Genomic DNA, 72089 nt, shown 5'->3' with positions numbered 1-72089 from the left:
AGAAGCTGGCAGTTCTTAGCTTTTGAAGGAAGGATCTTTATTCCCAAATTGGGCACAGTGGCTTACATCAACAGCCAGACAGTAAGGATATGTCTCAGAGAAATGCTAAAGTTCACTTCAAAGGTCTATAACCACCAAAGACATTCGTGTGAATTTTACCATTACAGCTGCACCAGACAGGCTAACCACTTCAAAAGAAAAAACCATCAAATCCTGTACTCAAGAACATACCTTTACTCAGCAATTGACTACTGATATTAAATTGAACTTGCCCCACTCAGAGTCTAGCAGCTCTTAACAGCATCCATGTCCCTATTTCCACTAATGTCACTTTTCTTCTTAGCATCACTACATATGCAGTACTTAAAATAAGACAGGGTCAGTAAGTTTATTACCACAAAACATAAATTAAAGTCATGTTTCTATCCTTCTCCTGCTGCCAGTGAGCCTTCAAAATGAAGAAGAGGAGAAACTTCACCACTAGGATTCCCCAAGAGGGCAGAGATCCAGCATAGATCATGCTTATGCTACCTTGTCTCTGCTTTTGTGTATCTAATTGGCTTTCCTCACCCACCAGGTTGTCTTGGTTTCTCTCTAAGGAAACCACTGTCATTCAGTATGCAGTATTCAAGTACACTGTAGCCTTAATAACTACCACATTACAATTGCTATTGTTAAATAATGCTACTAGGACAAGACCAAGTTCTGAAAGGGCAAGTTTTGCATGCCCACAGTAATAAGCATGCCTAGATGGATGCAAGGGCAGAAAACGTGTTTTCCTCCTGAAAAAGTGCACAGCAAGAAACTGGGTCCTGTCTCTGTCCTTCACTACCACTCCCACTCCAGATCACTTCATTCATAACTATTACCATGAATTAAAAGAATCTGCAAACAGCACATACACGACTTAAAACCATAAACCAGTTACTTATTGGCTAATAAGCAATCACAGACCAGCTATAATTAATGAGCTACTAATAACCTCCTTTGACAAGACGCCCTCCGAGGCTTGGCCGACCCCAGAATCACATGCATAACCACCGGATTCTATTGCTTTTGGCAACAGGCTGAGTCCTTAGTGCTGCTTTTTCACCTTCCTTAATCTCTGAGGAATTTCTGTCCTTGCACGCTTACATTTTTTCTTAAATCTTTAAACTGTCGGTTCCATCTCAGCAATTTTACCTCTCTCTACAACTTTACCTTTCTCATAGTTGGGCTGGAAGAGAGCGACTGCACCCTCATAACATTGCATAGCCTACAGATCCCAGACAGTACTGGGGTATTCTCCAGATTTCCATCTGGAGCGTGTCTTCTAGGTGGTATCTGCTTACAAAATTAATTTTCTGTCACCTAATGAACCAGTGAGGTGCTCGTAAAAGGAAATGCTGTACGCGCCAGCGACAGTAAGAGGCACAACACCCCCAACTTTCGTGTTACCCTTACTCCATTACAAACTCAGATTTCAGAAGCGGATGAAGTGCGTTACCCGTACACACACACATATATATCCCTGCCACCAGCCCAACAGCGGCTCAGTGCGACTCCGCTCCTGCACCAACTCCCACCGGCCACAACCCCCCAGATAAGCCAGGCGGCGATAGCTACGACATGATGTAACGGCCGGCTCCCACGGGCGTGGGGGGCGTTCCCCGGGCGCTCCGGTCACCCGCGCGGATAGAAAGACCACAACAAGAGCGAGCGGAGCACAAAACACCGCGGGGCACTCTCTCTAAAATCAAAGGGAAAACCGACTCCTCACGAACCCCATTTCCCCTACGATTTTCAGTGGTCTGCTTGCACCCGCTACCGGTCAGCAGCGCGCAAGCGCAGACTCTTCCCCGCTATCAGGGCTCTGCGCATGCGCTGGTGTCCCGCGCAGGCGCAGCTGGAGGGGTGCCGGCGGCGGCGATGGGCGGACGGCTGGCCCGCGTGTTTCGCACTTTCAACGTGGAGAACCGGGCCCGCCGCGAGATTAGCAGGGAGAAGCCCAGGCCCGCACCGCGGCACCCCACCTCCCGGCTGGACGAGCTGCCCGGTGCGTCCTGGCCTCGGAGGCTGCCGGCGGGGCGGGGGGGCAGCGGTGTCTGTGGGCCCAGTGCAGGGCTGCAGCACGGAAGGGCCAGAGCGGATGCTGGGGCGCCGGCGAGCGGCAGGGCCGTGGCGCGTCCTGGTGCGGCGCGAGGCCGGTGACATTGAGCGCGGGGCGGCTGGGCGCGCGGGGCACGCTGGGAGCCGCAGCCGGCGGCGCTGGTTGCTGGGGCGGTTGCCAGGGGCGGGCTCTGGGGCCGGGTGTGCTCCGCGGAGAGCGCTCCTCAGCGCTGGGAGGTGCGGCTCGGCGCCGGCGCTGAGGGAGCCGTTAACCTGGCAGCGCTAACACAGTGAAACGTGTGACTCAGACCTGCCTTCTACCTTCCTTCCTCTCCCTTTAGACCATCCCGGGATAAAAGAAGAAATTTATCGTAAGGACGACAGGCTCCTCACCTTGTTAAAAGATGTTTATGTCCAGTCCAGAGATTCACCTGTGCGGGTGAGCATGTGTCTCTGCAGGAGGCATCCTAGCATCAGCTTTGTGGTCTTCAAACTCGGCAGCAATTCTGTAGGAAGGGAAATGGTCTGTTAGTGCTGAAAAGCTACCTTTTTATATGTATAGTAATAGAATGGTTAGGGATGGAAGGGACATTAAAGATCACCCAGTTCCAACCCCCTGCCATGGACAGGGTCACCTCACACTAGCTTAGATTGCTCAAAGATAAAAGTGATGTTTTCATTATTCTTTCATAGATCAGTAGCACTGACTGTGTTTGACGCTGAGTCTTGAACATGTGACAGATCATGATTGTACAAGTTTTTAAATGCTACACAGTCTTCCTTTTTAACATGCTGTTGATCTTACTTTGTTTCTCACCTGGATTGCCACTTCTGCTTCCCCTAGGGCAGCAGGATGGTTGGCCAACCTTTGCATAAGCACAGGAATTTGCAAGGTGTCTTTCACAGGGTTTTTAGTAGAGACTGGAACTTCTGTGGAAGCATGGATGGGATAGAGGACAAAGACATTGACATTTTAGTCGAGTCTTTAACTGCTGATGTTAATGTCATGCTGTGCAGAGACTTTTCCTAATGTAGCTGAGGAAGTGCCATAGCTAGGGGTTTTTTTCTGCATAGCCTTCTGGATTGTTTGGTGATCAGTTTCCTCATTGCCAAAAGCCGCAGTCTTTGAATTGGAAGGCACAGCATACCCCTTCCAGCATAATACAGACTGGGGTTCAGTCTCCTCTTTTCCACCATGTTACGTTATGGCTTGTGGATTTTGCCTGTTGCATTATTGGACCGCTTTACTCTAGTTGCTTTATTCAGTAACAAGAATTCTGTAATCATCCAGCAGTAATATTCCTGAGCCTAATTAGCCACTTTCATAGTACCTTGTATTCAAGACTAAAAGTATTCAAAAATTCAAAGAGATTTCTGCAGTGTCTCCCTGAAGTTTCCAGGTAATCTCTATCATTAATTTTCATAATAGCATTAAGGGCTCTAGTCTTGAAGTGCCGAAGGTCTGATTTCAGTTTCTTTCAGTATTCATTTATAAGCCTGTCGAGAGAGGAAAAAACCGAAAGGGGAACAATCTTAGTGCTTGATTCCATGTCTTCTCTGAGGTTGCTGCTATTTTAAGTCTTGCTCTTGTGGTGTGTCTGCTTGCAGTTGTTAGGAAGAGTGTGATTAATGTGTTGGCATGGAGGTTGGTGGACAAAACTTCATCTAAAAACTTTGTGCCTTTCCTTATGATATTCTGAATACTTTGTGCATCATATATTTATGTATACATACATATGTGTATATTTGATGCTAGGTCTGTCTGCAGAAAGCGGAAAAGCACCAATATTTAAGTCCTGAAGTGGCAGATACCCAGGGACAGACACTTGAAAGATTGCTCATTATCTGGGGACAGTTCAAGCACAAAGTAAAAGAAACAAATGGAGAATTGGCAGCATCATCAGACATCCTCTGTAGTTTAGAAATGGGTGTGCAATTATAGATGCTGTAGCATCCACATCAGTTTTTTCAGCTTGTGAGTTAATACAGGGTGTCTGGGCTGATCAGTGGCTATGGACTCATCATTTTAAAAGGACTTTTCTTAACTTGAAGAAAGGTTTTCTTTCTCTCTTTTTCCAGTGTCATTTGCTGGTTAATTAATAAAAGACAATATGGGAAAGGCAGATCTGGTTTGGAAATGACTTGAGAGGAAAGAATTCACATGTCTGAACACTGTAGTAGTCATGGGAACTAAACTCTGTATGATGCTGCAGAATCATTTCTTTTTGTCCAGTAAAGCTTGTTCTTTAAACAGAGCAAAAGAAGAGATATCTTTTAGTTGCAAAACTAAAATCTGAAAAAAAAAGGGAGAGGAAACTATGAAAAAGATTTCCAGTGGTATCAGAAGGATACCAGTCTGTAGTGTGATTTATTTTCCTCTTGCCATGAGTCAGTACCAAATATTAGGTTACGTGCATTTACATTTGGCTACCAACACCTATGGTTTGAAAAGCCAGGTTGGATGAAGCCTTCAGTGATATGGTTTAGTGTGGGGTGTCCCTCCCCAAGGCAGGGGGTTTGGAACTAGGTGATCTTAAGATCCTTTCCAACCCTAATTATTCTATGGTTCTATGGCTTGTATGAAGGCCTGGTAAGTCTGTACAACACTCAGAGTTCAGTAGATGGTAACTTTTCAGAAGCTGGGTGGGGTTGACGTCATATGTAGAACGCCTGCGGAAGAACTGACAATTTCTGTGATGTCAATAAGCAAGGCTGGTCAAGCATTATTTTGGGGTTTTAATGCTGTGAAAATATGGAAAGGTAACAGAAAATGCAGTATTTGGGAAAATGGCTTGGCTGCTACAATAAGCACAGTAAATAGAACTGCTGTTAAGCTCTTTTTGTTTTCCTTCCCACAATTAGGTAAAAGATGGAGGTGGTGAACATCTTCCACAGAAACACGAGGAAAAGAGACTTACAAAACTAGGCCACTTGGGAGATGCAGATATTAAGAAAGTTTCCAAAGGCAAAATTTCCATTGTGGAGGCTCTGACACTTCTAAATAATCATAAACTTAATCCTCAAATATGGACTGCAGAGAAAATAGCAGTGGAATACAGTCTGGAACTGAAGGATGTCAATTCTCTTCTGGAATTCTTCATTCCTTTCACTGTGCAAGAGTTTCCTAAAGAAACCAGAAAAGCTATAAAGTCAACATAAAAATAATTACCAAAACCTTGTGTGATCTCACTCGTGTCTTAATTATATTCTTGAGTATATTCAGTGTCTGGAAAGAGTTGGTAATGTATCATCCAACAAGGCTGCTTCCTTATATACCAGTGAAGATGCATTCAAGCAATTCAATTCTATACTGGATGGCTTCATTTAAATACAGCAATTATATGACACAATTTTAAAACCAGAATATAACTAATAAGTTGTATGAGAGCATGTCACACTGATTATCCCATTTGTATGTTACAGGTTCAGTTAAAGTACACAAGTTCGCTGAGAACTTTAACTTATCAGATCACCTTTCTTAGCAAAGACTTCCTGGCCTTCAGCTAAATCAGTGCTCTGAGCGTACTAGCTGTGTCGTTTCATGCTGGTGTTCTTTCAGGGACTTGCTGTCAAGGTCTGTGTATACACAAGCAGCTGAATTTCTTTTGTATAAGAATGGAATAGTATGTATACTTTGTAAAGAAGGCTAACCACAAGATCATTTGGGAAATTAAGCTGTGTCAAACTTAAAAAGAATATGAGCATTTCTGGTGCTGGGACAGTCATGGCTGATGTGTAGCTCCTTTTCCACTCTGTTCTGATTTAGCTTAAATAGCTACACCTTCCCAGGTACTTTCTGTTAGTCAATGAATTTGTAAAGAGTGATGATCTAGCATCTTGCAGCAGTCCCTGGCACCTATTCTGTGAGAAATAGTTCTCGTAATGAATAGGTAACTGTGAAATGCAACTGGATCTACTAATTGGACCAACCAGTTGGTCTTGTGTAAATGTCTGCCTGTCCTGTTACAATAGCCCTTTTTCCCTGCGGAGGCCTTGCCTGACTTACCCAAATGTGGGTAAATCAGGTCCTGCTCATGCACAGCAAGTTACTCACATGCTACCAGATTGAAGTTGAACAGTATCCTTTCCACACCTTAGTAAAGCACAATGCAAAGTGTGAGGTGGTAACAGGTTGTTAAGTCATTGAGGAGGGGAGATAATCAGAATTGATAATCAAAAATGCATTATGGTTGCCTTCATTCAAAAGAAACAAACCCAAATTTATGCAGCAAGCACTAACATTCCTAGTGCCATCACCAAAGGAGTATTAAGAGTGTAGGAGTTAGTAGCAAGTATAGAATGTAACTTTCTGTTATTTTTCTGCTGGGTCTTAGATTTCGGAGTCTGGTAAGCATCTTACCAAGAAGATGGTCAGCTTGGTATTTCATAGCAAGATTCCACTTCTCTCTGAGATGGAACAAGGTATTTATGCTACAGTTTGCTATAGTGTATCCAAGGTTTTGCTTGATTCATTCTGAAGTAGGTAATGGTGTACCTTAGAGCATGACACCTATGTGTGCATTGTATGAAAATGTGAAATTGTTAGTCTTTGGGTGTATGGATTGGGGATAACCCTGTCATTCTTCCTGTAATGTAATGGGGACAGAGCTGTGATCTGAAAATAATGCATCTGAGTTAACATGCCACAATAAGATTTTTTTGTTTTTCACAAAATACTCTGCTTTATAGAATGCTGTATCAGAAATACCTTATTTGAGTACTGTGCATCCTAATGTAATGTTTAAGGTAATATTCAGAAAACAGCTGTGGAATGTATTTGGTACAGATTATGTTATTAATGAAAATGTTGTGATTTCCTTCTTTAAAAATGAATCTTTAATTACATATTGGGGTTGATTAAAAACTCACTACAGTTGGCACCAGACAACAGCTTACCCATGCCCCTTGACTAAAGCAGTATGTATTTGGGCTTATTATTTATGTGTGCCTTTGTGACTTGTGGTGTGGCTATGCCATTTCAGTACTCTGTTTCACACAGAAAGCCCCTGGAGGCATGGGCTACTACTGATTTGTTTACACCCTTTAGCAGCCATGTACTTTGGAGCATTTGGTGTGTATCATGTTCAGTGTTGCAGTCATCTTCAGGACAAAATCATGTCCGTGAGTGAGATAACTGCAAATCTATCCCCAATTCCTCTGGATATATTGGCGAAGGTGGAGAAGCAGGCAGATCTCACAGCAGAGGTGGGCCAGGGATCCATCTCCCTAGAAGCAGGTGAACTCAGTTGCCCAGAAGGCTCCCTTGGAGCAGGGAGTTTCTCCAGCACACCACATTCACTTCAGGAAAATGTGATACCATGCAGTTTGTTGTCAGCATGCTGATTCTTCTGCCTATCACCTGCCCCACCTGCTGTGCAGCATCAGACCTCCATTATGAAGGCATTGCTGATGGTACGGGATCATGTAAAATCTGAACCTTTATCCAAATTATCCATAGTCCAAATGTTTAGCTCTCTTGTCTGTGCAGATACTTTACTTGCCCGAAGTTCACAAGAAGATCCAGAAGCATGAATCTTTGCTCTGGTGGGAAAGACTGTCCTTGATCAAGCACTCTCAACACCACCAACTTGTCCTGTGTAGGTGACTGGACACAGCCAGCCGCAAGGTCGTGGTCAGGTGCGTGCATCAGCTGTGTTCAAGTTAAGTATGTGTTGGAAGATAATGGCTGTCTTTAGGGTTGATGTATACAACAAAGTTATTCTCACTGTTGCATGTTTTCTAGAACTGCTTATTTTCTTCCAGTTCCAGGGAACTCTTATTAAGGTTTTGATTCAGTTTCTAATTGGAAGAATAATGGTGTTTTCTTTACACTTCTATTGTCCTTTCTGTCTGTATTCCTTTCCCATAGCTGTTTGGCTGTCAGCTTAAGGAAAAGGTACTCTTCAAGCAACTGTTTTGAAGAGGTAATTATGGGGAATCTGTGGGAACCTACAATTCAGTTTTCTGGTACTCATATGTGGGGAATTCTTCATGTTTCATTGCCATGTATTTGGTGCACCAAATTGAGCTCATATTTTTTTGGCCGCCATATAGAATCATGACATTTGGTAGAGAACAACCTGCCTCTCTCAAACTGCTTTGTTCCTGCTGGATTAATGTGAAACATATATCAAGTATAAGCTTTGTAAGCCTTTGAGACAGTTGTTTCATTTCTGGTGTAAATGACACATTGTTAGTGAATGTCTTTATGTGTGGTATTATTACACCAGTTTTCCAAATGTCACTGAATAAAGCCAGGGCTACATTGGGCACTGAGACAGAGTGAGTGCACAGGGCAGGCTGAGCCTCAGCTGGAAACGAGGGTTACATTCCTGGTGAGACATCAATTTTAATTTCTTCTGGCAGGTATATTGGAATTCCTGGCTTGATTTTTTCCAAAAAAATGTCTTGGGGGGAATCCTGTAGCTCACTCACATTTTCTGGGACAGTCCCTTTCCTCTAGCCTTGTTCTGTTGTTAAGTCTATACCCAACCTTCTCCAGACAGACTTCCCTGGTATGGAAACTTTATGCAGCTGCACTTTGCTTTTTACTAGCTCACATGGAAATGTTGGTTGTATTCTGCCCTTTCAGTGTCAACAACCTCTTTTATTTCTGCAGAGCTGTCTTGCCTTCTAGGAGCAGCACATCTGCTGAGGTAAAGATGAGAAGACTGAGCACATGTTTTGCTCTACAGAATTTGTGAATAGGATGTAGCTTTTCATACATCTTCAAAAGCTGCTCTTCTGGGATGTGTGAAATTAATCTTATGCTGTCTCACTGTGCATTAATCACAGCTAGGTTCTTTCAGTCTGATGCCAAGACAGCAATATTTGAGTTTTGAGGCAGGAAAGAGTTTTAACTCTGCTTTCTGTGTAGGTTAGTCAGAGAAAACTTCAATATGGAAAGTGAACTTTCTGTAGCCTTCCAGCACAGGGAACTTGTCTTTTAAGCTGTCTCTTTTTACTCAAGGAGAAAAGAAAATGTTTGTATGTAAGAAATGTGTTCTAAATTTACAAAGTGGAGCATTTTATTTCTGTATTGAAAAATCAAGTCAATCTTCAAGTAGTCATAAAACAAGCCCAAAATGCAAAAGTTTTAAGAGACATCTCTCTTACCTTGTTTCATACAAGCATTGTGCTTTCATGTTTGAGATTGCATGAAGCTTCACAGCTCTGTTCTGCAGCCCTTCTAAAGAGGAGTTTTCTGGTTCTCAACCAGATGGTGCCAGTGTTGAACGGACAGCAGGAGAGGCCTGACCATTGCAGGTGAGCTTCAGGTGCAAACAGATTTTGGCATTTCAGAATGTGGCAGTTGAAGGCCAACTGATGTGCTATTAGCAATGAAAACACTGTGTCAGTGCCTGTTGTTATCCAGTCTGTTTCTGGCATTCGCCATGTAATAAATTCTGTAACTTTTCCCAGTTTAGGTGCTGCTGTGTTGTTATCAGAACTAATTGTTTCCCGCTGAAAATAAACCCCCCAAAACATGGATTAATTTCACTTAGAAACTTAACATTAGCTTTCTTGGTCTGAAACAGAGGCTTAGATTTACATAAGGCAACAGCAGCACGTCTCCTGTAGCGTGGTGGAGCCAGTGTGCTAAGGTAGCTCCTGTGGCTCTGTGGGCTTTTGATGGGTCTGCTGCCAGAAGGAGAATTTAAAAACTAAATCCATCAAGGCGGTGGTTCTGTGACTGTTGAGCAGACTCCGCTTTGGGTAGGGGCTACTTCAATTGCTGAAGCTTTGCATTTAGGTGAGATGGGAGAAGTGCTGCTGTATTACCCAGGAAAGAAGTGACTGGGGGCAGGATAGACCCTGTAATCATCTCCTATAAGGATTCCTTGCGCAGGAGTGGAAGACACATGGTGCCTTGTAAGACTGAGGCTCTCAGGCCACTACTTTTTGGAAAGATGATGGAGGTGATGATGTGGTGGAGGAATTCCTACCTTTGAAACAGTTACCCACCGGCAGCCCCACCTGTGAGCTGGGTTCACCCAGGGAATAAGGGATCCCACTGCTGATGAGCAGCGAATGGTGCTGGTAAAAGTGAGATTTGCTCCTGACAGGGTTGCTGTAACTGGAAGCCTGAATGTCAAGTCACAGCTGGGAGCTCTGTTTATGAGAGAGATCTGGGCTCTGAATAAATGACAACAGTGCTGGCACTTTGGATGCAGCTGGGAGTGCAGAGCTGGTTATAACTGCCTGTGTTGGTGAAGGGAAAGAGATCAAGGTGGAGTCTTCAGAGCATTTTCTCTGAGCCAAAGCATGCCCTGTTATTAACCACACAGGGAAAACTGCTCCCAGGAAAATCAACACAACTCAGGTTGTGACTCAAGCAGTTTTGACTCTACCCAGGCCATATGTTGTGTATGAAGTGGGGCCAGAGCACTGTAGCCTGGGTAGCCAGAACAGTGTTGAGCTTCTGTATGGACAGGTCTGTTGGGAGTTGTATTTATGTTGCATGTGTATCACACTTGAATGCCTCCTGCCCCGGTCTCTGGTGTTTGTAGCACAGCTCTGTAACCTAAAGGATGCCAACAGGCTTGACAATTAGGTCTCTCCTCTTAAAGTGGAGATATGGATTTGCATCCCTCTTAAGGTGAAGCAGAAACTGAATGTTAGGTAAGAGTCCAGCTTAGCTGTCTCTGTGCTGCTCAGACCTGTGGATCTTATTCTGGTGGTGTAATTCCTCACACCATGAATTTCCTTTGGGAACACCAAATGTAGCAGAACTGGAGTCCCTCTTGGTGGGGCTGAGGTGGTGAAGTGGTAGGGGCTGTAGCACACCGGGTGGTGGAGGGTCTCAATGCTGCTCAGGGAGGGAAATCTTGCTTGTCCTTCCAAACCCTGTCCCCATTTCTGCAGCCCACCTCCTCTCCTTTTGCTAGCTCAGGCAATTTTGGAGACCACTTTATGAAGCACTTTAATTCAGTAACACAGAAAACAAATCAAAACAGCTATATTTAAAACTTGAGAAGGAGAAACAGTATATCGTTGTCAGCATCCGTGGCCGTCCTTTGGCTGAAGGCAGGATATATCCAGATTCTATTATCAACTGTGTCCCCTGGAGAAGCAGTTTATTAAAATTGTGTATGTTTTTTGCACACAATTTAGGGGCAAAAAGCTGAACAGAGGTACCAAAGTGTTTCTGTGAATTTTTGAATACATTATCCCCAAGTTATTTGATTTGGGATGGGAAAAGCATACTCTAAAGCCTGGTTTTTATATTGTAATAAAATATGTTGGCATGGTGGTATGAGATGACATTTATTTCTGAGAACAATTCAAGCAATGCAGAATGTTCAGACACCAACAATATCCCTTGCTTTGCCAAACGAGGATTTTTTTTTCTGTGATCAGTCTCAAACAGAAATGCTGGGAATTCTGTTAAACAAAAGTTTGGACCATCCTAGTTACTACCATTCCCACCCTTACCTAAATCCAATCCTTCCACACTCCCTACTACTCGCTTGGTGCCTATCACCTGTCAGGTTCCTAGTCCTGTCTCACAGATCGGCAATTAACTGTGTACAATGAGTGAGGCTGATTTACTGTCTACCTAAAGCTACAGTGAAACTGGAAGGCATAGAAAGTGCATTGAATAGCAATGAATCAAAGCAAAGCAGGCTACTGAAGATGTCTTTAGGAAGAAATAATGCCACTCTATTGGCTTTGCTCCTCCACAGAGGAAGAAACTGGGAATAAATTCATACCGTGCTCTGCCTTTCTCAATTAACTGTCACCAGTTAAAGATTTCCTGTGTGGAAATGAATTCACAGATGTCGGCACTTAACAAAGATAAATTCCATCCGCTCACTTCTATACATGCAATACTTCAATATTAAACATTTATTTTTATGTTGCAAAGTTCTCATTAATGTAGCAATTTGAGAAATTGAGCCATTTTTCTTGGAACTCTCTCAGTAGGTTGACATTTACTCATGGTTTCTTAACCCTTGTGAAAGAAATGTACTACTTTGTACATTTTGGATAAAAATTATTTGGATTTTATCATGGACACATAGCTGTGATTAAAAGCTGAGAAGATACAGCAAAAAGCAAGTCTGGTCTTTCAGCAAACAACATCAATACCTGTTTGTGATGTACAGGGTCCATGACATATATAATTCTCTAGACTTCAGAAAGTGGTGAAACTGCAATGTTTTGGAGACACCCTAAGGGAAAATGATAGTTTTACTGACAAAGGCATATAGGAAACCCTTGTTGGACTTTTATCCTTGACATTTTGTGTTTTCTGTAATTCTGCTGCTCTGGAGCTTGTTACAGAACTCACCCCTTGCTATAACACTACGTTCTAGCATATAACATGTAACTTTGCAAAAAAAAAAGTGCAATTAATTCTCAGCCAAGAGCAAAAGTTTGAGCTGAGTGAGAGCCCCGGTACCCAAATCCCCTTGTCTTTGCCGCAACCTAAAACAGTGCTTTGAGAAATACAAACTGCTCCCTCTGTCTCAGCTGCTGAGTACTTCCGAAAATGAAAATCTAAATGCAGTTAAAGTCAAAATGCAGAGCACAGTATTAATACTTATTACATAGGGCTTTTGATGTGTTATTAATCCTTTCTGTCTTGAACTTAGCCCAGACTCTGTGACAATTTCCATTACTCTTTTTTTAACAATACGAAAGGCCTTTGCTAAAACAATCCTTTGTCCTTGATGAAATGATAGCACCTCCTTTACCTTTGCCTGCACAGATTATCTCAGCTTCCTCAATGAGGGAGGAAAACAGTAGACAAAAACATTTAAACGTCAGATTGAAGAATGTAAGATTTTCAAATGCTACGTCCTTCCCACACTGGGCAGAAGACAGATACATTGCAATGTTGCATTTGTGCGATCTTGAGCAAAGGTTTGTTTCAAGTGGAAGATGACTTGAATCTGAGATAATTTCACATGCTGCTAGTTTCAGTTTATTTCCATGATAAGGAAAAATGATTACTTAGATAAAAATCCAGTGTGCTTTGGTCAATCTGTTTCTATGGTTGCAGAGTGGTATCTAAAGATTCAGCTGAAAAAACGTGGCTTAAGGATGAGAAAATGGCTTATCTCTTTCACCCCTTCACTATATACACTAGACAAAAATGGAGTTCCAGGCTGCAGAGGAGATACAGGCAGATGATTTTGTTGCAGAATCCTTGCAAATAACCCCTGTCCACAAATAAAACCTTTCCGAAGTCTTGCTGAGTCCACATATGCTGCAGGTGACCTCTTTTTCTTTGATGTTGTTGGCTAGAATGCTTTTAAGTGCCCCCTGAGATTTATAAGAGTATCATGAGATTTACACGGAGGAGGGCTCAGGGGACCTGACTGTTTTTTTTGGCAAGGTGACTTACCAGGATGCACCTAAATGTAAACAATGAAAACAAGAACAGTACTTGTTTTGGCTGTGTTCTGCAAGGACACTTCACCCCACAGCTTTTAGAGAAGTCATCACGCAAAACTTAATTTACTGCTATGTTTTTCTCTGGTTTTCTATTAGAAATAATATTGTCTTATTTTTTTTTTCTGAGGTCTGCTAGCAGCAGAGTAGGAATAAAAAATAAGTATAATATAAGCGATTAATCATGAATGTTCCTGGGTGTGCTTTTCTACATATGCATCTCTTCCCATGCTACAATAACATTTCTGTTTCACTTTTTAATTTTATTTATAAAATTGCAGACCATTAGGAGCATCTGTAATTTCTGTAATACTTTCTGAGCTTGTCCTTAGTCTATCAAGGTTACAGAAAGGCAACTGGACTGGAATAATCAGTACTGGAGGCTTACTGACCTGCAAGAGGTGGATGACAGTTTTAACAGGGGCTGGGTGACCTCCAAGTCAAGTGCAGTTAGGCATCTAGGCATTAGTGATCTAATGGTTATAGAGAAGAGGAATGATCTTGGTGGAAGGAGAAAAACTGAGTAGTTCATTTGGGAAAGAGGCAAAGCATTTGCTACATTAAAACATTAAGCACCATATTGTACATATTTTTGAATTCATGGAATCACAGAATAATTAGATTGTAAAGGATTCTTTATTTTGTACAGCTGAGCTTTGAATACCTCCAAGGCTGGAGATCCCAAAACATGGGCAACCTGTTCCAGTGCTTAACTGTCTTCATGGGAAAAGTAATTTGTTATGGCTAGGCAAAATTTCCTCTTGTAGTTTGTGACTGTTACGTGTTCTGCTGCATGCCTCTGGGAAGAGTGATTCCATATTGCCTATGCCTGGCCAAACGTCTCTCAGCATCACCAGAACATCCATCCATCCATCCATCTGTGCTTTACCACTTTGATTGATTCCACCCATCTATGCTTTAATCCTTTGATTGGAATTACATCCTTCCGATTCCTGTTCCTACTTGGAGCTAACTCTGCCACATCATCTATAAGACATGAGTGGAGAGAAAAAGTATTAAAATATAGCTGAAAAAACAAAGGGATTGTTTAACAGAATACAGATACACAATTTAAGGATTATTCCTGCAATAGTAACATCATTCTTCCTGCCAGCTTTTGTGTTTTCACTGCATATACTTAATACCAGGCAATGCATCTGTCTCTGAAAAGTAGCAGCCAGGGCAGTGGGTGGGAGGACAGGGAAACAAGAGTGAAAATACAAACAAAACTTATCTCTGGTTTTGCTCTGTGGTTTAGCAATGGAAATAACATTGCCTTATTTTATTTAATGAACAGTAATGTAGAAAAATCACATGTAAACACACAGCTGCTCCTCTTCCCTTAGCAATTCCTCTGTAGCAGCATTTTCTGGTAATAAAGACACATTACAGTCAGAGCACTTACAAAATAAGTTGTTTCCATTTCTTGCAAGCTTAAAACATCCATAGTTGTTACCCATTTTCTAGTGCCCCTACCTTTATGATTGGACACAAGTCTGTTATAGGATCAGCTTTATAATTTATGATTCTTTGATTCTTGGTTTTGATGGTATTGATACACAGGCACAAGTGAGTTGACATTTTTCTTTCAAGCCTCCCACATTTCACAAAGATACCACACAAAAAATTGCACATGGTTTCTTTATGCTTCAGGTCTACATCAGACATCTGAAGAAATCTGGGGATAGTGGCTGACACCTCTACTTTTTTAATCATTGACTTAGCAGCATACACCAAATGGTTGTCATTCTATCACTTAAATCACTCCAGAAAGAGTCTGATGGTCCTGTAGCATATCCGTGTTTGTCTTTCTGGAAGGTGCTCATCTTAAGTTCAAGTCAGTGATAAAAGGAAGCTGAAAAATTCTGACTTGCCACAGGAAGACTCTGGAAGAACCAATGAACTTTAGCCTGTGCCAATGCAGAGGGCACTGTTGCCCTCATCAAGGGAATGGGATGAGGGAGGCCGTCTAGTGCTGATCCTTCAGCTTAAGTATATGAATATTTACATAAATGGTCAGGTTTCTACCAATGATGCATGTGATCAAACGTATGCACAATTAGGTCTTATGATCAGCACTGAAGCTTCTATAAATGTCTCAGAAATAAGGCTAGGTCAGTTAAGATCCTGTTGTTCACTTTTTCTTTGTCCAAGGGATGAAAAACATTCAAATATACTCTTTTATGAAAGTGTGAAGTGGCCCTTTGTGAAGATTTCCAAGTAGTGAAAGGCATGATAGTGCTCTGATCATGTGTATTGATCTGACCATGTGACAACACTCTTAAAGTATATATGATCTTAATAAAGTCAATTAGTCTAACACTGTAGAGACTTCCTTTTAACACACACTGATAAGCATTATGCTGTGTTAAGAAATCTCTCACACTATACATCCCAAGTCAGTAAATGACAGTAAACTTTACAGAAATGTTGCTTATAGACAAATACGATTTCTTTCTGCACAAGGGAGAAAGACATGTACACATACATACTCAATATTATCATTCTAATATTAGCATAATAGCTTAGATTTTGGGAGCAGCCTAAGCTTTACTCAAGTGTGTTAAGCTACATTCAAAAGACATAATATTCCTGGTGGGTTTTTTTTTTTACAATCTCCTAAGAGACAGATTGTAAAATCTCTGGATCATCAACTTGTGCTGTGTTAGATGCTGGCTCTGTTGTGTGGATCAGTTAGATCCCAGGTAAGTAGAGACATTTCACCTGCCTGTATTGAGAGAAGCATCTGCAAGTGAGATGAAAAAGAAGCATGGCCAGATTGAGGGAGGTAATTTGCTCTTATGAGACCCCACCTGCAGTGCTGTGTTCAGCTCTGGGGCCCCCCAGCACAAGAGGGATGTGGACCTGCTCAAGTGAGTTCAGAGAAAGTTATGAAGGTGATCAGAGGCTGGAGCACCACTCCTGTGACTACAAGCTGAGAGAGTTGGGCTTGTTCAGCCTGGAAAAGAGAAGACTTCAGGGAGACCTTATAACTCTTTCCTTCCAGTACCAAAAGGGGGCCTACAAGAAAGCTGGAGAGGAATTTTTTACAAGAGCATGTAGGGAAAGGACAAGGGGAAATGGCTTTAAACTGAAAGAGGGGAGATTCAGACTGGATATAAGGAAGACATTTTTGATGACGAGGGTAGTGAAACACTGGGACAGGCCCAATGCATTGGTAGATGCCCCATCCCTGTGTACATTCAAGGTCAGGTTGGACAGGACTCTGAGCAACCTGATCCAGTTGAAGATGTCCCTGCTCACTGCACGGAGGTGTTGGACTAGATGACCTTTAAAGGTCCCTTCCAAACTATTCAATGATTCTATGAAAGTCAGCCTAAAACACATACCATCGAGAATGAGAAAGCAGCAATGCTTTATCTCTTTTCACTCGTTATTATAAATAAACTGGATCCTCATCCAGATTTGCCGCACAAGGTAGATATCAAAGATTTTTATAATACTGTTTAGTGTTTAGAAAATATTTAATCACTGCAGAGTGCAATTTACATTATTCCCATTTTTCATGCCAACATGATTTGTATGGCAGCCAATGTATGCTAATTAGAGAGTTTCCTAAATAATTTTTGTCAGTGTGCTGCCCTAACATGACTTAAAATACAGCTTAATGTATTAAATGTATTAAAACTGTTTCACTTCCCATTATATAGCAGGGAGTAATTTGCTATTAACAGCAAGTGTTTACGACAATCTTTAGATGCATATATTCTAATTAAAGTGAACATCCAACATGCTGGCCAAGGATGAGTCATACTTTACAACAGCTCTACAGGGAAGGAGATCTGAGTTTTGTATTCTAAAGCAATGGCCAACAAGAATAAATTGTTTTCTTTTGTGTGAAATGCATTTTGTGCTGCTTATTGCACGCTTAAAGGATGGATTAGTGGAAATGAAAGTATGAAGACTGGGCACACATACTACATGGGACAAGGACAGAAGCTGCAATGGAGGGCTTCAGGGAAGGCTATTTCAAAACTTGGTTGATTAGGTTTTGTTGCTAAGCAGAAAGCCTACTCTGTGCATTTTTATCACTCAGGAACAAGATATGCCATTCTAGTTACCATGGTTTCCATTCAGCCACAGTGCCCTCTTAGAAAAGAGGCAACTTTAGTTTTACATTCACTACAGCTATTCCTTAGGTATCTTAAAACCAGAATTGCAACTTTAATTTTCTATGGACAGATCATCATGATTTGGTTCTTGAACTGTACTATCACAGATCTAAAATCACCTCCTGTCACCCAAGAGAGTCTTGAAAATAAACACCTTCACAGAGATGCCTTCTGTCAAAGAGCACTAAACCTTTTGAACATCACAGGTTATGACGCACCCTGACAGTGGATGCATTGTGCAATTCTAACTTGGCACCAGATGGTACTGTCACATTACTAGTGGACAGGGATGGACTGAGGACCTGGAAGAGGCTGCCAGGAACCTCCAGCAGCCACCGCTAGCATCCTGCCCTGCTAACAGGAGGGCACGCTTTACCACTGTGATGGATGAGGTGAAGGAAAAGAAGCCCACAGTGTGAGTGCAGTCCTCTCGCAAAAGGAGTAGTCACTTGTATTCTCATGAAAGAAGAATGAAAGCATTTTGAACACAGTATTTATTCTGAAAGTGCCAGTCTAGATCAAAAGCTTCTGATTTCTGCACCTTGCAACAGCTCTGGAAAGCACAATGCACAGTGGCCCACTCTCTAGCAAGGGCCCTTAGCTATATTTAAATCACACAACATTCCATGTGATACTTTCCTAGGACAATGTACAGTAAATTAGTTTAGGCAATACAGAAAACATGCAAAGAAGCAAAATATGAAAGGGGGTTGATCTCTTCTCCCAAGTAACAAGCAATAGGACAAGAGGAAATGACCTCAAGTTGCACAAGGGGAAGTTTAGACTGGATATTAAGAAAAAATTCTTCACTGAAGGAGTTGACAAACATTGGAAGAGGCTGCCCAGGGAAGTGGTGGAGTCACCATACCTGGAGGCATTTAAAAGGCATGTAGATGTGGCACTGAGGGACATGGTTTAGTGGTGGACTTTGCAGTGCAAGGTTAATGCTTGGACTGGATGATCTTAAAGGTCTTTTCCAACCTAAACAATTCTATGATTAATGCTATTAGAACAATAGCTAACGTTTTCTTTTTTTAATGAATTTTCACTTTTTCTATGCAGCCATGGTGTTCTCAGCATATGATGAACAAAGACAGCACAAGCTGGTCTTTATGTAGCAAACTGCATGTGAAATGACAGATGAAATATACTAAGACAAGCAGGACAATCTCATTTTTAAGTATCTATTGAAACAACCAAGACTGAAATATTTAGTCTTACCAAAGCCAATTTCAGTAGGCTTCAGAGTCAGATCACAATCACAGAACAAACCTCTTTGTGATTATCTGACCCATCACTATTTCCAACTTCCAGTAACTGAAATGAGGCTCCATTTATATTTGTCACTAGAAACTGCAAGGAAAAACACTCCCTACTCTGACTGTCCTTCTTTCTCCTATCTCTATAGCTGATTAGAGTCATGGTAAATGTGTAGTAAATAACCACTGGCAAATGTTGACAAGTTAATTGGGCTCATAACTGTGAAGGAAATGAGACAGTTCTGCAACTGTTTAGATCAGCTTTGTCAGAAGTAAGTCAGTTACAAAAGGCGACACATTCAATTCCACAAGGAACACATGGAGAATAAATCAACTTTCTGGCTCGAATTACAGTGCAGGAGGGATAATTAACGTAGCAAACATGTACTTAGAAACAAAAACCTTTCTTAGGCACAAACACAAACAAAATTAGACTGAAAATTAATGCTGAGTACTCAAAAAATATGAAAAAGGAATATTGAATAAAACAACAGTATTATTTTGAGATGTGAGAATTTACATTCTTAGTGGGGATTGAGAAGTGTAGCTTTGAGCAGACTTAAAAAACATATTGTGAAGATGCTGATGGCTCACTAGGCATCCAGTTGTTCCCCAATGCCAATGAACAACTACTGAGCTGTTTCCATCTATTTGTTCCACAGTCCCCATATGCCTGGTAGGTGGATTACATGCATGTGCAGTCTGGCAGGCCTGCTTCAGTTAGAAATGTACACGAATCAGAGCTACTTATAATGATTAGAAGTCATATGAAAAACCTAAGGTGAGTTTTGACATCTGGATCGATAGAATTCAACTCTTTAATACAACTGTCCTGTACCAAATTTTGCCAACTGTGTGTTCAGCTAAGTATAGACTGGCAATTTGTTCTTCTTGCTACCTATCCTCTCAGGTATTATAAACCCGTACCTCGTTTAAAACCTAGCAATAATATACACTGTGCTAATTAAAATATGTATGACATTTCAAGTCTACCTAGGTAAAATAAACTTGGGCAGGTGATGTGATATATTATTGAGTTTTACAAAAGTCACTTGTTAACAAAAGCTTGGTTTCCTTGTTCAGCATGCCATTGAATGTTCTTAATAATTGAGGGCACTTTGGAACAAAGGACATACATTTGGAAAAAAATAATATCTTCACTTTGGAGTCACCTAATCTGTAGGAGTTTATTGAAGTGTTCTTGGAAGGCAGAGTGAGGCTATAACAAAATCTAAGTTATTTCTCATCTGTAACAAATGGCTCCAAAGAGGTAGAAATTACAATATTATCAGTCCCAAGCACAGGAAAGTTTTGTGTCCCAGTTGCCAAGAACTGTATCACTGCCCTCAAGCATCAGGGAATTTTAAGAGAAATAATGGGGTTCATGGGATTATTGGATTTACAATTATTGAACTTTCGCTGCAGACTTTTAATCTTCTCTCTAAAATCATAAGGCTTAGAAACTTTCATTAAAAACCAGAAGGAAATAAGGCTTTTCATCCACTAGCAGGACTGAAGGATTTAAAATTTCTTGAGCAAAAATAAGGTAATGTATTTTTTTTGTCCCTGATAGGGAGAATAGGAAAGTTAATGTAAATTCCATGGTATCTTAATCAGATATTGAGGACTGGTTTGGATAAAGGCTTTCCACTGTATAGTTAGGCATTTTCTTCAGCATTTGTTTCTTACCATTTTCACAAAAGAGAAAGACAGAGTAGCTCATATATTCTACAGATGGAATATATACCTATGGATGGTATTATGCCCCAGATATCCAGAAACCACACTGCTGATCCAACATAAAGTTTATTGTTGGCAGAGAATAATTTCAGTATTTCTACTCAAGAAGATATTGCTTTTTAGAGATGCCTGAAATAATTCCATATATTATCTGTATGCTACTTTGGATTACTACTAAATAAAGGTATTACATAAATCTGCAGTGGTGGTGTTCATTATGAAAAGCCTGCAGTAAATTACCAAAGGAGTTTTTGTCTAAACTAACTGATCTTTACTTCCTCTGCATTATTCCACAGGAAATTATGGCTTTCAATAGTTTATGGTTATTCCGAGCTCTTCCTTTACCCCTATTTTCATACTTTATATAATCTGAGGCACGACCACTCTGGTGATCTAATGTAATCTGAAATGAAATGATGTAATGCTTCCTTACTTCAAAATAGATAAGAAGTTTTAGGGAAAAACCCAAACCTGTCTATTGATCAAACAATTTCAAGTGAGAGACAATCCTGCATAAACCTTAGCAAATTACTGCAGTAATTTACTACCTTCATGGTTCAGGAACTGAGCTTTATTTCTAGACTGATTGTGGTAAGCTTTCAACCATTTATTGCCTCTTCTTTAGCCACTATTTACGGTACTGAAAACAACTGTATTTCCCATGAAGATACTTACAAATTGTGTGTTGTGGTTTAAAACCCAACTACCGTCTCCCTCTCACCACCACCCAACCCTCCCCCCCCTCCCGGAGGGATGGGGAGGAGAACTCCCACGGGTTGCGACAAGAGCAGTCCAGTAACTAAGGTATAACACAAATCACTACTGCTATCACCAATAAAAACAATGATAGAGGAAACAAACAAGGAGAGAGAATACAGTATCACCCACTGAAATGAGCCCAACTCGGAAGACAGCCAGCCTGAGCCCTTCCGGCCAACTCCCAGTTACCTCCCCGGGCATGATGTGCTGTGGTATGGGATACCTCTTTGGCTAGTTTGGATCGGGTATCCTGTCTCTGCTTCCTCCTGGCCTCCTCTCCTTCCCTGGCAGATCATGAGACTTACAAAGTCCTTTATCAGAGTAAACATTTGAGCAGTAACTACAAACGTAAGTACTATCAACACCATTCCCAGACTGAAAGTCAAAACACAGCACTGCATCAGCTACCAAGAAGGAGAAAAAAATGACTGCTACTGCTGACCCAGGACATTGTGATTTAATATAACAACATCATCTTTGTAATGCATATACAAAGAATTCACACAGAATTAGTCTAGCAACTGTTGAAGAAGGATAGGAAATACCTCTGGAACTACAGTTGTCAGGAAAATGACAGGCCTACTCAAAACATCAACTATTCCAAAAGAGACACTTACAGTAACTCTAACATGAATCCTGCCCTGCTTGCTCTGTTGAAGAAAAACACCCTGGAGGCTGTAGAAGTCATTGTGTTTTCACACTCTGCAGACTGTTCAGAGTCTTGCTATATCTCTTAAGTACACTGATGTTACCATGTCAAGCTGTGACTGAAACACTTTCTATTAAAGCTGAAACTAACACCGTGATACAGTAGACCTTTTCCATTTCTAGCTTCTGTACGTTCCCCTGTAGGCTGGAACTTTGCAAAAGGGCATTAAATAGCAAACAGGTTTTGAGAAATGTGTAGCTACTGTGCGCTGTCAGTCCTTTTAATGTATAATTAAAGTGTGGAACTCATTGCCATAAGACGTTATGGAGGTCAAAAGTATAAGTAGATTAAAAAAAGAAGCTTAGAAAAAGAAACCCCAAAACACAACACTGAAGTGAAAGTCCATGTGTAGCTGTTAAACACAGCAGTCAGGATGTAACATCAAGGATGAACAAGTGGAAACTGCTGGAAACCAAATGTAACCATTTGGTACATGACCTATTTCTTATGCTGCTCCTGTAAGCATCTACTGCTCACCCTTAAGAAGAATACAGTGGGCTGAAACATGCCAGCATGAGTGCCATGCTAAAGCTGTATGGTAGCTTTCTGGTTTACTCACCAGAACGAGATGTTCATTGGTCAAGGTGCCAAACACCCATCCACCAACACGTGAGCACTTTCAAGGACCAGCAATGTGATACTGAGGCATCCAAACAGGCTAAGAAGAAACAGGCCTTAGGGCAGTGTGAGTTCTAGCAGTTCTTGAGTTAAATCCACAACTCTGTATTGTCAGCTGATTTTCCTGCCCTCTATCAGGTATTTCTCAGTCTGCCACAGGAAAACATCCAAGGATGCATAAGACTGGAAGCAAACTGTTTTCACCCTGTCCAGAAATGTTGCAAATTTAATATTTCCAAGGTCCTTGCTACACAGAGATTATCATTCAGATTGCAGCAGAAATAACTGGTTGCATAAAGACAGCTACTGAGCTGTGTCAGATAGTCACTACAGAAATGGCAGGAACTGTTGTCAGAGTTCACTTACCTCTGGAGCTCAGCTGTGGACCAGTCTCTGTGAGCACTTCTAATCTACTTCTGCACAAAGTCAGCTGGTGTCGTTTAACCTATTGCTTAATGTATTTTCAGTTAATCTTGGCTGACCTTTTGCTGAAGCAAATAAGAAACACTTGTACGAACCTTTCTGCCTGCTCAGCTGTGATGAGAGTGCCCTCCAGCAGAAAAACACTCATGTCTAAAACTTCCACAGCTGCTTTCACAGAAGTTATTTAACACAGCTCAGTAAGACTTCACCCCCTGTACAGGCAAGGTGTATCAAAGCAGAATTTGGATTTTCTACCTCTAATCGCTAAGACAGAGCTGTAGCTATGTCCCCACACAGAGAGCAGGATGCTCAGGCTGTAGAATTCAGGGATTTTTTTTTGTTATTCTGCACAAGAAAGAAAAACTCCAGGCTGTGTTGCAGCCTTCTGATTAAATTGGCAGAGCTGGAAATCACAGATGTCAACTTTGCACTGAAAAGAGTTCATCCCACAGTGACTTCTGCTGAAAAGCTGTTCCAGAACCTGATTCTTCTGATGATTAGAAGTGCTCTAAATTTCAAGCCTAAATTTATTCATAGCTCTTCTCCCTCCTTGGTGATTGCCTTCTCATTGCCTGTGTATTTATAGGCATCAATCATAGTATTATAAAGGACTTTATATAGAGCAATCAGGAGAAGTATGCTTTAGTAAACATGATCTGAAATTGAAAAAGGATGGTTTTATTTTCCCAAGTTTGTGGTTTAAAATATATCTTTGCTGTAACCACCTCCTCTGTGCATTACAAAAGGAGAAAAATATATCAGAGCTGGCATCAGCTGGACTATTTACAGACAAAAAAGGAAAGGAGCATGCTGCTCATTAACTAAAGGTTGATTCTTCAATCATGTTTACTTTTAATAAGACAGAGATGCTTTAAAATGACATAGAGCTTTCACATAAATAATACTCTTCCCCCCAGTAATCAGCATTTGCAAGCATAGAATAGTGTCAAATTATTCTTTTTTTAAATTCTATTTTACTTATTCTTTGCATATTTCTCACCTCCCCAAAATATACCTAAAACCAAAACAAAAAAACAACAAAAAATCCCCCACACCATCAGGTACTTTTATTTGCTAGAAAAGTGATTTAAAACATCTGTATTTTTAAAACAGGAAACTAAAATAGTGAGGAGCCTTATAAAAGAATAGCCTGCTGTCTGTGTGATTGCCTTTACAGTTGCCCTACACGTGGAATAGGCAATAATTAACGTGCCAAGCAAAATGTAATATGCAAAATGTCTGATTGCTAAAAAGCCATTACTTCTCTAAGTAAATGGATAAGGGGCAAAAAGAAAAAAAAAAAAAGGTATTTCTCCAGGCTGTATCTGTTTGTTTGACTTCTAGTCCAAAGCCTTAAAGTCAAAGGGTGCATCATATATATGCACACATACACACACAAACAGTTCAATGTCAAGAAGTCTCTAATAAAAACTTCCCAAATGTTCACTTTTAGCATTTGTGCATATAAACGTTAGAAATGGAAATTAAAAAAAAAGAAATAAAAACTTAAGAAGATCACAATGATGTTTAAGGAGCACCCATTCCCTTCCTCCTTATATAATCAGCATGGAGATCCCCAGCCACAAAGGAAGCAGCTGACTTGTCACCAGGACTCAGGTACTACTTCAAAGGTACCTAATTTGCTCTCTCTCTGCTGTCTTCTTATCTAGATTCTACTTCTACATCATTTTCATCTAGTCTACCTCATACCAAAGATATGATTGATACTATTTAAACAAGAATTCCACTTCATTTGAAGTAGAGTTCTTCCTTTGGAATAGCCAAGCACTGGGACCAGCAGACATTCATAAATTATACAAGAAATTGTAAAAGTAATCATTCACAGGATTCAGAACGAAATTCTGAATATGCATAGGTTAACATCAATTCTGAAAATTAACTACACTCTTTAATTGGCTAAATGAGTTGGCTTGCTCTGAAGCACATGGATTGTCACATAGCATTGCCAGATCTAACAATCAAATATAACTCAGAAATGTTAGCTACTGAGACTGAAGTTTTCCGAAATCACTGGATGAATTTGTAGTAGCATTCAAGCAAGAGGCGAAAAAGGTGTCTGGCATCATCGGAAATGGTAGTGAGAGATGGATAGTAAAAGGACTGGGCAAAGATTTACCTTCCCAATAGCCATGGAAGCCAGCAAAATACAAAGAAAAAGGCCTGAAGAAGGTGGCCAAGCTTGTGTGCACTCTATAAATAATTTCTCTTACTGTTGCTGTTTCTATTTGCTTTTCTGCTTATGTACTTATTACAAAAACGTTGAAGTCCCCTTAGAGAAGGAGAGGGCTAAGGGTAACAAAAACAAGGAGAAAAACTACAATGAACAATGAACTACAATGAAAGGGAAGAATTACAGGATTGAAAACCCAGAGGTGGGGAACTGGAAAAGGGCATGAAGCAGAGAAACCCTGACATCTCCTGTCACTTCTTGAAGGTTAACCAAGAAGCAGGGGGATGCTGCCCAACGGTGCTCTTCCTGGAGCTGTGGGAGAATGATGGAATGAATGGACACAGGGAATCAACAGGGACAGGCTCTGGAGGAGATAAGATGAGGAGGACCAGCCAGCATGGTGACTCCACGGCATCTCTCTACTTCCACCTCGATAGTGCCCTGTCAGGCCTCTGATAGGTAACAACAGCCGCACTCCCATCCCTCGGGTGCTTGGCGGGTGGGAGAGGATCCGGCCGTGGAGAGGTTCCTTCTTGTGGGCTCCTGCCCCTCCCTCTGTGCCCCGAGGAGGTGCATTTGTGCCTTCTGCAGGGAAGAGTGGAGCTCTCTCACTTGCCAGAGTAGCTGAGCTATTCCTCCTCCAAGTGCTTGGCTTGGTGTAAGCTCCTGTCCACTCTTCTGGAGGAGGAGCAGCTCTCTCTTAGGTGGTTTTGCTGCTCCATCTCATGAACTGAGGTGCTTTCACACACAACCCCCATGCACCTTGCATTTGGCTAATTGCCACATAAGTTACCTGCATTTCCAGCGGTTTGATGTCACAGGTTATTTTACTTATGAATGCATGTGCTCCTGTGAAGTTATCGGGGTTTGGTCACAATCAAAATGCTAACCATTTACAATGCGTAGTTTCTGGCAGTTTGGCCTAAATCTCTGTAACACTTGAAGTGTATCTTCATTACAGGTTGGGATGGAAGTAAAATAAGAGAGCTTAAGGATTCTCCAGGTTCCAGGATAAAGGTACCATGTGCTGTGCATCATTAAGGCCTGGACTGTGTTGTGAGTGTGGTTGGTTTTGGCTCTATGTAAACCACAGTTAATGCAGCAACTTGAAGTGTGCTGCAATAGCTGTAATAATTCTACTGTTTTACAAGAATTGGTAAAAACAAAGTGGAATTGAGGGTGAAGCCTGACTGGAGAAGCTTACTGATACTCTTTCCCTAAGTATGCATTTATTACCAGTTTAGAAAGGGAATTAAAGGGCCTTTTCCTCAGAAGTTAAAATTCAGGGGGAAAAAAAATCTAAGCCTGTTATAAGTATATATTCCTATATAAAGGTTGTCATTGTGGCATTAAAAAACTCAGTAAGATTTTATGAACATAGGTTATAAAGAGAACCTATGAAGTTGAAGTAAAGATTTTTGGCAGCATTGCTGTACAAGACAAAGCCAAGATGTTGATTGATGATGCTGTTACAAGATCTGGACAGAACTACAATAGAGGTGGGAGTAAGAAAGGTAAAGAATTTGTTTAGGGATTTGTGTATTTGGGATTTGGGATTTTTTTTTTGTTATTGTTTGGTGGGGGAGGAGTGTTTGTTTAAAAAAATACTGTGGATTGTCTTTCAGATATTTGGTGGTTTGCTGGTGCATTTTTATGTTATTAATATGCTACTGAACTGAATTAACTTTTACCTTGTTTTTTGGACAGTGGCATACCTGCTTAAAACAGAAATATCTAGACATCCTCCTTTCTTGGCTGTGAACAGTTTCCCCCTTCAAACTGCCAGATTTCTGTGAAAATCAACAGCTGTGTGTTTTCAATAATTTAAATGAACACAGAATGTTAGACAACTTGGTTTCTTGCATTATCAGTCTGGTTCTTCAGAATACAAGCATTTGCTCTAGTTTAAGCTTCAAAGTAGTATCTGTGCAGGATTAAAGTTCTGTAAGTTTTTATAAATATATAAGGCAAACATACTATTTATAGCATGGGCAATGCTGACTTTTTACTGCTTTCATGGGAGGTTGGCATTAAAGATTTGACCTTACACATCATGCCTCTCTTTACTAGGCTTTATTGTGTTAACTTAGTTACGTGGATTTAAAGTAACAATTGTATGTTGAGATGCTACTTACTGGTATTTGTCTGTGTGCTCCCAATGACTTTTTGCACAGTTGTTGACCTGAGGCACTGATGAGGAATAAGGGATCTTAGAGTTGTGCTCTAGTGCTAGAATAAGGAATGGGGTAGTTCTGAGTTTTGACTTTGGAAGTGCCATAGAAGGTGGATGAATATGTTTCAAGAGGCTAGAAATAGTTTCCCTAGTATGGGTTACTGTGTTTTCCCTGTGTTTCCTGCTTTTACATTAATACATAATTGTGTTGCCATTTATATCTTCAGTGTAAAACTTTGTGAAGTGTTAACCTTGTCAAAAAAGAAGTACAGAGTGTAACTACATCAGGACTTTATTGTGGTGTCACTGGATAGCTTAGAAGTAAAGCTTGCTTTTTGTAGCTATTAAAAATAAAGCTTTCTGTCTGCATATCATCTACTGGTTCACAAGTTTTTCAAAAGCCTGCTGCACAACAAGCCTTACAGCTGGAGGAGCAGCATTTCAGAATGTGCTGCCACTTTCTTTAAGTAGCTGAAGATGTTGAAATGCTTCTTTTTTTTTTATTGGAACTGCACTTGGACAAATTTTATTGATGTTTCAGGCTAAGACCTAAGAAAGAATTTTCTATTTAAGTGCTTCATGTCTATTAAAAATCACTTAAGAAGTCATAAAATCAAAAAAGAAAATAAGGTGTTTGTTTTGAGAGGGGTTTCTCGTTTACCCTGCAACAGGTTCCATCAAACAGCAGCTTTTTGGTACTAACTTTACAGGAAAAACCTTGGACATTATCAAGCCTAAGATAACCCAATGCAGTCAGTGATTAGCTGGGCCTATCTTTGAGAAAACAGAGATAATACAAAGCTATGAAGTGGGCAGGTTAGTTTTAAAATTTTGGTTGTATTAGTACTTGGATTCTATAGGTACATTGCAAACAAAAGACAGACTAGGGACAACTTATGCCCTCTCCGGAAGCTACCAGGAAAACTGGCTACCCTGGACTTGGAGAAGGCTGAGGTTCTCCATGACTTCTTTGCCTTGGTCTTCACTGGCAAAGGCTCTGACCACACCACCCAAGTCTTGGAACACAGATGCAGGGACTGTGAAAAGAAGACCCTAGGGCCACTGTAGGAGATCTGGTTCGAGACCATCTTAAAAACCTGAATGTGCACAAGTCCATGGGACCTGATGAAATCCATCCATGGGTTCTGAAGGAGCTGACGAATGAAGTTGCTAAGCCACTGGCCATCATATTTGAAAAATCCTGGCAGTCAGGTGAAGTTCCCAATGACTGGAAAAAGGGAAATATAACCCCCATTTTCAAGAAGGGGAAAATGGATGACCTGGGGAATTACAGAGCAGTCAGTCTCACCTTTGTGCCTGGCAAAATCTGGGAGCAGATTCTCCTGGAAGGCATGCTAGGGCACACGAAAAACAACAAGGTGCTTGGTGACAGCCAGCGCAGCTTCACTAGGGGGAAATCCTGCCTGACCAATTGGGTGGCCTTCTATGGTGGGGCTACGAAACTGATGGACAGGGGTGGAGCAGTTGATGTCATCTACCTGGACTTGTGCAAAGCGTTCAACACTGTCCCACACGACATCCTTGTCTCTAAATTGGAGAGACACCAATCTGATGGATGGACCACACAGTGCATAAAGAAACAGCTGGATGGCAGCACTGCTCCTCCGGGAGCAGGTGGAGGAAGGGTGCTGGGGGAGTGAGTGAGAGGCTGTGTGGCTCTGGGTTGCTGGCTGGGCTTAAACCACAGCAGTTCTAAATAAAAACGATTTTGATTTTTTTTTTTTTAATGAGTAGTATCTGTGTTGTCCATCTTGATTTGTAGCATCTACTAAAAGTAAAATTTATTGGTGAATGAATAGTAAGTTTTCACATGATGTGCAGAATTAGATTTAGTGATACCAAATATGTGACATCATAAAATAAAGGTGTCTTGTGGCAGAAATCCTGTTTTGTTATGCTCTTCCTAGACAGTGTAGCTGCAGAAAACACTGAACTTCTTCAGATGCTTCACTGTAGATAGTTTCTTGCATTAAGATTTTGGAAGGTCATTCCAGTTAGTTTCACTAAACAATAATGTAAGGACTTCAAAGCATTTACTGAGAAAAAAAAAGACTTATTTAAATTTTTATGTTATCAGTAAAAATAATTGCTTTTAAAGCAAAGATATCAGTATGTATCATAAAGGTTCTACTGAAAATTGGATTGAGTAACTAGAGTAAATATAAATCTAGTCTGAATGTGACAGAATAGCAAATTTACAAAACTATACATAGCTGGGATCTGGATGGGAGAACTACTACAATTAGACTTCTTTTATTACACCCTCTGCATGTAAGCACAGGAAACATTAAATTGTGGGGAGAGAAGAGCACAGAGGGGAAAAGGTTTCTAGTTCTTCTCTAGGAATACTATGAATCAAGTTTTTTTGCCCCTGATTCCTGAATTAAAGAACAAAATGAAACGTCATACAAAAAAGAGTGTATCAACTTCATTAATACTGCACGTAGCCTCCCTGCCAGGATCAGAAATACCAGGAAGTGTCCAGCATACTGCCTACAAGGGGAGGTCAGTTGTTTCTCTTACACAAGAGTGTAAATGAAGAGAAGTGTTGTTACTCATTCCTTTCTTAAAACTGGGACATGGGAAGAAGACACACAGTTCTCAGAGTTGAGTTCCAGGGGCAAAATATCACTCCGGGGACGATTCCGTGCCATGTCTTCCACTACCACAAGCTTCTGAAATGATTATAATTGCTGAAGGCTTGAAGTTATAGTCCAGACACTTCAGGGTCTTATAAACTGGAAGCTGAATGCTGAATTTTCCCAAAACATTTCTTCCTCATGGCAATGTGGATGTGCACAGATGCAATACAGCTTTGGTTTATCTTGCTTCAAAGGCAAACAGTAGCAACTGAAGCAGTAAATACCCTTTGAGAAGAAGGTGGATTTATGAGGTTTGTTGACCATCTTTTCAGTTTTCCTATGAGAAATAAAAGAGGAATAACTTTGATAACAGTCAGACGGCCAAAAGAGAAGACAAGAGACACCAAATGCATGTCAATACCTGAAATTACATAATAAATGATCTCTTATTTGCTTGGCACTGGCACAAATTTTGTTCAAATGTTTTCTCCTTCTTTTTCTTCCTCTCAGAACAAAAACAGGATAGAAAACAAAGTGCTGAATCTGTGAGGAAATGACTAGTTGGTATTTACTCCACTGCAAAAGCAGCTCTAGAGAACCTCATTTTTCTAGAGAAAGGTGTGAAAGCATTTTCATGCCGCGTTTCAAACTCAGTTCCAGTTCACAAGCCTTCTGCATCAATTCTCAGCTAAATGTCATAAATTTCCATTTCAAAATAGCAGTCTGTTTTTTTCACTATAATCCTTACTCACCCAGTCTTTCTTCAATCCCTCCAGTTACTGGGGTGAGCTTGCTTGCATTCCGCATGTGGGCAGAACACAGTACTCATGTAACTTCAAGCACATAAATAAACCCACTGAGGTAAGACCTTGATATTGACCCTTCACTGTTATACTCTGCTGTGTTTTCCCATGTCTTCAAATTAATTCAATTACAAAGAAGTAACAGGCAAAAAAGATTGTAAGAGGTGTCGGGGGGGGGGGGGGGGGGGGAGGGGTTATGTTGGATATACCAGAAAACACATTCCTGAAGCCTTCCTTTTTTTCAGGCCACAGAGTTCAGAGGCAGCTTTGAAACTCAAGACTCTTTTGCGGTTTTATACAATTAACTTGCACTTATGCTTAGTAAAATAAGTACAAACATAAAATATATTGACATCTGATTTTTCTTCTGTTTATCTGCATGTCTTCTTGCTACTGTTAGGAAAAAAAAACCCAACAAACTGATATTTTATAAACCACACTTGATGTTTTGACAAAAGCAGACTTTTTCTTTTGAGGAAGTCTTCCTTGCTACCCCCACCCCAACATTAGTCTTTGCCCTATTCTGTAAAAAATCTGTGAGGCTGGATTCTAGTAAAAACTGAAGAGCAGTCATGTTATATTCTAATTTCCCTTCAAACAATACTAAAGGTTGCACAAAAAGTTCTGACAATTTGTTCTGAGTTTTCACATGCTATACTGAAAATCATCACTGAATAGAGTTAAATATCATAAATATGAATAATCAGGAAAGCCTAAATAATTCTGAAATGCTCATGTAGGATACTTCCAGTTGATGAGAATTCTGACAGTTGTGCATAAAGTGAATTAGCATAAGCATTATGTTACTTGTATTGTAAAGATAATAACAGCTTAATGTAATCAGTGCAGTAATGAAGTGATGAGTCATTGCCCTATGAAAATGACCAAGGACTCTGGAAAAGGCTAACAAACACTGTAGTCAGTGAAGATACCCTGCCCTTAGTATTATCTCAAGAATTAATGAGACCTGTCTCCACTGTTACAAAAGTAGACAGAAGGAGGTGCTCCATCTTCAAGGCTTTCTTCGCACTTAAGCATTTCTTAAAACTGATCAATTCTGCCTTACTGGATTTGGCACAATTTGGAGCAGTAAAGAATAGCAGCAATCAGCAAGTTGACCACTGTGTTGTTGAAGCCCCTCTCTGGTAAATGAAACTAACAAAGGCCAATGCTTCATTTAGCACTGCTGTTCCATGCCACATCACATTGCTGCTACTGCAAGAGGGTGCAGTTCTGGAAAAAATAAAAGGAGAAACAAAACAAAACAAAAAAAAGGCAAACCCCATACTTCACATCTACTAATTAAATTTAGTCTCCTTGTGGAACCTGCTTCCAGGAGGTAATTCAAAGGATCCTCATTTGTACAACAGAATTTTCTCCTAGCTTTTTCCTGTGCAAGACCCATTTTTCTCTGGTTTTTTTTGGTCTGAATGACTAAGCTTTCTACAGTCTCTTCTCAAGAAAACCTTTTTTTTCTTCTGTCCAAAGAACAGCTGGGGGAACTAGCCCTTTGTATTTTAAGTTATTCATTAAATGGCTTTATCTTCAAGTTTGTCCTAGGGCAACTATTATAAGTCTAACCTTTTTATAGCTGTGAATCCAGATAAGTTTCTCAATTCTCACTGCACCTGCCCAGACACAAACGTGTATGCATATGCCTCTGCTAAGGTTCACAGTTGCTGCCTCAATACCTGTTCTGATTTCCCAAAGCAGCGCTGAACATCAAGGTGAAAAAGGTCACAAGCCATGAAAGGCACTTTCAGAAGGGCAGGGAGAACATCATCATTTGTTTTTTTTTTTTTTTTTTGGAAAGACAAGATAGCATCCCAGACTGAGAGAGATTATTGTACTTATAGAGGTAACAAAAACAACCCAAAACCAACCCAAACTAGGCAGCTCCTTACAGAGCAATCCTGCCTGGCACAGTCTTTAGCCCAGACACATATCCCGCAAATCACCATCCTTTCTCCAACTGGCTGCTTCTTTAGCCTTATGATGACTCTCCCAAATATGGGGTGCTCCTTGGCAACCTCACCTCGAAAGCTTTAGTTTCTCTTTTCAAATCTGACTCTTCAGATGCTTTCCTAAAGCTCCTTTCCTAAACAAAAAGATGTGAATCTCATACCTAAAAACCAAGGGACATTTACACAAATCCACTGGGTACAGTTAGGCAGATTGAGAATTAAACAACTGCTTGTAACCACTGCTGTAGGTAGTTCCTTGCTTTGGCAGCAAGAACCAGGCATTGTTAGGTTTAATTACTCAAAAATCCCACTACAGGATCATTTTAAAATATATTGTTGCCTCTTCCACAAGATGGAGTACAGTGATAATATCTGAGGATTTTCAGATTCAATCAATGTATCACATCTCCCCTGTGGTAGAAGAAGTCGTTAAAGATTTTAGCCAACCACAGCAATACAAATCAGAAGGCCCAGTAGGGCAGTTTCTCACTGGTTAGTTATGCTTATTTCAGATGGGAGGAGTTCAGAGTGCATCTCAGAAAACAAAGTCCACAAGTTTTTTTTTCTTTCTATACTCAAAACGAGGAGTAGAATTTAACAGGGGTTCTCCTGTGATGGGAAAATACAACAAAAAAGTGCTCACACTACTTGTTAAAGAAGATGTGAGAATAAAAAAATAGTTTTACTTGGTCAAGAATTTTTTATGCAGCCAGAAAAAATAGCTTCCTCTCTGCATTTGCCTTGCAGTTCTCAGCCATACGTTTGTGCATGCAGGGCAGCTGAACTCAATCAAGAGTTGCACTTCTCAGAAGTCAAAGCGGCATCAGTGGATGTAGCAGTTCACATCCTGCTAGCATGTATCACATCAGCTTCATGCTGAAGAGATCCATTTGGGAGACTGAGAAGCTTCCTTATTCTCTTGTGTTCCGAGTTCACTGTGAGCAATTGTGACCTGATGTAGTGACCTACTGCTAGCAATCAGGTAAACACAGTTTGAATAGATTTTTAAGGGATTGTGGAAGACTTCCTGGTGCAGACATCAAGTTCTGTAAAACAATACAGTTTTCCTATCAGTTTATATCCTTGTACATCCATTTAATATGATAAAGTGAGTCTTGCCAATAACGTATGTTTTAATTATGAAAATAAAACAACTAGCTAAAAGCATAATAGGCTACCCTGAACCACATAGATTTTGATGTGAAATTATGGTTTAGTGCCTTGAACATCACGGCATCAGTAGCCACCCTATCCCAGGCTGCAGGTGATACAGCTGCTACATACTGTGTGACCTAAGCATTGCAACTATACCCTATTTGGCAAATCTTCCTTCTTACTATATTAGCAATGTGGGCAATGAGGATACATAATGGCTTAGTCCTTAAAAATCAGCCACTATAACTTTACGTAATTGTGACAGTGACTCTTTGAAATCTTTTATGTTAATTTTCCCTTTATGTACACAAGGACTGCAATACTACCACATATATTTGACCCTTCTGAGGTCAAGTCTGGAGTACTGTGTCTGGTTCTGGGCTCCTCAGTACAAGAAAGAGAAGGAGCTACCTGAGAGGGTCCAGTGGAGGGTCACAAGAATGATCAGGGGTTTGAAGCATTTCTCTCATGAGGTAGGTTGCAGGAGCTGGGCCTGTTTAGTCTGGAGGAGAGAAGACTGAGGGGATCTAATTCATTAATGCATATAAGTATCTTAGAGGCAGGTGCCAAGAGAATGGTGCCAGACTCTTCAGTGATGCCCAGCAACAAGATGAGGAGCAATGGCCATAAACTAAAACACAAGGAGTTTCACCTCAACATGAGGAAGAACTTGTTCACATTCAGGGTGGCAGAGCACTGGAACTGGGTGCCCAGAGGGGTGTGGAGTCTCCCTCTCCGACATTCAAAACCTGCTTGGACAGCTTCCTTGTGCAACCTGCGGCAGGTGACGCTGCCTTAGAAGGGGGGTTTGCCTAGGTGATCTCCAAAGGCCTTCCAACCCTGGTTATTCTATGATGTTTTCGATCCAGCCCAGTAGAAGACTGGAGGTTCTGCGTTTGTTGCTCCTGCCCTCAGCGTCTCTTTTACCTGGCTCTGTAGAAGCGGCGTCTCCAGCTTTACACGCACAACCGCTGGACACTTGGCGGTGGGACACGAACGGGAGCGGGGCAGGGGAGGGAATGGGCGAGGTCGAGTCTCGCCGCCCCGGCGCAGGGTACGGGGCTCTCGGGGGCGGGCGCACCCCCCATCCCCTCACCGCCCCGGTGCGGGGGCCGCCGGAGCCGCTCGGCTGGAGCGTGCGCGCGTCCCTGGGTGGGCGGAGCCGGAGCCGCGGCGCGGGCGGGGCTCGGCGGCGCTGCAGCGAGCGGGACGGGTGGGCGCGGGGGAGGTTGCCGGTAGGCAGGCAGGGCAAAGCAAGGGAAGACAAGGCAAGGCACGGCACAGAGAGGCACGGCAAGGAGGCGCTGGTTCGCCTGCCTGCTCCTGGGTCCGGCGGTTCCGTGGCGTTGCCTGTGCGGCAGAGCCGCCACTGAAGCGAATGGGGAGGTGGCGCTGAGCGAACTGCCCTCCGCGGGGCTCGGCAGCAGAGGGCAGCGGCGCGGCGGGCGAGCAATGCCCCTCGCTCTCCTGCTTGCGCTGCCCCTCTTCCTCCTTTTCCCGCTCCCGGCTTTGAAGCTTTTGTTTTCCCCGGCCGCTGCGATGGCAGGAAACTTCCCGGAGAGAGCTCAGGCCGGGCTTGTGCTGCGCTGGGCTCCGCGGGGCACCGGCCACGCCGTGAGGTGAGGAGAGGCGTTGCGCCGTGGTCGGCTCTGGATCCGCCGGCGGCAGTTCAGCGGGGCTGGGCTGCGGCTGCCCCCGATCCACAGGGGGCGGCAGTCTGGGCGGCCAGGGAAGGCAGAGTTGCAGCAGAGACCGCGAAGAGCCGCGCACGGTTGTGCCGGTTCCCCCAGCCGGGGTCCCACGGCCGGGGAGCACAGAGGGTTCCTGCCGGCGGGCTGGGCCGCTTAGGAGAGTGGCGCCCTGAGGAGGCCCAAGACTGCCGGGCACCCCCTCTTCCAGAGCCGTTGGTGGGCAACGGTCCGCGGCGTGCGGGCTCGGCGGCGGCTGAGGGGAGGTGGCGAGGGGAGCTTCTCCGGGGCAGAGCGGGGCCCGGGGGTGGGACTGCTGGCAGCCCCGGCCGGGAGTTCTGAGCCGTGTCCTGTGGCCGTGCGGGCGCCGGTGGGGACTTTCTCCGGTGGTGGGGCCGCGCTTCCGGCTTGGGCTCCGTCCCTTTGAGTTGGCGTCTCTCGCTCCCCGAAGCTCTCGGGCTGGATGCCGCCGCACGGGTCACCGCGGGGTGGAGGCGGCCCTTCTTTCCTCCCTGAGGCGGGACGATTCGGTCGGGCACGGCGGGGCTGGCGGCTCTGTCACCTGCTCCTCAGACTTACGGTCGTGCAGAACTTGATCGCGGAGAACCCGCCGGTGCCTGGTGCGGTGTGCGTGGTGCCCTTCATGTGGGGAGTCGCTCCTGGGCAAAGAGAAGTGTCTCACTTAAAAAATACCGGTTGTTCTTTATCTACTTCAGTAAATACGTAATTTTTATTTGGATGTGCCACACAGTTTACATCGTACTCGATTTTTAACAGCTGATAGAGTGCAGCTTAATATATAACAAAGCATATCGTAAAGTTTTCCTCGTAAATGAGTAAAAACACTTTTCCAAGGAAACGATGGATTTGCATACAGATATATGTAACATGCATATTTTAAACAGTCAGAGCTAGGAATAGCTGGCAAGTTTGATCTATGCCCAGGAGGGTTGTTAAACAAAATTGTTTGTCCTCACTGAAAACATGAATGTTTAAATAGTGGCGAATGTGTTTTGCACAATGGATTTTCTGTGGGACATCTTATGCATTCTATCATTAGAGCAAAGGCAGCAGAGGTATCTGGTTATGAATGGGGCAGTTTTAAACAGACCAATTCTAGATATCTGAAATTGTAAAGAGATTTCAAAGAGTATTGATAACACACAATAGCTGTGTATTGACAGTTGTCACATATGTTTTTACTGCTTTTGCACGGTTATCTGTTGTGAAAAATGTACTTGCTAGCATTGCTGGAGCTATGTTTCGAGGATAACATGATAGATTCACTAGTAATTATGTTTAGTCTACAGAAGCAGATTTGTTGATGATTAGTAATTAGAATAATTGTTTGTGAATAACTTTCATTTAAAATATTTACTATGATGATGATGATCTGCCCTCAGAAACCCAGCTTCTTATATGATTTTGTGTAGCATTCCTGCAAAATCATATGCTAAAATGTATAGAACTTTGTTTTTTAAACTGAGAAAATAAATGAGACTGGGTATTAGTAGATGATGCGCGAGGTCTGCCTGCTCAGAGGAACCAGGAAGAAGCCAAGATGAGCTCTGGTAATTTGTAGTTTTCTTCTTGTATACTACAATGTGTAGATGACTTTTGTCGGTTGGTGCTAATCGGGGTCTGCTTGTATGTTTCATTGCATGTGCTACTTTTAAAGTCTTCCTCCAAGAAGCCTGGAGAGGCTCTGACTACTTCTCTACCAGTTAATTAAATGTACCCAATACTCTTTTCTGATCCTGAAGCCAGCTGGCATGGTTTAGCCCTTGTCTTAGCTGCTAAACTTTCCTGCTTTCAGGAACAGGATAGCTGAATACAAGCTACTAGCTGGGAGTGGCTTCTGGGTAGTGTTAAATTCAAAATCATGCCCCAGAATTGCATAGGAGAGCTATAGCTGGCCTGGGTTAGAAGGATGCTGTGTTTAGCAGTTCAGCAGCATGACTGAGTTCCATTTCTCAGAAGTGGTTCCTGGTGTAGCTGGATTTGCTAGTGTGGGCATAGACTATCAGCAATGTTATAAAGAGCCTCTCTTAACTCTGCTCAATTACAGTGATCTAATTTCCCTGCATTGAGAATCTCTGGCACTATAAAATGCTGCTTTTCATAGTTGGCTGTTTGGAATTGTCAGGGCTGCTTTCTTCTGCAATTGTGCAGGTGGATGAAGAGGAAGTAGGTGAAGCTTTGGTGGCTTTCCCACTTGCCCATAAGGGAGGGGTGAACAGATCAGGGGGAGGCTTGTTCTGCTTATCCAGGAATGCACTCCCAGAGCAATGCATGTCTGTAAACAATCCTGATGGCTAGATGTGAACATGTGCATGGCCTGCATTCTCATGCTGTTTTGCTACTTTCCTCCTTATTTACTATAAGTAGCAACTTGGACAAGGCAAGTTTTGTTGTTTCGTTGTTTGGTTGTTGTTTTGTTTTAATGTTCTGAAGAATCTTTATTTCCAGGTGCCTGGAGAGATTACTGGCCTGTTAAAATCATTGTGGACTCTCACCATGCTTGTGGTCATTTTCTGTCACTGAAATTATGAAGTTGCATAGCTTTTGTTCATAACTTTTCTGGAAATATGTGTTTTGTTTCACGTTTTTGCAGCATCACATTGTTTGGTTCAAGAATGGAACTATGCATGTGCATTGTATTTTACACTGTGCCTGCTTTGTGAGTATTGTTATGTGTAATATCACACAGTAGTCTCATAAATAAATTTCAAAGCAGTTCTAAAGGATGGCAGACTTACTTGTCACAAACGAGGAAAGTGAGGAAACAGGAAGTATAACTACTTATCTAAGGCATCCTGGAATCTCAGATTGGAAATTGATCACTCAGGTCACACTGCCTCTCATAGACATAAAAATACTTTAATACAAAGATGTATAACTTTTCCTCTATATTTGCTAACCTAACTACTAGTCCAGTTTGAGCTAGATAGGAAGATTGTTTAGGCACCTCATTTCCAGTAGAAGATCATGCTTAGATACTTACCCAAATTTTATGTATGTTGTGGGACTTGGTAAGTGCTTTACTTTCTGAACAGGCAGCTTGTTTTAGTGACATTTGAAATGTCAGTTTTATTTGAATGAAGCCTCATAAAATACAGGTCTTAATACTGAGATATTTTAATGCATACTGTAGGAAAAGTGGGAGCTATTCTTCTGCCTCTATGAAAAAAACCCTGAGTCAGTAAGGTGTATTATACTTATGCACATGTTGAAATGTCTGAGGAGCCCTACTGGTTTGAATGGCGTTTAGAGAAATTTCTTCTATTACTGTAACCTAATTTACTTTAATCTAGATGTGTATGATACACACGCTGTGTTTGAAAGAGTATTGTCAAGACGACATAATCACAGAAGTGTTCTGAAATTTAAAGCTTTGAAGTGGTGACTATGCGGCCTTTGGGAGCTGTGGTTTATACTATCTAGGATCTGATTTTTTTTCAGAGCACTTAGCATCTTAAATTGGGCAACAAAAATGAGTGGATGGTTATGATTTTTGCATCGGCTTCAAAGTTAAACAGGGGAAGTTCAGATTGGATATAAGGAAGAAATTCTTTCCTGTTAGGGTGGTGAGGCACTGGAATGAGTTGCCCAGGGAGGTTGTGAATGCTCCATCCCTGGCAGTGTTCAAGGCCAGGTTGGACAGAGCCTTGGGTGGCATGGTTTAGTGTGAGGTGTCCCTGCCCATGGCAGGATGACTAGAACTAGATGATCTAACTATTCTATGATTCTATGTTTCTATCTTAAGGTCCTTTCCAGCCCTATTCTATTATTCTATGATTCTATCTCTTCCTGATTTTCTTTTCCTTAGAATTATTAAAACAAGGTTTGAATTGTGTTGAGTATGACATGGTGACACAGAACTTAGTTGTGGAGAAAGCAATGCTTTGAACAGTTGTTTGTCTTGGTGAGCAATGTGCCTTCTAAAGGAAGGTGGATTCTGTATGGGTAAGTAGTATTTAGTCATGTAGTTAAAGCCTATGTCATAGTGTTTAATTACAATTCTGTAATGACTACTTCTCAGAGTCTTCAGAACTTGACTTTTAAACATTGTTAGCATTCATTTTTCAACAGTTTTTGGGTGTGTAATTTTCCAAGTGCCTTTTTTCTTTTGTCATATTTGTTTTTTGGGATTTTTTTTGTTTGTTTTTTGTGTTGTTGTTTGTTTTTTTTTTTCCCACCCCTTAAGCAAATGGCAGCAAAAGGAGTATTTTCTTCTGGGGTATCTTTGATCACTTCTTGTGTCCTTAGCAAGGTTAGAACCTCTGAATGCCAGTTCAGGCTGTAACTATCTCAGCTGTAGCATTAGGTCATGATCCATACCTGGATTGACAGTGAAGTGATGCTTTATACATGGATTACAAAATGACTGCATTACCACATTTTTTTTTTTTATATAGGATAATATAGCTGACGTAGAGGATCATTTCCATTCTGAGGCTTAGTTTCCATTCTGTTGTCCACAGGGCGATATTGTTTGGTAACTTTGTTTACCCTGCAATGTTTTACTCTTAGGGACCTCTTACTGACCTATTTCTTCTGGTCTGTCCTATTCCCAGCTGCATCCTGTGTTTTTCTTGCAGATCCTTCTCTTATTTGATTTAATATGTAATTCCTACTTGCTAATCACTTTATTTGGACAGTTAGAATATTTTATGCTGATCTAGTTTGCAGCTCTCTAGTTGCATGGATCAGGTCAGCTGGCCAAGCAGATCAGGTCAGGAAAGCAAAAGGGAAACAGGCTTTCATATCCAGCACTCCGTTTTAATAGGCTGTGGTGAAGGAGTAATCGCTATTACATCCTAAGTGGGCTTAGGCTGGAACATAGAACTACAGAATAATTGAGATGGAAGAGACCTCGGGAGGTCACACAGGTCACTACTCTGCTCAGCGCTGAGCCAGATTGAAAGTTAGGTGAGATTATTCAGATCATGTCCACTTGCTTTCTGAGTATCCTCAAGGAGGTTCTGCAGCCTCTATGAGTAACTTATTCCAGTGTTTGCCCACTCTATGATTTTTTTTTCCCCTAAGGCCTACTCGAAGTTAATGTATTGTGGCTTGTGTGCATTGTCCCTTGTCCTTTGCTGTGAACCACCAAGAAGAGTCTGGTTCTCGCACTCGTTAAAAACAACCGATTTTTTCTCAAATGCTTAATAACACACTTTGAGGAATACATTTAACTTGCCAAACAGGTGTTTTTTTGTTTGTTGGATTTTTTTTCTTTTTTTTTAATGTGGGCAAAATAAAAATATTTTGCTGGCCTTGTTTTTTGAAACCACTGAGTTTGAAATTTCTCCTTTCTTTCTCCCACGTGATCATGTATTGTAGTTTCCAGCAGGTGCCTGCCTCATCATGTGCAGTGAATGGATGCTGGTGGTTTAGGAGGTAGATCTGTCTCCGGCATGAGCTTCTGAAAGCTAGCTATCTTGTCCTGTGTTCTGGGGTTAGGTTTAAATTTTTTCCAACCTCATTAGGTCGGTGGACCCCTACATAGCAAATTTAAACCCACTTACAATAGGCTGCCTTTCAGGGATCTGTTAAAAATAATCTGCAGAGTACTATAGTGATGCTGAGGTAGTTTCAAGTAGCCTTCCAGGCACAGTCAATGGAAAAATAAGCTTGTTCAGCAAGTGGTTTATCCCACCTACGGCTGAATTACTTCCTCTGTGTCTGCTTTGTATCATGAGAGTTTCAATGATGTTTTTAGCCTTGTTGTCCAGCTTTTAGGTCAGCTGTATTTAGGCAAGTTTAATCCTTAGTGAGCACCTTCAGTCCTTTATTTTCTTATAATTGTTCAATATATGGTCACATGCCTTATTTACAACCCATTTTGAGTGCTTAATAATTAACTTCAGTGTGTGTTTCTTCTGTGGTAGTGTTCATCCCTATAATATTTCAGTTCTTCAGGAACATTAAGTTATTTTTGTTACCTCCCTATTTTGTGCAAGCTATCTTCTCATTTTAAAGATAGAAAATGGGAAAAAAAGCGATAGAAAAAAGTTCACAAACAAGAGGTGTTCTGTTTGGGTTGCTTTGAGCACAAGGGGAAAACCTTGCAACAAAGTGGAGAAAATGTGTGTATTTTTAGTGCAATTTGTGAAATAATAATCCTTTCTTTCTAAAGATGTCTTAGAACTTCAAAACCTGATATTACTTAAAAGTGGTTATTGCTACAAGTTTTCTCCATCAGTAGTGTAATTCACAAAATTATCCCTTTCAAATGATTGTACAAGGTTCATTGTGTATAATGATAGAAGGTATGATGTCTTGTGAAAAACACAGACGACTTTTTTGTCAAAGACTTGAAAAGTAATGTGAAAACACATATTATGTGTTGATTAATTTTTTATCTTCAGTAGATAGTACTCCAACGAGCCTTTTATTACTTGATCATTTTGATTTAGACTCTTCTGTCATTTTGTCACTTTTGAATTTTCTCTAGACATTTTTCTGCAGTCTTACTTGGTATTTGTGGACGTGTTTAGAAATACATGCATGTAATGTATTCAGGATATTTTATTCCCTGTATCACTAACTGTATGTGTATATGCTTTTGCATATATAAACTCCAAAGTGCAGATAATTATTTCAAATTGCGTTTGTATCCATATTTCCCATGCTTTGTCTTACTACCAAAATGATTTTAAGAAACAAAATAAAAAATCTCCAAACCAAAAATCCAAGCTTCCTACATCTAGCTAAAGACATGCCATGAAAATTTGAAGGAATATGAGTGTTACGGTTGCACTTCATTCTCTCACCAGTGCACACATGCACCCTGGTACCTCAGACCTTCATATGCTTGTATTAAATACTCAGAAAATCAGTGTGTGGCCTGGAGAGGAACTATCTAGGGTTTATTTTGAGAAAAATCAACTGAGTAGCAGTGGAGCCTCCCAGCTCTTGCCTTATTTCTGATCTGTAAGGTTCATGAGTTGGTAGAGCTGAGAAGTTAATTCCATCTTTCACACTACTGAATTCATTCAGCATGTCTGCTTAGGCTCCAAGTGTGTCATTTATGATAAGACGATGACATTTAAAAGAAATTTGGCAGTATTTAATACTGACTCATACAGACATGTTCAGAGTATTTATAACAGGGAGAGGTTGTACTATGCTTTACTGGTATCAGGACATCTGCTTCTGTCATAAGGCATTTCCATTGCATTTATTATGAGGATAGGGACAGGACTAAGTGCATTTGCTGACTGAAGTTAGGAGTCTCTTTCCTCCCCATGCCATTAATTTTGATAAGAAGGTAAGTTCCGATTGTATTAATCTTTTCTGGAAATAACAAGTCAAAGCATAAGCAATCAATAGCACTTCTGCTGTTAAACTATTAGATCCAAATGAACTACATCAAATGCAAGGCCACCACAAATGATAGATTTGAAAAAGAATCTCCACAGTACAGTGGCAATAAGGTGATACACTTTGAGTTATCAGCAAGGCTGAAAATATTAATAGTCCCTGTCTATTCACTCTGATTTCCCACTGTTTTCAAAGTATCTGTTCCTGGGTATGCAGCTGTTTGAATAATCAATTGCATTCTTAATTTCTTGATGCCAATATAAATGGGTATGAATTAGGCATTGGTTTAGGGACTGACCAGCCACTTTGGTGGTTTTCCAAGATTTTGCACTTCTAAAACAGTGAGGAACATAGATGATCTTGTTTCTGTTGTGATCCAGGAAGGGAGGGCCTGGTGAATCACTCCTGGGGTAGGCTAGTGTCAGCTGTTGACGGGGTAATTTCTGCAGTTTTCTGAAACTGTAGAACTCTGGAATGGATCTGTTAAGCATTATGCAGCTCTTATATAGAAGTGTACATCCGAGTTAGTTGTTCAGGCAGTACAAATGTATGCAGGCTTATACCGATACATAGAGGTGTGGAGTTCATACACAGTACTGTTAAGAAACAAGATAATTAGATATCTGAAACAGTTTAGAAGAATTTGCTTTCCTGACATGCATGTTCCATCTGACTGCTGAGTAAGCTTATTTTATTATCTCAAAGCTGTGTTGAAGCCTGAGTAGGAAGAGAATGTGTGTGTGTGGAAAATAGATACTAATAAGGAAACAGACTTCCTTAAAGGTCTTCAGTTGGGGCTTCAGATTGATGAGCACTTACCAAAGTTGCCAGACATTGCCAAAAGGCCTACCCAGTTCCTTACCCAGCCAGATCACTGCTGTGTTCTAGGTATTTCAAAGAGTTGTTGTCAACATCATGAAGAAGATAAAACTCATTCCTTGAGAATATTTTCCAAAATATATGTAATCAACTGTATTTGTCAGTTGATTAACAGCCTCTTACCTGCGAAATTGGTGTGGTCACTCATATAAGGTATTATCATAGTTTAAGATTAACCATATAAGTGATTTTAGACTAGTATGTGTGAATACAAAAGAAATTTAACCCACTTCTTCCCTCACCTGGGTGAAAAGGTGAAGAACTGTCATTGCTTCTGTCTGATATAGTCAGCCTGCTTCTTTCTTGGAACTAACCACCACCAGAGAATCTGAAAAATGTTGGTTCTAGTTAACAGTCATGTGGGACTTATTTGAAGGAAGCATCAGGCATATAGAGCAAGTGCTACTGTAGTAGAGGGATGCCAGCTGATGAATAGTTGTGAGAAACACTGCTCAGTACATTGCCTGAGGAGACTACTGATTTATGAAAGCTCAAATCTCTCTTCAGTTGCTGTCAGCAGGTCAGGCAATATGGTCTGTATGCCACCACTGTATAGTAGAGTAAGGCAAAGCTTAGCAGATTTATAACAGATGGTTCACTGTAAGGCAAAACCATTCTGTGGATTAAAGACTGCCTTGCTGGTTATGGGTCTTTGAGATGTAGGCAATGAAGAGATTGTTCTGCTCTTTGTAACTGATTAATATGCCTGTTAGGTAAGAACTTAATTTCTTTTTACCAGGTTAGAGTTGCTGCTTTAATGCAAATAGTGTACGGTTAAGATGCATTCTGCAGTTTTTAAGTTGTATCCATTCATGCTGGTTCTAGAAGGCCTGACGCTCTCCCGTTTTGCTTTAGCTTGGCTACAGTATTAGGGAATTGCTAGTTATTCTCTAGTCTCTGAACTGGTTTTCCTAAATATTTTGAATTTGCAGTTAAACATAAATGTTGCTGTTGGGGACTGGATTTTTATTTTAGTTTGTACAGAGGATATTTATAGTTTTAGATGTAAAAACCTGAAAAGTTAAGTATTTTTAAGATGTGCTACTTTGTAATGTGATTAACTTTCATCAGATTTTGTGGGATTTTTTTGTCTTTTTGTTTTTTTTTTTTTTTCTGCCATTAATAGCATTGTATCCCAGGTCTTTCAGATTACTTCTCTCAAAAAAGTCTGAAGAGAACAGATTGACCTCGTGCAGTTCTGAAGGCTCCTTCAGCTGGGCATAGTGAACAAAGATGAGAGAAATTATTTCATTCTGAAATTCTTAGTGGAAGATAGTATACAGGATCTCTCCCTCTCAGGGCCAGGACTTGGGTCTTCAGCAGCATCAAGAAAGAGATTCTATTGTAACACTCACAAGTTGAAATTCTCAGTATGTGAATTGCTTATTCAAGCTAGAGCAGGGAGCTTGTGAGTGTCTGTGTGTGTGTATGCGTGTGTGTGTTAAGAACATTATTGCCTTTCTAGATTCATTTATATGCTCACTAATCAGGATGACTCTATGCTGTTTAAAATATAAATGGTTTTGAGCCTATTTCCGGTGTACAGGAGGATATGGTTTGGGAATTTAGCTTTCTGCAGGCAGATGGATTATAGTGTTGCTAAGGAAACAGACTATAAATGAAGTGGCAGCTGAGTGTCCTTAGAACATCAGACTGCTTGAAGCTGGTATTTTAAACTCATTTAGGTGGGTAGATAAATTGATGATGTGGTGAGAAGTTAATTTCCTCTTATTTTATGGTTTGTTAATTTTCATTGCTTTGTTAGTATTTACGGAGGATACCTTCACTTCCCACTCATACCACCTGATGTGTGGCTCACTGAACAAAAATTTTCAGTTAAAATTAGAAAATGGAAAAAATCTTTACAGTAAAACAGATCCTAAAATAATCATTAAAACTACTGCTTAGTGCATAGATAATATAACAGAGACCTGGCAGTAGTATGGTCCTGAAAAACGGGGCTAGGAAGGCAGCTGGGATTCTTCAAACTACATAGGGAAGAATAAAGCTTCTACAGACCTGGTAAAATTACAGATTTTGGACTTCATGTATGAGCTGCTTAAAATAGGTTATACCTATTTGATTTACATACATGAAGTAGCAAATAAATTGAATTGCATTTTTGAGAGTTGCTGTGACAAAGAAGAGGTCTTGCCTCTTTTTTCTGATGCTTTTTGCTGAATGCATCAGGTTTCCAATCCAGGGTTATTGACTGATAGAGCAGGATTTTTTTAGCTCAGTCCTTCTGGTTGAGCATGAGGCTATAGGAACCTGAACCCAGAGTACAGAGAGCAACCACTGCTGTTGATAAGATGAGCTGATTGGACAAGGAGAAGGCAGGAAGAGCTCTGAATAGCCTGAAATACCTGCAGAGTTCAGCCTTGTAAAAGCATATAAGTAGGATGTGGATCCTTCCTGTCCGCTTACCAAGGTCTCCAGTGTAAGAGGTCAAGTAACATGCCTGTTTCACACTGCTTGCTTTACTTTTAAGTGCTTTATGTGTCTGCAGCTAAAGTCTCTTCCCTGAAGCCTGATGGCCTTTGAAACTGAAATACTAAAGAAAGTAATGGTGTCCATGTTCTCAGCATTGTGTGAATTGTGGTTTAAGATAAAAGGAATGACTAGACTGTATCTAGAAAGGATATATTTAGAGTTGTACCCACTTCCAAAAAGACCTTGATAACAAGTGGATGGCTAGTGAAGGGCAACACAAAAAACTAATGTGAGAGTCTGTTTTGAAGGTGTATCCCATGAATACAAGGGGATAGATTCAAACATACAGGCAAATGGTTAGAACTTTATTCAGACGTATGTGCATATCTACTCAAAATGAGACTGACATGGAGTGAATATGCATGAGTTTCACGGGCTATGTTTGCTTAAGAAGAAAAGGAATAAAAGTGGGCTGGGAGGACAACAGGCAATGTTTAAGTCTGTAAAGCTTCAGAAATTAGCCCTAGCTACTTCTGTAACAAAAACAAGATCTGGAACGGTCTTTATAAGACTGAAAATGGTAAGAACATGCCAAGCAAATACAGTTTGTGAGCTAAATATGAAATAGAAGGCCAAGGAGGAATTTAAAGTACATATAGATGGTTGGTAGAATTGCCATTCTATGCTTTTTCTGAATTGAAATGAAACTATTTTCAGTAAAATACATTCTGGAAAATGAGTCATTGTTCCAGCAGTGTTAAACCTATTCAGCATGCAGTGTTTAAACTGATATTTAGAATACATTGGAGAGAACTGTTTCTGGTCTTTTCAAGCCAGGTAGGCAACTCATTGTGAAGATGGCATTAAGTGCACCATAACTTTTCCCTCCATGTTTGTCATATGACTGAATTTAATGCATTGATGTGAGTACCATCAATCTACATATGGATCAGGATCTGCTGTTCTCTTATCACTGGAAACAGTACCAGAGCAGACTACAGCTGTCACAGCACGTAAATCATGACTTTTCCTTTTAATTGCCCCTTCAGGATTAAGACTTTAATTGTTATGGTGGCTGTTTACTCCCTGAAGGAGGCTTTGCATCTTTCTTGAAAGTCTCTTTGTCATCTTCTGACAAATCGTGTACAACGTTGTGTGGTGGAAGGAGCTGTAGCACCCATGAGAAAGCTGGCAACAAAGAGGAAGCTGTAGGTCAGATTAACTATTGCTGCAAAGTGCCCATAGGAAAGGGACAGTAGGAAGAAGACAGCAAGCCTGATAAAAATGTTCTGAGGGATTAATTGTGGCCCTTTTACTGTTGATTGAACTTGAATGAGAAGTATTTTGAGGGAACTAAAGTACATGTACTGTACTGTAGCCAAGTGTGCTGGAGCAAGTCTTGTTAAAGTGAATCTTTTTTGTGTGTGTCCTGGTTTGAGCAGTAGCAGTCATTTTTCTCCTTCTTGTAGCTGGTGCAGTGCTGTGTTTTGACTTCTGGGCTGGGAACGGTTGCTGATAGCAAGTATGTTTTGAGTTCCTGCTCAAATGTTTGGTTTGTCCAAGGCCTTTTCTGAGCCTCATGCTCTGCCAGGGAGGAGGGGAAACTAGGAGGGACGAGAGACAGGACACCTGACCCAGGCTAGCCAAAGAGGTATTTCATACCATAGCACGTCATACCTGGGAGGTAACCGGGAGAGACCCGGAAGGGCTGGAGCTCTGGGGGATGGAGGAGGTATCGGCTGGTGCTCGGTTGGGCAGGGTGGGGTGAGTTATGGGTCGGTGGCTGGTGAGGTGTTGTATTCTCTTCAGTTGTTATTGGCTTTATCATCATTATTTGTAGTAGTAGTAGCAGTAGTGATTTATGTTGTACCTTAGCCATTAAACTGTTCTTATCTCAACCCGTGGGGGCTACATTCTTTGGATTCTCCTTCCTAACTCTCTGGGAGTTGGGGGAACGAGGCGGGGGAGTGAGTGAGCGGGCTCTGTGCAGTTTGGTTTTAAACCACGACAGTGTGAACAAAATAATGATGTATAAACAAATAGTTTTGGCTTTTATCGCAGAGATTTTTTAGAAATATGTTATATTCAACAAGATTTTAAATGGAAAAAATGATATTTATTTGATAGGCAAAAAATTCTCTAGAATTTATTTTCAGCAGCTATGTAAAGGAGCGGCTACCAGAAGCTTGGCTATTACGTCTGGAGGAGGAAAGTGGTTTTGATAGAAAAAAAGAGAAAATAATCAGAAGATAAGACAAAAATGTTTAAATCAGTCCCAAAGACAGGCAGAAAAAATACATCTTTATGGACAGTCATAATACCTTCTGTAGTATCCTGATACTGAATGCGTTAAAATGACCTGCAAACCTTCCCCAGTAGTTTAAAATACTTTTTTTTTTTTTTTTTTTGCTTAGAAATACAGCTCTTCTGACTTCATGTGTGGTCTTTTTGATGTATTGTAAATGTTAATTTTAACATTTTTGGAATTTATAAAGAGATTTATAGAAAGCACGAAGGCAAGTGTTTAATTTTTCTGATCTGTATGGTGGATGTCGTTACACTTGTTTTCCTATAAATCTTGAGCATAACTTTGAGTTGTTACTAACTTTTGTCTGTCTTCTAAAAAAAATTATACAAATCTTGGTCTGAATTTTTCAACAGTTGCTGAGTATTTGCAATTGAATTAGAAATTATATTACATTTATTATTCTATTTAGAGTTATCCTACATGCAAGGTGATAAATTCCATACAGTATTTTCACAGGATCAGTTTCATACTGAAATTGAGACCAAATAAACTTCTTTATAACTGAAGAAACATTTTGATGTATTTTTCAAAAGGATTTAATTGAGCATGCTTAAACTGCTTTCAGCTAAGTGGGGAGATACGGTCTTGAGCTACCAAAGTGGAAGACACCATGAGTTAATGGGTGACTTCTTCCTCGTAAGGTAATGTGCTTTCAAAATCACCAGATTGATTAATTTTAATATTTTGGCTTGTAAGTTTAATCAATTTTCTAATCTGTTTGTGATGGATGTCCTAAGCCATGCCTGCCATGTCTGTACAGAAATTGTTCGTAGTATTGCATTGAATCTTATGTGATATGTAATCTCACCATGAGAGTTGTTCAAATGGTAACTCTCATTTTAACTGTCTTTTTTAATGTTTGGTATGAGTAGATTTCTAATGAGAACTGTTTCTCAGAAACAATTGTTATCTTTAAAGTGTTATATAAAAATATATACACTTGTGCATATGCATCCACATACATACACATGTTCCTGTGTGTATATATGTGCACATATATGTATAAGAAAAGTTTATGACAACATAAATATGCATATAAATGGAACTTATGTTTAGTTCTCAGCTAAATCTTACCCTTGCAGCCTTTAAGTACTTTCAGAGCAGGATTCTGCAAGTAGTCACGTCATTTAACTTGCTAGCAGCACCTCTTCTCTATGCACCAGGTGGTGAGAAGTAAGATCCTAAACATCTATATTACAGCAGGAAGACTCTTAGGCAGCATCAGAATTTGGCTGTAGTATGAGCTGAATCTTTATGGGAAAAGTGGAATCAGGGTGGATTGCTTTGCTTTGTGAACTAAACCAAACCACAGGAACCTATTGTGGGCAGCACGCTCTGTGAAAATAGTACACATTCAGTCATCCTAACCACTTTTCCATTAGCATCCTTGCATCATTTCATAAAAAGATGAATTTTTGTTAAAATCAATTTTGTTTCAAAAAACAGGTATGTTTTTGTGAAAGAGACAGCTTAATAAATTCCTTCAATGTAGAATGCTGTTGATGATGGGATTGCCATTTTTACAGACGAATTTTTATACAGCCTTGCATTTTGGTAGAAGATAGTGTGCTAATGGCTGCTGTCAGAAGTGCAACCAATAACAGAATCCTCTTTGCCTGTTCTTAGCAGAAAGTAGTGCAATAGTGTGTCTGGTGTACTGGGACACTACAACAGAGGCAGGAGTGATGTAATATGAGGAGCCTTTAGATCTTTACCTTATGGCATCTGACAGTGCAACATCTTAACAGAACTCAGTCTTCTGGTCAGAAAATATGCTGGAGAAGTTGTGCTAGTTGAAAAGCCAGAATAGCCTTAGGATAACTGTTAAAATTTTCTGACTAGAAACAGGCTTTTTTACTTGCCTATTATCTTCTTCTGATAGACTGACTTTTTGGTGAAGAAAGGAAGCTTTCAGGATTTCAGGTTTTTTTTCCCATATTTTGACTTAATATAAAAAAAAAAACCAAAACGCTAAGAAAGCTTGCTAAAAACCATCTGTGGGCTAGTTGCAACTAGACAAAGAGAACTGTTGGTAAAGTACATGGCAGAAGTTTGAAAATCAGTGGCATACTGAAAGCACGTTATAATTTTAAAGACCTCTCACCTTTTGTTAAGTCTTTAGTGTAATGTGAATTCTTGTGGGAAACATTTTAAAGTTTAATGTGTAAGGTCTCTGTGATTTTTAGTTTCAATATTTCAGTTATTTCGAAGTGACAGTTCCTGGTTTGGAGAGTCAAAATAGAGTTAATAAGATGAAAATTCCTCTATCATGAGTAGTTACAAGTTTTGCACCATTCTTGCTTATGGCACAGCACTATCTTGAGTGTAAATACCTTTTAGTATATAAAAGCCAAATCTAGATCTTATGGCTTGATATGTATACACCAACATCTCAGAGCTTCAGGCGAGATATGTGATGCTTTAAAATTTGCTTGTTAAGGTCTGCTTTACTCCAGATTGATGCTTTTGCTTTGCAACTGGGGAGCTGGGTTCAGGGAAGAGTGAATGAGGAAGAGGTCAGTACTGCCCATTCAGTAGCTCTGCCAGCTCTAAATGGTGGTAGCATCAAGGTTGTAATACCACAAGTGGAGTTCTTTGCAGGTAACAGGAATCCTTACATTCATAATTTCATTGTAGGATCATGAAGAGTTACAGAGCTTTCCCCCTCTGTTCTTACAAAAAAGCCTGACTAATCATTTATAATGAGAAGAAAAAAGGAATGTTCTTTGGAAACAGTGTTAACTGCTGATTGCCAAGAGAAAACTGCTAAGCAACCTTACCCAGTTAAGAGGAAGGTCTGTAAGGTACTCAAATTTAGTAACATTTTCCAGATTTACTTTGAAGTCCTTTTATTTTAAGCTTCTTGGAGGCTTGAAGTGGAAGAACTTTCTAATGTATGATAATGTTTTTGGATGCTTTTCTAAATTTATTTTAAAGATACTTTCTAGAAACACTTAAGTAGAGAAAAGGAACGGTTCTTATCTTGGGGAATGTGCTTGTCTGGAGCAAAGACCTGACAGGTTGTTACTATATTTAATCTGTCCAAGTTCCTGGCACAGTCTTCTGTCTGCTTGCAAAGCTGTTCACTTCTTGGATACTTCAGGAAGCTGAAGGGAAGATTAACAGTTTCTAATGCTTATCTCAGTAAAGGTGAAACAAACCATTTGGTGAAAATCTGTAATAGTCTAATGGGTACATTTTATTTTATACATAAATAAATCCTATTTTTCCATCCCACCTTGTTCTGTGGAATAAATGTAAGCATCAAATTGTTGTGCTACTGGAAAACAATTTGTATTAAAAGGTAATCAGAAAAATCTGTCAGACACTGACTTCAGTTGTGGCCAAAATTGTTGAATTGTGGCTTCAGTTGTGAAAATAGGTTTGTTCTGCAGAAGGCGGATTTCTCAGCAGGTGCCAGTCCAGCCTATCAGGCCTTATGTTTTGGGTGTTTGAGGTTGGGCTGAAGTTGGTTGCAGATACAGAAATACAACACTCAAATGGTCGGAGGAATCAGGACATTATGAGTGATCTTAAAGTACTGTTAGTTTTTATTGCTTCCCATGTAGAAGGTCATTGTACACTCCTTGGCTGGTTTGTCGTCCAGCCCCTGTGTAGAGCATTCATGTAGAAACTTGTTCCTGAAGGATCCTGACATCTTTTACTCCACTGTGGAGGTGACTTACAGATGTTCTATTAGTGGTTTCTGGAAAAAATTAAAAGTTGTATAGCCTTTTCAAAACTAGCATGTGAATATATGTGTGTCCCATGTATTTGTCCTTTTGATTATTATATATAAACAATATTTATAAATAAGTCAGGTCACTGTGATCTTTTAGTGTGATATAAGCTCAGCTTTCAAGGCTCACTGGGATTTTTCTGGCTTTCTTCTAAGAGTATATGGAAAAGCTACATTGAAAACTTATGTTCTCAGTTAATAACAGATATGTTGTGATAAAATATGCAGCTTTTTAGTCATGCTAGGTCCAGTTTACAGAAATCATTTTAACTTGAGGCATAAGAGCTTTGTGCTGATCAATTGGTGCAAGAGTATGTAGAGGAAGTGCTGAGATCCTGCATTGAAACTTTCATAGTTTGTTCTCTGTGCCTGTTCTCTTGCCCTTTGATTTTCTAATACCTTTATACTCATATCTTTATGCTGATAGCTTCTTTAAGATGTTCAGTAGCCACCTGTGGACTTAAATGATATTTCTGAGAGGCTTTGGGTATCTCAGGATCAGGATCTTAATGTTTTAAGGCTAAGCATGTGTTTTAACAGAGCCAGTAAGATCTATGGTAGCTAACTGCTGTGTGCTTGTCTATGGATTAAATAAATGCATCTGAATGAGATCTAAACAAGGTTTTACCCCAGTCCTGGCAAATGTTAGTATTAAATGGTGAGATTCTTATGCTGCAGAGGCGAGATGGCTGAGGGTCTTTTTGGCTTGATGAAACTTGGATGCCTTAGTCCTGCCTAAGTTCTGTACTTTCTGCAAGAAAGGGGTTTGTGATCTGTCATCAGGAGACACAGCACATTCTACCTCTCCCAGTAAAAATAGTTTTATTACAGGAAAAACTTGCAGTTCTGGTCTTGTTCTGCCTTGAGTGTAAATATGTCACCAACTTGTTTTTTTTTTTACAGGTTATTTGGAAAGGGACTACTTTGCTGAACAGAACAACTCAAGATGACTTGTGATTCCTGTTCTACATGGGAGCCAGTCTGGATTGGTATGTTGGGAGTTTTTTCTTATTTTATTTATCAAACTCACATGTAGTGATAGCATGTATAATCCCAAGGTCTACTTAAAATTTAGGAAGGTTCTGACTTGTATGTTAATAACTAGATGAAGACTGTGAATTAAAAGAATATGTTTTCAGTAATGTTTTCAGTGGTTACTGTTCTAGGTACTACAGCATTTAGTTAGCTCTTCAATATGAATATGGTTAATGTGACCTTTGAACTAGTGAGAAAGTTAGAAGTCAGGGGAAATATTGTGACAGCACTAGAAATATAGAACTTTATAAGTCCTTTCACATGATCTACAAATTGGGAACATGTTTTTTTTTCCCCAAGAGCTAAGAAAATATATTCTTTATATTTTTGTGTATTTGTGGTTTAGAATAGTCATGATGATTCCCATGGCTGACATTTCTTGACAGTTAATGCCTGTCTGAATTAAGGAAAGGATAAATACCCTCAAGAGGGCAATTAGTTGTGCTTAATGATCCAAAGAATAGGTGGCTGTTTCCCACAATAATTTCCTATGAAAATTGCCACAGTAGTGTATATAGAGTGGAAAAAAGGACAATTTCCCAGGTTAAACTAATGCCTCTTGTGAATAGTTTCATGGGTCATCTGCTCATGCAGTGTGGTTTATTAGTTTCAATTTGGGATATGTAAATAGGTATTAACAGTGAAAATTGCTAGTTCCTTTTAGGAGGAACAGTTAGGTGAGTAAGAGCGTTGTCCCTGCTGATTCGTGCTCTGACTCATTGTTTGCACTGGCTTTAGCAGAAGGGACTCCATTGCAATAGATTCCTCCCTCTACTTAATGGCACAAGAAACAGTGCTTGATTCCTATTGTGAGTGGAGTATGTCCTGGGGTGCTTGGTACAATAATAGGGTGTCAGAGTATGTACTTTAGTATTTTCTATCAACATGTAACTTTTTTTGAAAACCAAATAAGCTCATGAGCTTTGTGTTTGTTGCTGACTTTATCCCTTTTTCCCTTAAGAATATTTTTAGTGTTGGTTTGTTTGGAGTTTTTTATGCTGCAACAGTGGTTTTATGTCAAAGTTTACCTTTGAAATAAAACCATTGATAGCAACTATAAAGCGTGCAGAAATTTCCCATTTATGACCACTTAAAACATCCCTGAGAAGTAAGAAAGATCACTGTACAAATCTTTGCTGTCTTCAGTTTTTTTGAACAAGAATGATTTCTGTGTGCTGGACCAAATCTTGGTGCTGGGACAGTACTGAAAATATGCTTACTTTTAGCAGTTAAATCATTGAACATTTTGGCAGCTGCTCACAGTGTGTTATCCGTATCAAACGTTAACTTATGGAACTGTTATGTTCCCTGTTTTGTCTGTGTTGGACTTACTGGTTTTGACTGATGTTGGCTTTTCATGTAAGATCTAATATTCCATTTCTGGTTGAACATGCTATCCAAATTTTGAACGGAAACCTTTTAGCTTCAAAAGCTGTTAAAAACAGACACCATAGTTCTAGCAATAATTATATTTGATGAATGAAATTTGTGTTATTTAGCTTTAAGTGTGTACTTCATTGAAATAATTGTGTCTATTATGTTCCATAAAAAGAAAGTTGCATATGAGTGAGAACCTTGCTTGAGAGAAAATGTGCATACTGAATAATTTTCAGGACTGAAATGGAAAAAAGTGATTGTGTGAAGCTTTTTTGCATCTGAAAAGAATCAGCGAGAGTACATATTCCAAAAGTGAGAATGCTGACAAAAAGGTGTCTGCCTCTTGCTTGAGTACTTTGACCATCAATAAGCTTACCCATTTAAACTACCAAAGCATGGTTGTCTTTTACAAGCTATGTGATTACCATTCAGCAGCGACTCTGGCTTTGAAATGACAGGATCTGTCTTTCTCAAACAGCAAGTGAGGACTGAAATGGAAAAAAAGAAAAAATTTATATGTGACTGCTACAGAAGTCTTGAATTTATTGGCTGAATTGCCAGTCACTTTTATGAAGGATGATAGCCAAGAAAAAGCGTTACTAAGTTGCCTGCAAGGTTAGATAAGTGTAACTCCAACACACATTTGAGAATGAAGATTCAGTGTGCAGTGCATGGAGAGATTTCATACCTCAGAGTGATAAACAGTAACAGAGAGAAGGGTGCTGCTGGGAAACCATCAGGAAGCAGTGAACACAGGAGCAACACTCAAGAGTTTCTTTCTAGCCGGGATCCAAAGCCTGCAGTTCTCTTGTTAGATTAGGTGTCTTTGTAACAGCTGATCACCCCTCACTCTTTTGTTCCTTCTTGAAAAGAAGATAGGTCTGATGACTTATGCAACATTCAGATGGCTAACACTCGCTTCCCAAATTTAAGCACTTGGCTAGCTGAGAAAGTTGGGGCTGTTCAGCCTGGAGAAGAGAAGGCTGTGTGGAGACCTCATAGCAGCCTTCCAGTATCTGAAGGGGGCCTACAGGGATGCTGGGGAGGGACTATTCATTAGGGACTGTAGTGACAGGACAAGGGGTAATGGGTTGAAACTTAAACAGCAGAGGTTTAGACTGGATATAAGGAAGAAATTCTTTACTGTTAGGGTGGTGAGGTACTGGAATTGGTTGCCCAGGGAGGTAGTGAATGCTCCGTCCCTGGCAGTGGTCAAGACCAGGTTGGATGAAGCTTTGGGTGATACGGTTTAGTGTGAGGTGTCCCTGCCCATGGCAGGGGGGTTGGAACTAGATGATCTTGAGGTCCTTTCCAATCGTAACTATTCTATGATTCATTATCCCCAGCTTCTCTTAATGCTGTGCAGAAAAGCATAGAAGCTTCACACTGAGGGGGCAGAAAGCACAAAACAGGAGGTAGCTATTTGTTTAGAGAGCTGGGGTAGTGAGACAACATACATGAAATTATTTTTCTTAGTCACTTTTTCTTTATTTGTTAGGAATAGTCTATAGACACCTGCGAGGCCTTTTTACTTTGCTATATAGTGGATGCTACTGGCTTGAGAAATGCAGGGTAGCACAATCTTTTTTACTAAATAAATGGTGCAAAGCACATGTGCTTCTGGTCTGGTTCCTTGTGTGTAGAAGGACAATTTATGATAAAGCAGTATTTTCTAAAAATTTTATTTTTTTAATTTTTTTTTACCTTGGAACACTGGAACATTTGCAGTTGTTTTGGGGGTTGTGGTGTGGGGGGGTTGGTTTTTGTTGTTTTTTGTTTATGTTTTTCTGGTGGGGGCGTTTTGGTGGGATTGTGGGGTTTTTTGTTTGATTTTTGTGGTGTGGGGTTTTTTTGTTTGTTTTCTTCTCTTTTTCCCTTTAGAGCTTTTATGATGTGTGCTATCTAAGGCTCTGTTGAATTTTATAATTGGGAGTGCAGAGCTGTGTGGCATAAATATGTTTAAAGAGATGGACATACTGGAAAGAGCCCAATGAAGGGCTACAAAGATGATGAAGAGACTGGAACATCTCTTCTATGAGGAAAGCCTGAGAGAGCTGGGACTGTTTAGCTTAGAAAAGAGAAGGCTCAAGGGAATGTTATCAATATGTATAAATACCCATAGGGAGTGTGCAGAGGGGACAGAGCCAGGCTCTTTTCAGTACTAACCAGTGACAGGACCAGAGGGAATGGACACAAACTGTAACACAGGAGGTTTGTCCTAAGTATCAGGAAAGCTTTTCTATTGTGTGACTGAGCACAGGCACAGGTTGCCCAGACAGGCTGTAGAGTCTTCATCCTTGGAGATACTCGGAAGCTGTCTGGACATGGTCCTAGGCAACTGACTCTAGGAGGCCATGATGGAACAGTGGGGTGGGACAAGATGACCTGTAGAGGACTTGTTCAACTTCAGTCACTCTGGGATTTTGTGATTCCTTTGGCTTTCCTGTTCTTATAAGAGACAACAGTAATTCGTTTCCCTGTGCCACTAATAATTCTGTAGACCTCTATGATACCTTTTTTCAGTCACTTTTGAGTAGACATCAGTTGGAGCAGAACTGAGTATAGCACAGAGGATGAGATGTGCCATAGAAGTGTATTGTCGCAGGTACTGCATATGAATATACGATGTATGTATGTAGATCCTGTAGATTTCTTCTCTGTTTCTTTGCTAACAATTCTGAACACTTGCATGATGGTTTCATAGACTATCAAAACTTGAAGATCTGTCTGTCTTCTGGATGGTAATTATTGGCTTAGCATCTGTTACTGTGCCTATACCTTTTTTTCTGTACATGCAGAGCTTTACTTCTAGCAACACTGCATTTTATCTGGCAGTCTATTAGTTTGTCACTAACTGTCATAAGATCCATCTGTACCTTTTTATAGTTGACCTTTGTTTTTATTGAATTGCTCTGAAAAACAGCTCATGTTCATCAGCAAATGTTGTGGTTTCACATTTGCCTCTTCTCCCCTGTAGGTTGAAGAGTGTGAGCCCCATGATAGATTATCTTTGTAGAATTGTTCTGCTAACCTTTTTTCCACTGCAAAACTAATTGCTCCTTCTTTTGTTTCCTATTTTAAACTGATTATTGTCAGTGAGAGGGCTTTACATTTCTCTAGTGGCAGATTAGTTTCTTTCAGAACCATGGTGGAAAGACCTTGTCAAAGCCAATCTGAAATGCAAAACTTACCTTTGCTGGCTTATTGCAGAGCTCTAAAAGATACTGCCCCAGGGATCTAATTTTCTGTACTCCATGATTTTAAATCCAGAATTATTTGTTGAATTTATGCTCTTTTGCAGTCCCTGCAGAACGCTACAGCTTCCTTCCCTCTTTAGTGTTCTTGGCTTGTGGAATCGTAAACCTCGGAGGAACCTTGGGTGAGATTTCCACGTTCATTGTTAAAATCCTTGCTTATTTGTTTTGGAAAGCTGTGTTAACCTTTCTGCTGTTGGTTATAGACTTTATTCTAACAAATATGTTAAAGACAACTAGTAAAGAAAGGTTTATAAAGACTGAAGAGAGAAATTTTGGCTACTTTATATGCTTTAGCCTGTAATTAGCATTAAGACTTTCTCTAGAAGAGTTATTGTAAAATAAAAATTAGAGGGGCTGAATGGAGAGAAAAGGAAAATCTAGACTGAAGTTAACAAAATTTGACATTTTTGTGAAATGTCAACATACATAGCTTAGTATACTCTTGCTGAGTTTAGCAATCTTTGAAATATAATAGGATAAACAAGAAAATTATTGCATTCCCTTCCATTCAAGCAGGAAGACCTCTCAAAAGTGGAATTTGTATTACTCTGTATCTTGGGTTCAGCTGGACAGTTATTTTTCTCCTTCCTAGTAGCTGGTGCAGTGCCGTGGTTTTGCTTTAGTCTGAGACCAATGCTGATAACACACAGGTGTTTTAGTTGTTGCTAAATAATGCTTACCCTAATCAAGGACTTTTCAGTCTCATGATCTGCCAGTGAGGAGGGGCACGGGAAGCTGCGGGGAAGCAGAGACAGAACACCTGACCCAAACTAGCCAAAGGGGAATTCCATACCACAGCATGTCGTGCCCAGTGTATAAACTGGGGGGAGTTACCCAGAAAGCCCAGATCGCTGCTTGGGTTGGGCTGGGTATTGGTCAGTGGATAGTGAGCAATTGTATTGTGCATCTCTTGCATATGGGTTTGGGTTTTGTTTTCTCCCACCCACCCCCTTCCCTTTTTAATATTATATTCTCTCCCCTTGTTACTTCCCTTAGAATTACTATTAGTAGTAGTAGTTTTATATTATACTTTAGTTACTGGACTGTTCTTATCTCAACCTATGTGGTTTACATCCATTAAATTCTCCTCCCTCTTCCTGCCTGGAGATGGGGGGGAAGGGCAGAAGGAGGGGAGTGAGTGGCTGCATGGTGCTGAGTTACCAGCTGGGCTTAACCTATGACACCCTCGGTTTTCATGGGAGGTTTTGGCAGAGGGGGGTGCTACAAGGGCAGCTTCTATGAGAAGCTGGTAGAAGCTTTCCCTGTGTCTGATAGAGTCAATGCCAGCCAGCTCCAAGACAAACCCACTACTGGCCAAGGCTGAGCCCATCAGTGATGGTGGTAGCAACTTTGGGATCACATAGTTAAGAAGAGGAAAAAGTTACTGTGCAGGAGCAATTGCAGCCAGAGGGAGGAGTGAGACTATGAGAGAAACAGCTCTGCAGACACCAGGGTCAGTGAAGGAGGGGAGGAGGTGCTCCAGGTGCTGGAGCAGAGTTTTCCCTGCAGCCCATGGTGCAGACCATGGTGAGGCAGGCTGTCCCTTGCAGCCCATGGAGGTCCATGGTGGAGCAGATATTAATTTACAGCCTGTGGAAGACCCCACACCAGAGCAGGTGGATGCCCAAAGAAGCTGTGATCCCATGGGATGCTCGTGCTGGAGCAGGCTCCTGGCCAGACCTGTGGCCCTATAGAGAGAGGAGCCCACACTGGAGCAGGTTTGCTGGCAGGTTTGTGACCCTTTGGGGGGCCCATGCTGGAGCAGTCTGTTTCTGAAGAACTGCACCTGATGGAAGGAACCCACACTGAAGCAGGGAAAGAGTGTGAGAAGCCCTCTCCTCAGAGGAGGAAGGAGCAGAAGAAAGAGTGTGTGATGAACTGACTGCAACCCCCATCCCTCTTCTCCCAGTGCAGGAATAAAGTTGAGCATGGAAAGAAAGGAGGGGGTGTGGTTTAGTTATTTATTTTTTTTTCTCATTATCCTTCTCTGATTTTGACTGGTAATGAATTAATTTCTCTAGTCAAGTTCATTTTTTTTTTTTGATGGTAATTGGTGAGTGATATCTCCATTTTGTTATCTCTCCCCCTGAACCATTCCCTCTCATGTCCAGCTGAGGAGGGGGAGTGATAGACCTGCTTTGGTGGGAGGGAACCTGCTGTCTATCCAGGGTCGACCTACCACAGACTCAATGATATTAGGAAATTTATAATAATATCCTCTGATACCATTGAAAATTGCAAGAGAGAGGTTAATAATTTGTGTTGGAAAAAATGCAGAAGATGGTCTGGCCTTGGAAATCATCTAGTTGATAGGAGCTTGCAGGTAAGAAGGGAATAGCTTTTCTATGGAATGAGAGGAGGAGGTCATAGTGCTGCTGTTTCTAGATGAATTCTTGGCAGCAGCCTGGACAGGTTTGCATTTGGATCACTAGAAGTCCAAACTGGGGACTTTATTGTCTTAAAGTTTCTTTCTTTGTTGGTGATTATCCAGAACTTTCATAAATACGGGCAGGATTTGTGTTGCCAGATATAAGCTTCTTGGTCACCATGTGCAGAGATGGAGGAGATAGATTACCCTCTGAAGATGCCTATAATCCACTTCTAACTAAACACACTAAGACAGCTTGAAAGTGACTGTTACAGTCATCCAGAATGAATGCGGTGAATTTCACTTTGTTTCTGGCTATGGGCATTGAATCTTTCTGGTTTTCTGCTTGATCAGGTGCCAGAGTACTCTGGGAGTATTTAATTTAATAGTCCAAGATAGAGGAGAGGAAGTAGCGCTGAAAAGGGGATACAGTTCCTTTGCATTTTATTTGTCTCTACAGTACATGTCATAATACAATAGGTACAATAATAGTACAAGACAGTACACAAACTATAAAAGGAAAAGTTTGATTGTATCAACATAATGAGGAGGGAGGAAGTTCAGCAGAATGTCAAAGGATTAGATTTACAAGGAAAAAGAGTGTGCATGTGGTTAAATTATGTGAAATACCCAGATGAATTAACAAAGACATGTCTAGACCAGTGAAAGCTTGCTGCAGGGGGAAGGATTGTAGCAACTGAAGAATAGCTAGTTTCCTGCACTTGATATGAGTCAGTAACTAAATGAAACAAATTAAGAAATACTTTAATCCTGTGGACAAGTTATTTAATAATTAATAACAGATTAGAATGTTTTACATATTTTTCCTAAGGTGTCTGCTGCAGCTGACTGACATGGTACTAAAGATTCTGTATTATTTAGCATTTCTCAGATAGGTAGGCTTTTCCATGTTTACCAAATGGGCAGATAGGGGATACTGATACTATTTAAGATGTTTGGAAATACTAATGTTTCCAGCTGTAGGCAATTTCATAACAAAATCATGAAGTTAGCTTAAAAATTATGAGATTTAAATAAAGATATGATTTATTTTCTCTTTGTCAGCTAAGTTTGTTTTCAAACAAGGTTTTTCAGTCCTGGTTATGATAGAAAAAAGTCAGTGAGTGAGAGTATTGTACAATATCAGCAAGACTACCAGAGCAGGATCTGTATGAAAAAGGCCAAACATTATGAGACTCCCATGACTCCTGCTTAAGTAAATTCTGTTGACCTGAAGTGTAAATATGTATGAAAGATCCGTTTGTCATTAAGGAAAGCAGAGCAATTGTTTGGTTCCCATTGGTTTCAGATTTCTTTAGATTTCTTTATCCAGATTGCTCTTCCCTGATACCATGACTCCTTGAATGAAGATGTAACCTAGTTTTACATTCCCATATACAGTCCACTTTGCAATATTTATCCTGTTTCTCTATTCTTTTGCAGATGGAAATACTGACACAAATTTAAGAACTTTGATGCTTTCAGACTTTGAATTTTGATTTGTTAAATGACCAGGAATAAGATACTGCCTGAACAAGATGAAATGCCTTGAAGACCTTTGGTTCTGCTCTCATTTCTCCTGAAGCAATGGTTTTCTCAGCAATGTTGACATTGGCCCACTCTGGGACCTCAAATGCTACTTTTATTGTTTATGAAAATGCATATACGAATTTTACCACTCCACAATTCTTGCTTCGTAGTGGCACAACACAGCCGTCGAGATATGGTTCAGGTGCTGTACTCACCACCGAGAGAAGTACTTTTCTGGTAAATGCTACAGCTGTCCTGCCTTCACAAGAAGTTTTCAGGAGCTTGAGTTTGCCATTCCAGATCATTCTTTCTGCTGCTATGATATTTATCCTATTGGTTTCTTTCCTTGGAAACTTTGTTGTTTGCCTCATGGTCTACCAGAAGGCAGCTATGAGATCTGCAATTAATATTCTCTTAGCAAGCCTGGCTTTTGCAGACATGCTTCTGGCAGTGCTGAACATGCCTTTTGCTCTGGTAACAATCATTACCACTCAGTGGATTTTTGGGGATATATTCTGCAGAGTCTCTGCCATGTTCTTCTGGCTTTTTGTCATAGAGGGGGTAGCCATTCTTCTTATTATTAGTATCGACCGATTTCTTATCATAGTTCAGAGGCAAGATAAACTGAACCCTTACCGTGCAAAGATTCTCATTGTGCTTTCTTGGGCGGCATCTTTTGTTGTTGCTTTTCCGTTATCAGTAGGGAATCCTAATCTGCAGATACCCTCAAGAGCACCTCAGTGTGTCTTTGGCTACTCGACAAGCCCAGGTTACCGAGCCTATGTGGTAGTTATCTTGCTAATTTCTTTTTTTATTCCATTCCTGGTAATGCTGTATTCTTTTATGGGCATACTCAACACCGTCCGCCACAATGCAGTTCGTATCCATAGCCACCCTGATAGCATATGCCTCAGCCAGGCCAGCAAACTTGGTCTCATGAGCTTACAGAGACCTTTTCAGATGAATATTGATATGAGCTTTAAAACTCGTGCCTTCACAACCATCTTGATTTTGTTCCTAGTCTTCATAGTCTGTTGGGCACCCTTCACCACTTACAGCCTTATAGCCACATTCAACAGCCACTTCTACTACAAGCACAACTTCTTTGAGATAAGCACTTGGCTCCTTTGGCTCTGCTACCTCAAGTCTGCACTGAACCCACTGATATACTACTGGAGGATTAAGAAGTTTCATGATGCATGCTTGGACTTGATGCCCAAATACTTCAAGTTTTTGCCACAGCTACCTGGCCATACAAGACGGCGCATTCGACCAAGTGCCATCTATGTGTGTGGGGAGCATCGGTCAGTAGTGTGAAGCTGCAGTTATTTGACAATGATTGTTATTTTCTGGGTTTGTTTTAGGCTTTAGGTTGAATTTTATTTTGTTTAATATGGCTTTTTCAGTGTGGCCATATCTTATAACCTACTTAATTTTCCCAGTAATTAGTGCAATTTTGGGAGGTAAGCTAGAGGGAGGGAAAGTGGTTAGTTACAGTTGGGTTTACTACCAGAATACAATGTAAACAAAATAACAAATGTTACCTCTAGGATTCCATGGAAATCCATTCTTTTAAATGAAAAATACATTTGTAACATTTTGTCAGGTTTAGGCTTACTAGGCCTGCAATTGCATCTAATTGTAGGGACTTTTTTTTATGCTGCTAAGATACAGTGTATTTAGTTAGTGTAATTTCTCTGAAAAATGTTGCTGCTGTCTGCCAATACATTGGAGCCAAAAAGTCTCATTAGATTACTCCTATTTAATTTTAACAATATTTCAGAAGTTTTCATGGTAACACTAGAAAACTTCATTTTTTTAATCTTTAATACTTCCATTAATATTTTTTGTGCACTTTACAAAATTTACTATAGAACTTGTTCATTGGAATATTTAGTTCTGTATTGAAGGGGTATTATTATCATTATTTGTTATATTGGTGAATTTCAATGAAAGACTAGTGTAAGCTCTGGGAGGGCAATTTATGTTGGTATAGCTACACCTACAGTCACAGATTCACTGTTTTTCCAACAGTTGATCAAAAGTAACATTAACTGCTCAGTTATCAGGGGAGTTGGAAGGAAAAAATGAAGAAAGGAAAGGGAAAGACAGGGATGAAAATACCACGTCTGGAGGTTTAGACTAACATAAAATGTAGAAAAATAGAGTTCATGTGAAAATTATCCCAGGGGAAAGGGTGGTTGTAGTTGTTAGTTTAGTCTGTTACAAGCTATCTAAACCTGATGGTATGCCTGAAAACCTATCTGAAATTGTGACTTTGGCCTACAGTTTACACTCTGTTGGTATAATGCTGTTTCTGCTTGGAGTTCATGTAAGGCTATTTGTGCTCTGCAAAACTGAAATCATGCTGTCAGGCATTCATTGGGATAGAATTAGAAATAGTAGGGTAAACCAGCAAATAGATGTCACATGAATCATAGTTGAGACTAGGACTTAATCTTCATAGTAATTACAGGGGAAAAAAATCCTCGGCTTGTTTTCCAGTTTAAGTATTAGGCCAAAACCATAAACTGATAATCATACAATGGCTTGTGTTGGAAGGGAACTTAAAGTTCACCTAGTTCCAACCCCTCTGCCATGGGCAGGGACACCTTCCATTAGACCAGGTTGCTCCGAGCCTTGTCTGGCCTGGCCTTGAGAACTGCCAGGGATGGAGCATCCGTAACTTCTCTGTTATGTTCTCAACCTGATCCACCTCATAGTGAAGAATTTCTTCCTAATACCTGATCTAAATCGACTCTCTTTCAGTTTAAAGCCATTATTCCCCATAACAGTTGACCAGTAGTGTTTGCTGTGGATGCAAGTTGAATTCCCTATTTTCCCCCCATCCTACTTTACATTGTTGTTTTTTTTTCATTGCCCCTTTTCCTCTATAGTATCTGCCTCAAGATTTTACTCTGCTGTTCTCATCTATTAGGCATCAACTTCTCTCCCTGAAATGCCAAATCACCCTTATGATTAATGTCAGGCTATCTCAGTACCTGCCTGGAAAGCAAAAAGGCAAAGGTTTTCCTTGATGATAGCCATCCAGACTCAGCTATTTATTTTTTTATTTTAAATCTGCTAAATAAATATTTAAGGCAAGTAAAATTAAGACTAAAGTTTGGGCTTCGAAGTGACACACACCCTCCACCCCCCACCCCCCGTTGCTCTGAGGCTAGGGAAGAATGCCTGCAGAACAGGATTAATGTATACCAAACTTATCAACCGGGGTTTGATCTTTTCTTGCTTCTATCTGTCACTCAGTACCCCAAAGCATGAGGACCTCTTCATTGTTCTCGTACCAGGGGAGCAAGTAATAGCAATTTTACCCATTTCTATCTATCTACACAGTACAGGGCATTTCCTTCATGCTTATATCTATGTGTATGAAGGAGGTGCCCTGTTCTGTGTGGATGTCCAAGGACTGCTTAATTTCTGAGGTCAAGTAAGCAATTACACCCCAGATTTTATTCAGGTCTTCAGTGAAGAACTGAGTAAACAGTTATCGCTGTTCTCTTCTTCAACAACAAGCAGTAGAAGTGTTGGCAATATTTATAGTTTAGGAGTATAATAGGAACAATTTTGAACCTAGTAATTTATTTTTCTTTTTTTTTTTTTTAAGCTGCTAGCTGAGGTTGTGGGTTACATGTAAAGGCACCCAGGCAGTTGCAGTGTTGTTGGTACGTGTGCTATAAGTTCTTTGTCAACTTCACTGATCATGGTATGGATTTTTCTCATCAAAATGACAAGCAGTGAGGGAGTTCTGCTGTAAACCAGAGTGTTTTAGCTTGTCTTTGCCGTATAGATTTATTTCTCCATTACATTTACATTGATAGTGGAAGTTTATGACCTGGTTAGTATGGATTTTCTGTTCCAGAGCTGTCATGCCTGTTTTTCTCTGAAAGCAGCAAAATTGTGTTTAGAGCTAATGTTGTAGAGTGAGAGCGTACACTGTCTAAGATGGCAGGAACAGGTATTTTTGCTGTCTTCCGCAGCTATAATGTAAATGGTTTGAATGAATGTCATAAAACATGGTAATTCAAAGAGTAAAGAAGATGAGTAATACAGGAAGGTTGGTGAAATTACTTTCTTGAAAGGGGAGGGGAAAACATTCTGTTGGGATTTCATAATCTCTGATAAGTACTGGCTGTGAAGTAGAAATTGCAAACATCAAAGGAGGTTAATTTGTCTTGATAATTTATTGCTTGTTTACACTGTCTGTAACAGGGGTTCCACTCAGAGCTGCATCTGCTGATACTTGGAAAAAAGAAACCCAAATTGAGTGGCCCAAATTCAGAGGTGGCTTACTTGGTGATACAGTATTCACACTGAGCTGGTTTTAGAGGTGATCAGAACATACAGTGAACAAAAGGGTGTTCAAGAAGAAAAGAAACAAGGTGGCATAGAAGTATCCCCAGGATAATGATGTGTTTACAGAACCGTTTGAGCTATTGTGTCTAGTATATGGTCTTTAGAGCAGTGCCTTGCTAATTACAGCTGAAGTCCTAGGACCAAGTTGGAAGCCACTAAACTGCTTAATCTTGCTGTCTGGGATCCTGCCAAGATCACCCTAACCTTGCTATCGGTAATGTTAAAACACATGTGTTGGCTGGATTGGGGCTACTGGGGCATTTTAGTGGGCTTGACCAACACCAACGATTTTAAAACTGAAATTTATCCCTCCTGATTCTGTTGGGGAACTATAATTTTCTTCCTCTTCAGAAATTTTGCTCATTACTAAACTGTAATTCCCCCATTATATTTTCAGAAATCTTTGGTCTGGAGGATTGAAATGAATGTATTTTCAATTATGTTGCAGTTTAATTCATTGTGTTAAAGCATGCTGCTTACACAAGACTCATTTGTACAGATTGATTGCTAAAATGATTCTTTTGTACTCAGTTGTGTATCTTTGACATTTGTTATTCATGTAAAAATATGTATATAGAGAAGAAACTTGTTTTGCCTCTTATTGCTTTCTGTTACTATTTTTTTCACTTGTGTGCTTAATGCTTTCATAGTTTCTTTTATTTGGACATATACATAAACAACTGGAAGATTTCAGTGGTCTTTCTGCAGCTGTTTGAGGTTTTTAATTCTCAAATCATTGAACAGTGCCCTCCTTGAAAGAGATTTTGATTTAATTTTGTGTGGAAAAATAAAAATTCAGAGCACAAGTTTGTTGCAGTTGGAATGGTGAGAAATTTCTTAAGTCCAATTTTCCAGGAATCACTACTTTGCCATTACAAACTGGTTTGATATTTTTTTGAGGAGTAGTCATTTTCTGATGTGAAGAAACTCGAATTACTATTTTAAAACAAGCTACTAAGTAGAATGGCATTCTCTTTTCTGTACATATTGCACCTGTGAAAATACCCAAGAAACAAAAAGAAAAACATGAACATTCTCCAAAAATATAACAAAAGTCAATAGAATTGCTCTGGCTTTGTGCACTTGCAGGTTTTTTGGATTTATTGTCCAGCTTATGAGTTTCAAATACTTTATCCATATCTTAAATAACAAAGGTTGTTTGCCTGATTTAGATGGTTTTCTTTAAGTTAATATGTTTCTTGTATAAAGAATTTACAGAATGTTATTTCCTGAGATATTGGAGTAGAGATGTGTCAGTCTATCTAAAACAAATGAAATAACATCCAGGAAAAGAGAGAGCCTAAAAAGAAAATTTTCTTAAAAATGCTACCTGAACTGGGTGCACTACCTTTAGCTATGACTGAGTAATTAAGATCATCTTACTGTGCAATAAATAAAACAGGCAGTGGTACTGCATGGCATGATTCATTTCAGCACAAGACAGTGACCTTTATGATTCAAGTGCTGCATGTTTGTGTGTGATAGATTATTCCTCATATTAGTAGAATGAAAAATGTTCAGCATCTTGGCTGTTTTGGGGAAGTTTTCATTGTGCTAATGATTTAAAAAATATCCTGCTGGAGTTATTTCTTTAAATGATAAAGGGTCAAGACATGTCACTAAAGAACGTCTGAAGGGGGATGTATGTTTCCAGTTGCTTAGGAATGGTTCTGCTTGGCTGCCCACATGCCTAATTTTGAGACTCCTTCCCCCTACCTCTGCAACAACCACTTCTTAATCCCTTCTCCTCTCCTGGTGCCCTCCCCAAGGTAGCGCTTTCTGTGCTGCTTTGTCACAGCAAGTATGCCAGTGGCAGGAGATACTGATGCTGGTGGCAGGAAGAGGTGGAAGTGCCTGGAGAAGCTGCAGAGCCAGGAAACCTCTCACCCCATGCTACTCCCTCCCATCTTGAGTATAGTTTTGGACCATCTGTAACTGGCTGAAGGTGAGTTTTACCACCCTTAGTTATAAGATTACAGCTGTCAGGGAAGAGCAGTTGCAGAAACATGTATGTTTGCCACTAGTACTAGTGCAGGATTCTGGTTTAATCCCTAGTAGAATTACAAGTTTTATTCCATCCCAGTCTTTAGGCAGCAGAGCTACAACAGTCCATAGCCAATTCATGACTGAATAAGTATCCTTTAGCTGATTTATGTCTCTGTGGCACACCATCTGGTTAGCATCCACCAGGACAAAATTTCATACAAACTGCTCAAACAAAAATGAAGAGACACCACTCTGCTTGGATATGGGGGGATGGGGGGGCAGAGCTGTGTGTTGGAGGAAAATGTGAGTTGTAATGGGTGATGCTTCTCAAGTGCCCTCTACAGAGGAGTTATGGATACTTTATGCACAGAATATTGGGTTGTATTCTACTTTATTATATAACAGCAAATGTAGCTTGGTATCACATCACTAACAGTACTGCAGATAAGTGACAGTATTCATAAATATCAAAGTAGAACTTGTTCCTGTTTTATTATCGTGTCTATATAAGCAGTTTTGCTGGTGTGTGGGTGCAGAGCATAGCAAATAATGAGACATACTCCTCATTTAATTGGTGCTCTGCCTGTAGTAGATTACTGCAGTTCAAACCTCTGTGGTTGACCTGAGATAAAATTAAACCTGTTCACCAACATGAGCAGGAATTCCACTAACATTGCCCTGTCTGTTTAAAGAGAAGGTCTAGTGAGAGATGACAATAATTCCTCAAAGAGTCAGTTAATCTGATCTCCAAAGGGGGTATAATCACAGCTGTGATAAATTTAAGTGTCTCCTTTTGATTTACTGGGGCCAGGTTGTGTGTCAGAGACAGAGATAGATGGACTTTCTTATGTGATGTAGATAATGTAAAGCTTATTTTGCAAATTCTAGTTTCAGATGGGCATTCCAGTGTTCACTGCCATCAGTGCTGCAGCATTTCTGGATATATGCAGAAGCAGATGTATATACTGGGAGACATCTGTGATATTTTACCTATTTATAGCACAGGCAGCACCAGTAATCATATGTAGTCTTTTTTGTGATTTCTGGTGATAACTGCACTAGAAACAAAACTGCATTTAGAGCTTCTTTCACTTCCTCTAGTACTTTGTAGACAAGAAGCACAAAATACCTGCACTTTTAACTGTGGTGTGTATTTTCTCCTGCAAAAGTAAACTGGCTTCAGTTTGGGCCAATTTGTCTGAAGGAGTTAAAACAGTTTTGCATCTATGTAACAGCATCTACAAGAAGATTTAGTGTTGTTCAGCTAGAATGCGTTACTTTTGTACCTTTAATTACTTGGGGTTTGATTTCTCATGTTCCAGTGTAGAGAAGACTTTATAAAGTCACTTCTAAAATTACCCAGCCTTCTAGCATGATTCTGGTAATTCTTCCGTTTCTGTTATTTAAATTTAGAAATCCATAAGGCATCATTGTGTAGATTGAGCTGCTCTCCTGTCTGTTTTCTTAGCCTACATAGAGGGAGCACTAAGAGATTTGTAGAACTAAATGGAAAGAAAGAAGCCTAGGGACTCACTCGAGGGGGCCTGACTTTGCAGCCTACTAATCTGGGCAACTTGGAAGCCTCAAAGATGACCCTAACTGCCTAGCTGAGGATTTCAGGTTTTGTTCAGGGATTACCTGACGAGAAACGCATCATCTCGCAGCACAGAGGATGCAGGTCCCTATCTGACCCTCTCAGTGGGGTCTGCTGCTCTTGTGGTGCTTCTGTGGTCCGTAACTGCTCTTTCTAATCATATGACAAGTTCTTTTAACTAATGCAAGTCTTTAATGACAAAAAATAATTTAAAAAGCATTCTATGAGATTATTTTTGTTTTAAGAGGTGCTTTTGTTAAGACAATAATTAATTCATATGATTTATATTGTACAAAAGGCCAGACTATATGATGGCAGTAATTCTTTCTGGCTTTATTCTGAGGCTGATTCCAATTACATGAAACTTCACATTAGTAGTGTCATTGTCAAGGTGAGCCTGAGTATTTGGTGAAAAGAATCTCAAACATAGGTTAAGGGGTACAAAGAAATGGCACTTTCAAGAGGGTAATTCATCTTAACGTCAACATTGGTGATACTTGATTCTGGAAGGCTGGCCTTTCTAATCAACTTTCTCTGAGGAATTTATTATCTGAAAACCTGTGACTAATGAAAGATGTTTTGTTCTTTTGAGTTCAAGCTAATTTCCATGAAGATTATTATTACTAAGCAACAGATTCTGTGGAGTGTCTCTTGAGGAGCTGAAACTACAGCAGGTACAAAAAGTAAAGCAAAACACAGTGGAAAAAAAGGTGAAATATTATCCCCAGACAGAGTGGCCACAAATGGTACCATGTACAGGACCTGGTTTGGAGTCTCCTTCCTTGAAAGCTGTTGTTTGACCAATAAAGTCTCCTACAGGAGTAAAAGATCAACATAAACCATATCACTATCTACTGTTGATGTAAAACAGGATTCAGCCTCTTCTCAAATGCAGAGATACACCACACTATGACCAAAGGGGTTAAAAATAAGTCCCCAATATAATTCAGCATACTCAATTCTTATGAGAAAACCTATTATCTGCAATATATGTTAGTTGTATTAAAAGAAGAATGGTTACTCTAGGTGTGAGGACAGAGTGAAACTAAATAGAGGAGTGCTTTCTTGAAGAGCAAAAGATGATGTAATCTTTTTTTTCAATGTTGGTTTGTGTCAGAGTAGAAATACATATTTGCAGCTTGCTTAAGTAAAAAAACACATCTGGATATTGAGGTTTTTTGACTATAGAGATTTCAGTCAGTGCTCTGGCTTTATCCACCAGCTTTGCTAAATACAAGGTACACATGATTGAGGATAAAGAAAAAAGAAACAAAACCAAACCAAAAACAATGGCTTTCAATAATCTTTTGAAAGTTGCAGAAAGTTCCTTTGGCCTTTTGTCCTTTTTGTGTTCAGTTTGGGTAACTGTTGAAGTGATGCAGTTTTCTATAATAAAATTTGCATGAGGTGAATTTCAGCACTTGTTCAATAGAGTTTTTAAACTTGACTAATAAAAACATCAATATACAGCTTAACTCGCTAATTATGGTATGTGTGGGATATGTACAACCTGGAAATATGTAAAATATTCTAAATATTTGAGTTTAATGATAAACATATCTGGTAATGAATGTGAGACTCCCAATGGTAAAGGTAGGATGTCCAAAATCACTGTTAGTATAGGAATCTCCTTACCCATCCAAATATTTCATTTGCTCTGATCTTTCCAATCAGTTTCTTTTTAACACAGTTTTGGTTTGGGTTTTTTCCCTCAAATGAAAGGAAATGCAAAGGAAAGTTGTGCTGTTATCTGAATTTTTATAAAATAAGAATTGAGGCATAAGATTAAAAAATAAATAAATAAAGAACAAACAGAATCTCTAGTCAGATGCTTCCCTGTCCCTGGAAGTACTGAGGGTCACTAGGTGTTTAGACTTCCAAGCTACATGAGCTCTGTTCTTTGAGCATGCCCAGAAGCAGCAGTGTCCTCATCTTGCTGTGCTGTGTGTGCCTTAGTCACACTAAAGTCCTACCAGTGTCCAAGCATTTAATGCAACTATTTTGCCTGTAGAGGTAATAAATTAATTTCATGCCAGCCCTTTTCCTCATAGAACCAGCACTTTAGTAAAACACGTATTCCCTAAACGGATCTCTTTTCTTCTAGAGAAAGCCTCTAAAGCTGTCACTCCTGGTATCAATAACTGGTTTTGAACTAATTAGGATCTGACATGAGT

The 72089-nt window shown here is 40.2% G+C and overlaps 2 protein-coding genes across 3 annotated transcripts; both read left to right on the top strand.

Moving 5' to 3' along the window:
* The first annotated feature begins 1890 nt into the window (after positions 1–1890).
* On the top strand, positions 1891–6971 carry NDUFAF4 (NADH:ubiquinone oxidoreductase complex assembly factor 4). Its single transcript, XM_005145097.3, has 3 exons — positions 1891–2035; positions 2430–2527; positions 4951–6971. Exons 1-3 carry the CDS (start codon positions 1909–1911, stop codon positions 5245–5247), a joined length of 522 nt encoding a protein of 173 aa, XP_005145154.1. The 5' UTR covers positions 1891–1908; the 3' UTR covers positions 5248–6971.
* Positions 6972–35587: 28616 nt separating this feature from the next.
* On the top strand, positions 35588–63699 carry GPR63 (G protein-coupled receptor 63). Of its 2 annotated transcripts, none has more exons than XM_034060979.1 (3): positions 35588–35637; positions 53298–53383; positions 61875–63699. In XM_034060979.1, exon 3 carries the CDS (start codon positions 62019–62021, stop codon positions 63276–63278), a length of 1260 nt encoding a protein of 419 aa, XP_033916870.1. In that variant the 5' UTR covers positions 35588–35637; positions 53298–53383; positions 61875–62018; the 3' UTR covers positions 63279–63699. The 2 variants fall into 2 exon arrangements, with proteins under 2 accessions (XP_033916870.1, XP_030901316.1); XM_031045456.2 differs by lacking the exon at positions 35588–35637 and adding an exon at positions 58108–58185 and having other exon boundaries at positions 53325–53383.
* The last annotated feature ends 8390 nt before the right edge of the window (positions 63700–72089 follow it).

The sequence above is a fragment of the Melopsittacus undulatus genome, chromosome 3 (genome assembly GCF_012275295.1).
Source record: "Melopsittacus undulatus isolate bMelUnd1 chromosome 3, bMelUnd1.mat.Z, whole genome shotgun sequence".
Classification (NCBI taxonomy): domain Eukaryota; kingdom Metazoa; phylum Chordata; class Aves; order Psittaciformes; family Psittaculidae; genus Melopsittacus; species Melopsittacus undulatus.
This window is presented reverse-complemented; position numbering and strand designations above follow the sequence as displayed.

Coding starts and splice junctions, on each gene's coding strand:
- GPR63 (XM_034060979.1), top strand. CDS start 62,019: ATGGTTTTCTCAGCAATGTTGACATTGGCCCACTCTGGGACCTCAAAT.
- NDUFAF4 (XM_005145097.3), top strand. CDS start 1,909: ATGGGCGGACGGCTGGCCCGCGTGTTTCGCACTTTCAACGTGGAGAAC. Junction 2,036..2,429: donor CCGGCTGGACGAGCTGCCCG/GTGCGTCCTGGC, acceptor CTCTCCCTTTAG/ACCATCCCGGGATAAAAGAA. Junction 2,528..4,950: donor CCAGAGATTCACCTGTGCGG/GTGAGCATGTGT, acceptor TCCCACAATTAG/GTAAAAGATGGAGGTGGTGA.